This window comes from Rutidosis leptorrhynchoides, chromosome 4, assembly GCF_046630445.1.
Source record: "Rutidosis leptorrhynchoides isolate AG116_Rl617_1_P2 chromosome 4, CSIRO_AGI_Rlap_v1, whole genome shotgun sequence".
Classification (NCBI taxonomy): Eukaryota; Viridiplantae; Streptophyta; class Magnoliopsida; order Asterales; family Asteraceae; genus Rutidosis; species Rutidosis leptorrhynchoides.
Genome location: NC_092336.1, coordinates 268,486,358 through 268,558,446, shown reverse-complemented (window position 1 = coordinate 268,558,446; position 72,089 = coordinate 268,486,358). Strand labels below are relative to the sequence as shown.

General features: G+C 35.9%; 2 protein-coding genes across 2 annotated transcripts; one reads left to right on the top strand and one right to left on the bottom strand.

The window, feature by feature from the left end:
• Nucleotides 1–28,652: 28,652 nt before the first annotated feature.
• LOC139841603 (uncharacterized) lies at nucleotides 28,653–30,511 on the bottom strand. Its single transcript, XM_071831816.1, has 2 exons — nucleotides 30,378–30,511; nucleotides 28,653–29,415 (listed from the first exon to the last, which is right to left on the bottom strand). Exons 1-2 carry the CDS (start codon nucleotides 30,509–30,511, stop codon nucleotides 28,653–28,655), a joined length of 897 nt encoding a protein of 298 aa, XP_071687917.1.
• A 4,275-nt stretch (nucleotides 30,512–34,786) lies between these two features.
• On the top strand, nucleotides 34,787–39,339 carry LOC139843537 (heterogeneous nuclear ribonucleoprotein 1-like). Its single transcript, XM_071833639.1, has 5 exons — nucleotides 34,787–35,011; nucleotides 35,137–35,246; nucleotides 35,503–35,732; nucleotides 36,251–37,448; nucleotides 38,872–39,339. The coding sequence occupies exons 3-5, from the start codon at nucleotides 35,511–35,513 to the stop codon at nucleotides 38,883–38,885; spliced, it is 1,434 nt and encodes a 477-aa protein (XP_071689740.1). The 5' UTR covers nucleotides 34,787–35,011; nucleotides 35,137–35,246; nucleotides 35,503–35,510; the 3' UTR covers nucleotides 38,886–39,339.
• The last annotated feature ends 32,750 nt before the right edge of the window (nucleotides 39,340–72,089 follow it).

The following is a 72,089-nucleotide window of genomic DNA, read 5'->3' as shown; positions in this document are numbered from 1 at the left end:
GGCTTCGTCAACATCGAACTTTAAATCCATACTTGAGGTATCATCACCATCGAACTTTAAACCCTCAACGAAACAATAATACACTCTAGGATATGGTATCGTCAACATCGAACTTTAACCCATATCCCACAAATAAATAAATCATATACATACATATATAATTATTCCACTCACCTTGGAATGCCCGCACAAGTCATGTATAACATGATCTCCGTCCTCAAATCCGAGCAAGTAACCACCTATATCACACATAGGCACAATATACACATAAATAGCCATTCTCTAAAAGAGAACCCGACACAAACATCCCTTAACCGAGGGATTACACCTTGCTCGCCAAAACCCGCCCATTTAACACCTAATGGACACAAACCAACTACTACTTCGGGTGGTAATTTAAACCCACTCAACAAAGTACAATTTAACCCAAAATTACTTCTCGCGAGTAATTACGCCCAAAAACATCATTTAACACTTAACAAAGGCGTTTAACATCCATTTAATCCAAACTAGTGTCATCATCAATTTTGACTCAGTTCAAAGTCAACTCATTTTGACATAAGTCCCAAAAACGCCCAAAATCACTAACGGCTAGTGATTAACCTTTCAAAACACCATTTAGCACTTGAATCACACACTTATATACCCGATTCATCAAATCTTGACCCAAAACATAATTTGGCACAAATCAAAGTCAATACCCATTTTGACTAGTACACAAGTTCTTAAGAACATCAAATTTACACGCAAACTTCCAACCTAGTGATTTACACCCAAACCAAGACCAAGTTCATCCTCGAACCCTAAACCCACAATAACGGGTCAAAACCATCTACTAACCACAACAAACCCATTTCACAACCATTCAAGGGTTTCTAACAAAATCAAGCTCAAACCCTAACTTGAATATCAAAATCAATAATGAATTTCGGAGTTGAGACTTACCAAAACTACCACAACGTAGCCGTGAACGAGGTGAACAACTATAACACTAGCACTTTGGTGAGATTTCCACTTCTTCTTCTCCAAACCAAGCTTTCTCACTCTATAATTTACCCTCTCTCTCTAAAATAAGATGGGAGTGTTTTGTGTGGGTGAGAATGAGCTCCAATTGAGTTCTAGATCAGTTTTGATGATCCTAAACCGACCCCAAGTGAAAAGACCAAAGTACCCCTTTTAATTTGAGTAAAATACAGCTGCTGGCCCGTCAGGCCTTTTAGACGGCGTCCAAAAAGGTTGGACGTCGTCCAAATCAACTGGATCAGTTTTCTGAACTTGTTTTGGTCGTAACTTTCAAACTTTAACTCCGTTTTCGATGAATCAAATATCGTTGGAAATGTAATGAGATTTACTATCCAATGGTAAGGTTTTGGAACATCAACTCAAACTTTATTTGGGATCCAAATATACGCTTACATGCCTCATAATTTGAATGACGCCCAAAATAACGCGTAACAGAAAAACAGGATGTTACACCAATACGCTCCAAGATTTCGAAAGGCCAATGTATCGCGGATTTAGTTTTCCACGTTTCTCGAAATGGATTACACCTTCCCAAGGTGCGAATTTTAACATTACATGGTCACCCACTTGGAATTCGAGATCTTTATGTCTAATGTTGGCATAGCTCTTTTGACGACTACGGGCCGTCCTGAGCCTGTCTTAGATTTGAACGATCTTCTCGATTATTTCATGAATGATTTCGGGACCGGTGATTTACTTGTCACCTACCTCGGCCCAAAAAATAGGAGAACGATACTTGCGGCCGTATAAAGCTTCGAAAGGTGCGGCGTTAATACTAGCGTGATAACTATTGTTGTAAGAGAATTCGGCGAGAGGCAAATTCTTTTCCCATGATTTTCCGAAATTGATAACGCAAGCTCGTAACATGTCTTCCAAGGTTTGAATTGTGCGTTCACTTTGTCCGTCAGTTTGTGGATGATATGCGGTACTCATGTCCAAACGCGTTCCCAAGGCTTCTTGCAAGGCACCCCAAAATCTAGAAGCGAAACGGGCATCTTGGTCAGAAATAATCGATAAGGGTACACCGTAACGGGATTCAATTTCCTTTATATACAATTGTGCAAGTTTGTCCATTTTTTCGGTTTCCTTCATGGCTAGGAAGTGGGCGGATTTGGTGAGACGGTCAATAATAACCCAAATGGTATCATAACTGCCCGCCGTTTTTGGTAGTTTTGTGATAAAGTCCATCGTTATTCTTTCCCACTTCTATTGCGGGATTTTAGGTTGTTGAAGTAATTCGGACGGCCTTTGATGCTCAGCTTTGACTTTGGAGAATGTTAAACACTTTCCCACATAAGTAGCAACGTCCCTTTTAATGTTCGACCACCAATATTGTTCCTTGAGATCGTGGTACATCTTACCGGCACCGGGATTAATCGAATACCTTAACTTATGGGCTTCGTCTAGAATAAGGCTTCGTAAATCCCCATAACTAGGCACCCAAATTCTTCTGGCAAAATATCGGAGTCCGGTCTCCTTAACTTCAAATCAAGAGACGGGGACGTTCAAGCGTTCGAGAGAAATGTTTTCATCCTTGAGATCCTCATCTTGGGCTACACGAATTTGGTTATTGAGATTGGTGTGGATGGTGATGTTTAAAGCTCGGACACGAAGAGGCACCATCCTTTCCTTTCGACTTAAGGCATCGGCTACTACATTTGCCTTCCCGGGATGGTAACGAAGCTCACAATTATAGTCGTTCAAAGTTTCAATCCACCGTCGTTGTCTCATGTTTAGTTTTTTTTTGATCGAATATGTGTTGAAGGCTTTTGTGATCGGTGAAGATGGTACTTTGGTTCCTTAAAGGTAGTGTCTCCACATTTTGAGTGCAAAGACAACGACTCCAAGTTCGAGATCATGTGTCGTGTAGTTCCGTTTGTGAACTTTTAATTGTCGAGAGGCATAAGCAATAACTTTCTTTCGTTGCATCAATACATACCCAAAACCATGTTTTGAGGCGTCGCAATATACAACAAAATCATCATTGCCTTCGGGAAGAGACAAGATAGGAGCGGTGGTTAACTTTTTCTTCAAGATTTGAAATGCAGACTCTTGTTCGGTTGCCCAAACGAATTTCTTACCCTTGTGAGTTAACGCGGTTAGAGGACGTACAACCAAAGATAAATCTTCGATGAATCTATGATAATACCCGGCGAGGCCTAACAACTGACGAATGTGAGTAGGAGTAGTAGGGGTTTCCCATTTACTAATGGCTTCGATTTTTACAGGATCGACCTTAATACCTTGATCGCTTACAACATGACCAAGAAATTGAACTTCCTTTAACCAAAATTCACACTTGGAGAATTTGGCATAGAGTCGTTCTTGCCTCAAGAGTTCAAGCACAAGTCGAAGGTGTTGTTTGTGTTCTTCTTCGCTTTTATAATAGACCAAGATATCGTCTATGAATATGATAACGAATTTGTCGAGATACGTTTGCACACGCGGTTCATAAGGTCCATGAATACCGCCAGTGCATTAGTTAACCCGAATGGCATTACAAGAAACTCATAACTACCGTAACGAGTTCGAAAAGCGGTTTTGGAGACATCTTCCCCCTTAACCCTTAGTTGATGATAACCCGAGCGGAGATCGATTTTTGAATATACACAAGACCCTTGTAGTTGATCAAAGAGGTCATCGATACGAGGAAGAGGATACCGGTTCTTAACCGTCACTTTATTTAGTTCACGATAATCGATGCACATTCGTAGGGATCTATCTTTCTTTTTAACGAATAAAATCGGAGCGCCCCATGGTGAATGACTAGGTTGGATAAAACCACGATCAAGTAGTTCTTGAATTTGACTTTGCAACTCTTGCATTTCAGATGGAGCAAGTCTGTACAGTGCACGTGCTATGGGTGCGGCTCCCGGAATAAGATCGATTTGGAATTCAACCGGTCGATGAGGTGGAAGACCCAGAAATTCTTCAGGAAATACATTGGAAAAGTCACTAACAATTGGCACATCATCGATATGCTTCTCATCGGTCTCGACTTTCTTAACGTGGGCTAGGATCGCAAAGCAACCTTTACGAAGATATTTTTCAACTTTAAGGCACGAGACGAGGTTGAGTCCGGAGCAACGCTTATCGCCATAGACAATCAAGGGTTCACCATTCTCGATAGGAATTTGAATTGCTTTAAGATCACAAAGGATGTGAGATTTCGTTTTGGCTAACGAATCCATACCAATTATTACATCGAATCTCCCTAGTTCTATAGGTATCAAGTCAATTTCAAACTCTTTACCCATTAAGTTTAATGTACACCCCCGATAAAATTTGTCGGCACTCAATAGTTTCCCTTTGGCCACTTCAATGGTGTAAGTAGTATCTAGTGGGAGTGGTGGAGTGTAAAAAAATGAGTCAAGGTCTTGGATACAAAGCTCTTATCAGCACCCGAATCGAATAAGTAAGAGACATAAGAGTTGTTGAGAAGAAATGTACCCGTGACTAGTTCATTGTCATCTCGGGGGGTTAGATTTCTTCTTTGGGCATGCATTTATATAATGACCTGGTTGGACACATTCGTAACAAATACCTGTTTTTGGTGCAATGAGCCCCTTTTGAGCGACGGGAGCGGTACTTCTACAATCGTTGGCCACATGGCCACTTCTTTGACATTTGTTGCAAAATGGCTTGCCACATTCATCATAATGATGTTTGTAGCACTTATTGCAATATGGTTAGTTCCCAGCATAACCTTTCTTTCCATCGAAAGTGAAGGGCTTCTTGGTGAAGTTGTTGTTGTTGCTGTAGTTGCTTGATTGAGAGGCTTCCCAGTTTCTTTTGTTGCCACCCGATTTATCCTCGGCCTTTGGTGCCAGCACATCAATTTCATCCACCGTTTCTATCAATTGGTGGGCCATCTTTAAAGCATCTTGTAGGTTAGCGGGTTTGGATGACATTACCCCGTGTTTAATGCTCTTAGGGAGCCCATCCATGTATAGTTCAACTCTTAGGGACTCGGGAGTCACGAGGGCCGGACACATTAGGGCTAGCTCGGAAAATGATTGATTATAAGCTTTGAGGTCATTTCGGACTGCTTTTAAACTTCTTAGCTCGTTCTCGAGCCTTCGAGTCTCTTCACGTGGGAAGTATTCGGTGATCATCTTTTCCTTTAAATCGGCCCAAGAGAGTGTGTGGGCTTCATCGGTACCCACCGATTATACATAAGTATTCCACCATGTGAGAGCAATACCGGCGAACGTGTGGGTGGAGTACTTGACTTTGTCTTGGTCCCGTCAACCACTTATGCTAAAAACGGCTTCCGTTTGCTCAAACCATCAGGTGAGAGCAACCGGTCCCCCGGTTCCATCGAAAGTGTGAGGCTTACACCCCATGAAGTTCTTGTAGGAGCACCCCTCGTTGGAATTACCGGTCCATGGTTGTTATTGTTATGGTTGTTGTTTTTGTTATTGTTATTATTGTTGTTGTTAGAGGAGTGACCGGCCATGGCTGCATCTACGGTGGTGGCTATCATTCGTTGAAGAGCTTGTTCGGGAGTTTCATTGCGTTGACCTCGACGAGGAGGCATTGTTCCTTCAAGACACAAGAATATCGTTGATTAGTATTCTCAATAATACTAATCGTGATATGAAATAAAGATAGAGAGAAAATTTTCCTTGACCCGCCCTCAATTCTTTATGTTATAATGTCGGAACATCCATATAAGTCACCGTAATATAATCCGGCAATTATATTACCGTAATTCATATGTGCATTCGACATTACCTCATAAGGTCAAGATGGCATTTCAATCAATTTAAACAACTTGAGATTAAGATGAAATAGGAGTTAGATATGAATAGAAGAGTTCAAGTATAAATGTACAAGTAGTCAAGCAAGTCCTACTTCAAGTCTATATGCCGGTTGTAGTCTAGACTTACTAATGCACCCTATGAATCGGGGTTGACCCCAATGAACTCTAAATCCTTACAAACTGGATCTGATACCATCTGTAGCGACCCGATAAAATCGTCATTGACGGCGCCGTCTACTTAGGTCCCGTTACGTGGTCATAAGTCTTTAAAACAACGTTTGACCAAAATATGTCGCATTCATTTCAAATGTAAAGATGTTCCAAAGTTTACAAAGTAGTTCAACGACTAAATATGTTACAACGTTTTAAGTACAAATGAAACCTGTGCGACACAATTTAAAGTAAAGTCAAAAGACGCTCCATGTATGCATGTATACTCGACATCCAAGCAAGTATCAAAATAGAGTGCAGAAGCATGTATCACTTAGCGTTCAAGGACCTGAGAAAACATATAGAAAACTGTCAACGAAAAACGTTGGTGAAATCATAGGTGTATTAGTAAACGTTGCTTTTGAACCACAAGATTTTGTATAAGTTGATTATCTAAATCGTTTACATTCCAAAGTTGTTGTACGTTTATGGAGCACCCAATTATCAAGACTTAACTGTTTTGTACCCTGTTACGTAGTGTTAGAACATACACTATACTCGAAAATATATTTCATCCGCTAACGGTAGCGAACCGTCCGAATGAGGGCTACTCCCATTGCTAAAACTCCTTATCGTTTAGCACCGACGGAAATACAAGAGTTGTTAAATCAAACCCAAGAGTTGCTCGAAAAGGGTTTTATCCGACCGAGCGCTTCACCATGGGGCGCTCTAGTTTTATTCGTGAAGAAGAAGGATGGTAGTATGTGGATGTGCATCGATTATCGGGAGTTGAACAAAGTGACGATCAAGAATCGTTATCCATTGCCTCAGATTGACAATTTGTTTGACCAACTCCAAGGCGCGACGTATTTTTATAAGATTGACTTACGGTCCGGCTATCACCAAGTGCGGGTCTGTGAGGAAGATATCGAGAAGACGGCTTTTCGAACTCGTTACGGGCATTTTGAGTTTGTAGTTATGCCCTTTGGTCTTATGAATGCACCGGCGGCATTCATGGATCTTATGAACCGAGTGTGCCAACCTATGTTGTACAAGTCGGTAATTGTGTTCATTGACGACATACTTGTCTATTCTAAGAGTATGATGGAACATGAACACCATTTGCGTGAAGTGTTGAAGACGTTGCGGAAGGAGAAGTTGTATGCAAAATTCTCCAAGTGCAAATTTTGGCTAAGGGAAGTGCAATTCCTTGGCCATATTGTGAATAAAGAAGGTATTCAAGTAGATCCGGGGAAGATAGAGACGGTGAAGAGTTGGGGACAACCGACTACGCATACGGAAATTCGAAGTTTTCTCAGATTGGTCGGTTATTATCGTCGGTTTATCCAAGACTTTTCTAAGATTGCTTCTCCTTTGACGAAGTTAAAGAGGAAGAACGTGAGGTTTACTTTAGAAAATGAGCAAGAAATTGCTTTCCAATTGTTAAAGGAGAAATTGTGTCAAGCTTCGGTGTTGGTATTACTGGAGGGTATTGAAGATATGACGGTTTATTGTGATGCCTCCTTAAATGGAATCGGGTGTGTTCTAATTCAAAGAGGAAAAGTCATCGCTTATGCCTCTCGATAATTGAAGGAACACGAAAAGAGATACCCGACTCATGACCTTGAATTGGCGGCGGTGGTTCATGCGTTGAAAATTTGGCACCATTACTTGTATGGTGTCAAGTGTACTATTTATTCGGATCATAAGAGTTTGAAACATCTCTTTAACCAATGAGATTTGAATTATCGTCAACGTAGGTGGATGGATGTGGTAAAGGATTATGATTGTGAGATACTTTATCATCTGGGTAAGGCGAATGTGGTCGCGGATGTGTTGAGTTAAAAGAGTCAACATCCGGCAATACGAGTAGGATCGTTACGCATGATTATTACTAACGATTTTCTTGTGAAGCTCGGTGAGATTCAAATTGAAGCTTTTGTTAACAACAAACATGAGGAACGAATCATGGGGCAAATGGAGTCTATTACTTTAGGTTTGCATGGTTTGTTGTCCTTTCAAGGAAGAGTGTGGGTACCCAAGATGGGGGATCACCGACAAGTGCTACTTGATGAAGCACATAAGTCAAAGTATTCCATTCATCCAGGTGTGACAAAGATGTACCTTGATTTGAAGAAAGAATATTGGTGGCCCGGCATGAAGCGTGATGTTGTTAAGTATGTTGAACAATGCGTCACGTGTTTGCAAGTTAAGGCCGAACACCAAAAGCCGTATGGTATGTTACAACCATTAGAAGTTCCAAAATGGAAATGGGAGCACATTACCATGGATTTCATTACAAAGTTACCAAAGACGGAGAGAACCTTTGATACGATTTGGGTGATAGTTGATCGATTGACGAAGAGTGCCTTGTTTCTTCCCATTCGGGAAATGATATCGTCGGAGACCTTGTCAAAGTTGTTAATCAAGGAGGTGATATCAAGGCATGAGGTTCCTATATCTATTGTTTCGGATCGAGATACTCGTTTCACGTCTCGGTTTTGGAATAAGTTTCATGAAGATATGGGTACACAATTGAAAATGAGCACGGCGTATCATTCTCAAACGGACGGTCAAACCGAACGTACGAATCAAACATTGGAGGATATGTTACGAGCATGTGTTATCGATTTCGGGGGTAGTTGGGATGAGCACTTACCTTTGGTGGAATTCTCGTACAACAATAGCTACCATGCTAGTATTGGAATGCCATCGTATGAGATGCTTTATGGGCGTAGGTGTCGAACTCCTATTTATTGGGGTGAAGTGGGGCAAAGAGAAATCGGGAGTACTGATTTGGTTTTAGAGACGAATAGTAAGATCGAGGTGATTCGGGCTCGATTAAAGGCGGCACAAGATAGACAAAAATCTTATGCCGATAAATGAAGGCGACCGATTGAGTTCCAAGAAGGTGACATGGTGATGCTTAAGGTTTCACCATGTAAAGGTGTTATTCGGTTTCGAAAATGAGGGAAGTTAGCTCCTCGGTTTATTGGTCCTTTCAGAGTTTTGGCTCGTGTTGGCGAAGTTGCTTATAGACTAGAGTTACCCGAAGAGCTTGCGGGAATCCATAACACATTTCATGTTTCCCATCTCCGTAAGTGTCTTGCGGATGACTCGACTTGGGTGCCGTTAGATGAGATTGCTCTAAACAACAAGCTAGAGTATGTTGAAGAACCGATAGCCATTCTTGATGAGAAGGTTAAAATGTTGCGTAACAAAGAGGTGAGGACTTTTAAAGTCCAATGGCTTCATCGAAAGGGTTCCAAGTTTACGTGGGAATCAGAAAAGTTTGTTTTGGTGTATCTTCCGGTTTGTCATGCGGCTTGGATCGCGAGGACGCGCTCCGATTCAAGTGGAGGAGAGTTGTAACACCCCGTTTTTCATCGTACATGTCCTAAGGTACATATTTGATCTTTAGAACATTTATACTCATTTGCGTGTGAGGTTAAATGATTTTAAAATTTAAGTTTGGGACCATCTGGCAAAGTGCCGCGTTTCAGGAAGTTATTTCACGTCTGGGTGTGACGCGATACGCGACAGGTTGGTTCAAAATGTGATGTCCTAAAACCCTCCCACCTGACCACTTTGTCGCGTACGAGTGTGATATGTCGCATCCTAGTTGTGGCGAAACGCGACAGAGTCGCTATATTGACTATTATAACCCGTTTTTAATGGAATCTTTTAGGGTGTTTTGGTCTTTTTACTTGGTGAACGGTTTGGGGAGCCTAAAAACTGATACAAGCTTATCCTAACCTCATTTATCACTTCTTCATCTACCCACATTCAATTTAGAGAGAGAGTTTGTAGTGACCCGAACTTTTCCATGTTTATATATATTAATTGAGATTGATATTTACATGATTAAATGTTTCCAACATGTTAAGCAATCAAACTTGTTAAGACTTGATTAATTGAAATATGTTTCATATAGACAATTGACCACCCAAGTTGACCGGTGATTCACGAACGTTAAAACTTGAAAAAACTATATGATGACATATATGGATATATATATAGTTAACATGATACTATGATAAGTAAACATATCATTAAGTATATTAACAATGAACTACATATGTAAAAACAAGACTACTAACTTAATGATTTTTAAACGAGACATATATGTAACGATTATCGTTGTAAAGACATTTAATGTATATATATCATATTAAGAGATATTCATACATGATAATATCATGATAATATAATAATTTAAAATCTCATTTGATATTATAAACATTGGGTTAACAACATTTAACAAGATCGTTAACCTAAAGGTTTCAAAACAACACTTACATGTAACGACTAACGATGACTTAACGACTCAGTTAAAATGTATATACATGTAGTGTTTTAATATGTATTTATACACTTTTGAAAGACTTCAATACACTTATCAAAATACTTCTACTTAACAAAAATGCTTACAATTACATCCTCGTTCAGTTTCATCAACAATTCTACTCGTATGCACCAGTATTCGTACTCGTACAATACACAGCTTTTAGATGTATGTACTATTGGTATATACACTCCAATGATCAGCTCTTAGCAGCCCATGTGAGTCACCTAACACATGTGGGAACCATCATTTGGCAACTAGCATGAAATATCTCATAAAATTACAAAAATATGAGTAATCATTCATGACTTATTTACATGAAAACAAAATTACATATCCTTTATATCTAATCCATACACCAACGACCAAAAACACCTACAAACACTTTAATTCTTCAATTTTCTTCATCTAATTGATCTCTCTCAAGTTCTATCTTCAAGTTCTAAGTGTTCTTCATAAATTCCAAAAGTTCTAGTTTCATAAAATCAAGAATACTTTCAAGTTTGCTAGCTCACTTCCAATCTTGTAAGGTGATCATCCAACCTCAAGAAATCTTTGTTTCTTACAGTAGGTTATCATTCTAATACAAGGTAATAATCATATTCAAACTTTGGTTCAATTTCTATAACTATAACAATCTTATTTCAAGTGATGATCTTACTTGAACTTGTTTTCGTGTCATGATTTTGCTTCAAGAACTTTGAGCCATCCAAGGATCCATTGAAGCTAGATCCATTTTTCTCTTTTCCAGTAGGTTCATCCAAGGAACTTAAGGTAGTAATGATGTTCATAACATCATTCGATTCATACATATAAAACTATCTTATTCGAAGGTTTAAACTTGTAATCACTAGAACATAGTTTAGTTAATTCTAAACTTGTTCGCAAACAAAAGTTAATCCTTCTAACTTGACTTTTAAAATCAACTAAACACATGTTCTATATCTATATGATATGCTAACTTAATGATTTAAAACCTGGAAACACGAAAAACACCGTAAAACCGGATTTACGCCGTCGTAGTAACACCGCGGGCTGTTTTGGGTTAGTTAATTAAAAACTATGATAAACTTTGATTTAAAAGTTGTTATTCTGAGAAAATGATTTTTATTATGAACATGAAACTATATCCAAAAATTATGGTTAAACTCAAAGTGGAAGTATGTTTTCTAAAATGGTCATCTAGACGTCGTTCTTTCGACTGAAATGACTACCTTTACAAAAACGACTTGTAACTTATTTTTCCGACTATAAACCTATACTTTTCTGTTTAGATTCATAAAATAGAGTTCAATATGAAACCATAGCAATTTGATTCACTCAAAACGGATTTAAAATGAAGAAGTTATGGGTAAAACAAGATTGGATAATTTTTCTCATTTTAGCTACGTGAAAATTGGTAACAAATCTATTCCAACCATAACTTAATCAACTTGTATTGTATATTATGTAATCTTGAGATACCATAGACACGTATACAATGTTTCGACCTATCATGTCGACACATCTATATATATTTCGGAACAACCATAGACACTCTATATGTGAATGTTGGAGTTAGCTATACAGGGTTGAGGTTGATTCCAAAATATATATAGTTTGAGTTGTGATCAATACTGAGATACGTATACACTGGGTCGTGGATTGATTCAAGATAATATTTATCGATTTATTTCTGTACATCTAACTGTGGACAACTAGTTGTAGGTTACTAACGAGGACAGCTGACTTAATAAACTTAAAACATCAAAATATATTAAAAGTATTGTAAATATATTTTTGAACATACTTTGATATATATGTATATATTGTTATAGGTTCGTGAATCAACCAGTGGCCAAGTCTTACTTCCCGACGAAGTAAAAATCTGTGAAAGTGAGTTATAGTCCCACTTTTAAAATCTAATATTTTTGGGATGAGAATACATGCAGGTTTTATAAATGATTTACAAAATAGACACAAGTACGTGAAACTACATTCTATGGTTGAATTATCGAAATCGAATATGCCCCTTTTTATTAAGTCTGGTAATCTAAGAATTAGGGAACAGACACCCTAATTGACACGAATCCTAAAGATAGATCTATTGGGCCTAACAAACCCCATCCAAAGTACCGGATGCTTTAGTACTTCGAAATTTATATCATATCCGAAGGGTGTCCCGGAATGATGGGGATATTCTTATATATGCATCTTGTTATTGTCGGTTACCAGGTGTTCACCATATGAATGATTTTTATCTCTATGTATAGGATGTGTATTGAAATATGAAATCTTGTGGTCTATTGTTACGATTTGATATATATAGGTTAAACCTATAACTCACCAACATTTTTGTTGACGTTTAAAGCATGTTTATTCTCAGGTGAATATTAAGAGCTTCCGCTGTTGCATACTTAAATAAGGACGAGATTTGGAGTCCATGTTTGTATGATATTGTGTAAAAACTGCATTCAAGAAACTTATTTTGTTGTAACATATTTGTATTGTAAACCATTATGTAATGGTCGTGTGTAAACAGGATATTTTAGATTATCATTATTTGATAATCTACGTAAAGCTTTTTAAACCTTTATTGATGAAATAAAGGTTATGGTTTGTTTTAAAATGAATGCAGTCTTTGAAAAACGTCTCATATAGAGGTCAAAACCTCGCAACGAAATCAATTAATATGGAACGTTTTTAATCAATAAGAACTGGACATTTCAGTTGGTATCCGAGCGTTGGTCTTAGAGAACCAGAAAATTTGCATTAGTGTGTCTTATCGAGTTTGTTAGGATGCATTAGTGAGTCTGGACTTCGACCGTGTTTTCTTTAAAAATGATTGCTTAACATTTTTGTTGGAAACTATATATTTTTAACATATGAATATTATGTGATATATTAATCTCTTAACGTGTTTGATATTATGTGATAGATGTCTACCTCTAGAACAAGTCCCATTGACTCACCTAATAATAATGAAGAGTCAAATGTAAATTGGAATGATTTGTGGACTGATTCACAAGTTCCCGAAGAGGAACCGGAAGAAGAGTCGGAACCGGAAGAAGAATCGGAACCGGAAGAAGAATCGGAACCGGATGAAGAAATAGAACCGGTGGGGGAAATAATAAAACGGTTAAGTAAAAGAAAATCCTCAACCAACCGACCAAAGTTAATTATGGTCAATGGTGTTTCCGCCAAGGAAGCAAAATATTGGGAGGATTACCAATTCTCCGATGAATCGGATTCCGACGAGAATTCCGATGATGTTATAGAAATTACCCCAACTGAATTTAAAAAGGCAAAAGAAAATAATAAGGGAAAGGGCATAAAAATAGAGAAATCTAATTCCAACCCCGATGAACTTTATATGTATCGTCAAACCCCGAAGTCCTTAAGTTGTAACAATGACCCGGGAACCTCTAAACCACCAGGTTTTTCTAAACCAATGTGGATAACGACGGCTCGTATTAGGGGAACATCATATATCCCTAGAAACTTGGCAAAACGAACCAAAACCGAAGAAGAAGAAACAAGCGAGTCGGAATAAGATAGTTGTATTCGTGTGGTGTAATATATGTAATATAGTGTGCTTATGCTTTATGATATATGTAAAAATTGCTTGTATTAATAAGTATTTTTTTTTATGAATCTAACTCTTGTCTATTTTACAGTATAAAAACACAAAATGGATAGACAACCCAATATTTTAAGAGACCTACCCGGAGACATGATTGATGAAATCTTATCTAGAGTCGGCCAGAATTCCTCGGCACGACTATTTAAGGCGAGATCAGTTTGTAAGACATTCGAAGAACGTTCCAAGAATGTCTTGGTTTATAAGAGACTTTCGTTTGAAAGATGGGGGATATCACATTGGGAAACCCATAAGTTACGATGTGTTTACTTTGACGCATATATTGCGGGGAACCCAAATGCTATTTTACGCAACGGGTTAAGAAATTATTTTGACTCAATATATCCGAATATTGGACTTCGTGATTTAGAAAAAGCGGCTAACATGCAACATAAAGAAGCATGTTATGCTTACGGATTAGTAATGTTCGCTTCTCACCAAAGTGAGAACAAGAACATCGGGCTACAACTATTAAACAAAACGTTTCCACAAGTGACGGAGTCAGTAATTGGGGTAAGAAATGAGGTTTTTAGATTATTACGGGACTGTTGGACATTACGTAACCCTCGTCCCTTTGATGACGTTACAACACGCTGTCTTATCAACGGCCATAACGGTTATGTTGCACAAGACCAAGGATGGGAAGTAGTCCTAGTAAAACCAGAATGCATGACTTGTTTCTGGACGTATGAATTACGTGTCTTTATTGCCTTTGCCGAACGACTTGTGTACTAGCTAGAATTGTCTTCACAACTATCTTGTATCAAAGTTATTGTGTGCTATATTTCATGCTTTATGTAAAATAAGCGGTATTGTAAGTTTGTAAAATATTGTATAAAAGTTTGAACGCGAAATATTATTACAATCAGTTTTTCATATAGAATTGTAGTAGTTGAATTGTATATTAGCTACTAAGTATGAACTTAACGGGTAGGTACTACCCGAATTTAAACTTATAAAACGCTAATATGAAGAAAAAGCTTTTATAAATGAGTTCATATTATGCTACGAAATACTATTAACTACTCTTAATATTCTGTATGATTAACTTGTTCCATTTAACTATTTTGAAGGAAATGGCACCGACTACTCGACACACCGTGAATATGAATGAAGAGGAATTCCGTACTTTTCTAGCTTCAAACATAGCCGCAGTACAGGCTGCTCTACATACCAACAATAACCTTGGATCTAGCAGTACAGGAAATCGTGTAGGATGCACCTACAAAGAATTCACTGCCTGCAAACCTTTGGAATTTGATGGAACCGAAGGACCGATCGGATTGAAACGGTGGACCGAGAAGGTTGAATCGGTGTTTGCCATAAGTAAGTGTACTGAAGAGGACAAAGTGAAGTACGCTACGCATACCTTCACAGGTTCTGCGTTAACATGGTGGAATACCTATCTAGAGCAAGTGGGACAAGACGATGCGTACGCACTACCGTGGTCAGCATTCAAGCACTTGATGAACGAGAAGTACCGTCCCAGAACCGAGGTCAATAAGCTCAAGACAGAACTTAGAGGGTTACGAACCCAAGGATTTGATATTACCACGTACGAAAGACGATTCACAGAATTGTGCCTATTGTGTCCGGGAGCATTCGAAGATGAGGAAGAGAAGATCGAAGCGTTTGTGAAAGGATTACCGGAAAGAATCCAAGAAGATATAAGTTCACACGAGCCTGCCTCCATACAACAGGCATGTAGAATGGCTCACAAACTAGTGAACTAGATTGAAGAAAGAATTAAAGAACAGACTGCTGAAGAGGCCAATGTGAAGCAAGTCAAAAGAAAGTGGGAGGAAAACGGTGATAAGAATCACCAATACAACAACAACAGCAATTACAACAATAATCGCAACAATTATCCCAACAATCGCAACATCAATCGCAACTACAACAAACGGCCCAACAACAACAACAACAACAACAGCAACTACAACAATCATCCCAACAACAATAATAACCGCAACAACAACAACAATCAGAAGCAGCTATGCCAAAGGTGTGAAAAGAATCACTCAGGGTTATGCACCAAATTTTGCAACAAGTGTAAAAGAAATGGTCATAGCGCGGCGAAGTGTGAGGTCTACGGACCAGGGGTTAATAGAACGAAAGGAACAAATGGTGTCGGAACGAGTAATGGCGGAGCAAGTAGTGTCGGAGCAAGTTATGCCAATGTAGTTTGTTATAAATGTGGAAAACCAGGCCACATTATTAGAAATTGCCCGAACCAGGAGAACACGAATGGACAAGGCCGTGGAAGAGTTTTCAATATTAATGCGGTAGAGGCACAGGAAGACCCGAAGCTTGTTACGGGTACGTTTCTTATTGACAATAAATCTGCTTACGTTTTATTTGATTCGGGTGCGGATAGAAGCTATATGAGTAGAGATTTTTGTGCTAAATTAAGTTGTCCATTGACGCCTTTGGATAGTAAATTTTTACTCGAATTAGCAAATGGTAAATTAATTTCAGCAGATAATATATGTCGGAATCGAGAAATTAAACTGGTTAGCGAAACATTTAAGATTGATTTGATACCAGTAGAGTTAGGGAGTTTTGATGTGATAATCGGTATGGACTGGTTGAAAGAAGTGAAAGCGGAGATCGTTTGTTACAAAAATGCAATTCGCATTATACGAGAAAAAGGAAAACCCTTAATGGTGTACGGAGAAAAGGGCAACACGAAGCTACATCTTATTAGTAATTTGAAGGCACAAAAACTAATAAGAAAAGGTTGCTATGCTGTTCTAGCACACGTCGAGAAAGTACAAACTGAAGAAAAGAGCATCAATGATGTTCCCATTGCAAAAGAATTTCCCGATGTATTTCCGAAAGAATTACCGGGATTACCCCCACATCGATCCGTTGAATTTCAAATAGATCTTGTACCAGGAGCTGCACCAATAGCTCGTGCTCCTTACAGACTTGCACCCAGCGAGATGAAAGAACTGCAAAGCCAATTACAAGAACTTTTAGAGCGTGGTTTCATTCGACCAAGCACATCACCGTGGGGAGCTCCTGTTTTGTTTGTCAAGAAGAAAGATGGTACATTCAGGTTGTGTATCGACTACCGAGAGTTGAACAAACTTACCATCAAGAACCGCTACCCACTACCGAGAATCGACGACTTATTTGATCAACTACAAGGCTCGTCTGTTTATTCAAAGATTGACTTACGTTCCGGGTATCATCAAATGCGGGTGAAAGAAGATGATATTCCAAAGACTGCTTTCAGAACACGTTACGGTCATTACGAGTTTATGGTCATGCTGTTTGGTTTAACTAATGCACCAGCTGTGTTCATGGACCTTATGAACCGAGTGTGTGGACCATACCTTGACAAGTTTGTCATTGTTTTCATTGATGACATACTTATTTACTCAAAGAATGACCAAGAACACGGTGAACATTTGAGAAAGGTGTTAGAAGTATTGAGGAAGGAAAAACTGTACGCTAAGTTTTCAAAGTGTGCATTTTGGTTAGAAGAAGTTCAATTCCTCGGTCACATAGTGAACAAAGAAGGTATTAAGGTGGATCCGGCAAAGATAGAAACTGTTGAAAAATGGGAAACCCCGAAAACTCCGAAACACATACGCCAGTTTTTAGGACTAGCTGGTTACTACAGAAGGTTCATCCAAGACTTTTCCAGAATAGCAAAACCCTTGACTGCATTAACGCATAAAGGGAAGAAATTTGAATGGAATGATGAACAAGAGAAAGCGTTTCAGTTATTGAAGAAAAAGCTAACTACGGCACCTATATTGTCATTGCCTGAAGGGAATGATGATTTTGTGATTTATTGTGACGCATCAAAGCAAGGTCTCGGTTGTGTATTAATGCAACGAACGAAGGTGATTGCTTATGCGTCTAGACAATTGAAGATTCACGAACAAAATTATACGACGCATGATTTGGAATTAGGCGCGGTTGTTTTTGCATTAAAGACTTGGAGGCACTACTTATATGGGGTCAAAAGTATTATATATACTGACCACAAAAGTCTTCAACACATATTTAATCAGAAACAACTGAATATGAGGCAGCGTAGGTGGATTGAATTATTGAATGATTACGACTTTGAGATTCGTTACCACCCGGGGAAGGCAAATGTGGTAGCCGATGCCTTGAGCAGGAAGGACAGAGAACCCATTCGAGTAAAATCTATGAATATAATGATTCATAATAACATTACTACTCAAATAAAGGAGGCGCAACAAGGAGTTTTAAAAGAGGGAAATTTAAAGGATGAAATACCCAAAGGATCGGAGAAGCATCTTAATATTCGGGAAGACGGAACCCGGTATAGGGCTGAAAGGATTTGGGTACCAAAATTTGGAGATATGAGAGAAATGGTACTTAGAGAAGCTCATAAAACCAGATACTCAATACATCCTGGAACGGGGAAGATGTACAAGGATCTCAAGAAACATTTTTGGTGGCCGGGTATGAAAGCCGATGTTGCTAAATACGTAGGAGAATGTTTGACGTGTTCTAAGGTCAAAGCTGAGCATCAGAAACCATCAGGTCTACTTCAACAACCCGAAATCCCGGAATGGAAATGGGAAAACATTACCATGGATTTCATCACTAAATTTCCAAGGACTGCAAGTGGTTTTGATACTATTTGGGTAATAGTTGATCGTCTCACCAAATCAGCACACTTCCTGCCAATAAGAGAAGATGACAAGATGGAGAAGTTAGCACGACTGTATTTGAAGGAAGTCGTCTCCAGACATGGAATACCAATCTCTATTATCTCTGATAGGGATGGTAGATTTATTTCAAGATTCTGGCAGACATTACAGCAAGCATTAGGAACTCGTCTAGACATGAGTACTGCCTATCATCCACAAACTGATGGGCAGAGCGAAAGGACGATACAAACGCTTGAAGACATGCTACGAGCATGTGTTATTGATTTCGGAAACAGTTGGGATCGACATCTACCGTTAGCAGAATTTTCCTACAACAACAGCTACCATTCAAGCATTGAGATGGCGCCGTTTGAAGCACTTTATGGTAGAAAGTGCAGGTCTCCGATTTGTTGGAGTGAAGTGGGGGATAGACAGATTACGGGTCCGGAGATTATACAAGAAACTACCGAGAAGATCATCCAAATTCAACAACGGTTGAAAACCGCCCAAAGTCGACAAAAGAGCTACGCTGACATTAAAAGAAAAGATATAGAATTTGAAATTGGAGAGATGGTCATGCTTAAAGTTGCACCTTGGAAAGGCGTTGTTCGATTTGGTAAACGAGGGAAATTAAATCCAAGGTATATTGGACCATTCAAGATTATTGATCGTATCGGACCAGTAGCTTACCGACTAGAGTTACCTCAACAACTCGCGACTGTACATAACACTTTCCACGTCTCGAATTTAAAGAAATGTTTTGCTAAAGAAGATCTCACTATTCCGTTAGATGAAATCCAAATCAACGAAAAACTTCAATTCATCGAAGAACCCGTCGAAATAATGGATCGTGAGGTTAAAAGACTTAAGCAAAACAAGATACCAATTGTTAAGGTTCGATGGAATGCTCGTAGAGGACCCGAGTTCACCTAGGAGCGTGAAGATCAGATGAAGAAGAAATACCCGCATCTATTTCCAGAAGATTCGTCAACACCTTCAACAACTTAAAATTTCGGGACGAAATTTATTTAACGGGTAGGTACTGTAGTGACCCGAACTTTTCCATGTTTATATATATTAATTGAGATTGATATTTACATGATTAAATGTTTCCAACATGTTAAGCAATCAAACTTGTTAAGACTTGATTAATTGAAATATGTTTCATATAGACAATTGACCACCCAAGTTGACCGGTGATTCACGAACGTTAAAACTTGTAAAAACTATATGATGACATATATGGATATATATATAGTTAACATGATACTATGATAAGTAAACATATCATTAAGTATATTAACAATGAACTACATATGTAAAAACAAGACTACTAACTTAATGATTTTTAAACGAGACATATATGTAACGATTATCGTTGTAAAGACATTTAATGTATATATATCATATTAAGAGATATTCATACATGATAATATCATGATAATATAATAATTTAAAATCTCATTTGATATTATAAACATTGGGTTAACAACATTTAACAAGATCGTTAACCTAAAGGTTTCAAAACAACACTTACATGTAACGACTAACGATGACTTAACGACTCAGTTAAAATGTATATACATGTAGTGTTTTAATATGTATTTATACACTTTTGAAAGACTTCAATACACTTATCAAAATACTTCTACTTAACAAAAATGCTTACAATTACATCCTCGTTCAGTTTCATCAACAATTCTACTCGTATGCACCAGTATTCGTACTCGTACAATACACAGCTTTTAGATGTATGTACTATTGGTATATACACTCCAATGATCAGCTCTTAGCAGCCCATGTGAGTCACCTAACACATGTGGGAACCATCATTTGGCAACTAGCATGAAATATCTCATAAAATTACAAAAATATGAGTAATCATTCATGACTTATTTACATGAAAACAAAATTACATATCCTTTATATCTAATCCATACACCAACGACCAAAAACACCTACAAACACTTTCATTCTTCAATTTTCTTCATCTAATTGATCTCTCTCAAGTTCTATCTTCAAGTTCTAAGTGTTCTTCATAAATTCCAAAAGTTCTAGTTTCATAAAATCAAGAATACTTTCAAGTTTGCTAGCTCACTTCCAATCTTGTAAGGTGATCATCCAACCTCAAGAAATCTTTGTTTCTTACAGTAGGTTATCATTCTAATACAAGGTAATAATCATATTCAAACTTTGGTTCAATTTCTATAACTATAACAATCTTATTTCAAGTGATGATCTTACTTGAACTTGTTTTCGTGTCATGATTTTGCTTCAAGAACTTTGAGCCATCCAAGGATCCATTGAAGCTAGATCCATTTTTCTCTTTTCCAGTAGGTTCATCCAAGGAACTTAAGGTAGTAATGATGTTCATAACATCATTCGATTCATACATATAAAACTATCTTATTCGAAGGTTTAAACTTGTAATCACTAGAACATAGTTTAGTTAATTCTAAACTTGTTCGCAAACAAAAGTTAATCCTTCTAACTTGACTTTTAAAATCAACTAAACACATGTTCTATATCTATATGATATGCTAACTTAATGATTTAAAACCTGGAAACACGAAAAATACCGTAAAACCGGATTTACGCCGTCGTAGTAACACCGCGGGCTGTTTTGGGTTAGTTAATTAAAAACTATGATAAACTTTGATTTAAAAGTTGTTTTTCTGAGAAAATGATTTTTATTATGAACATGAAACTATATCCAAAAATTATGGTTAAACTCAAAGTGGAAGTATGTTTTCTAAAATGGTCATCTAGACGTCGTTCTTTCGACTGAAATGACTACCTTTACAAAAACGACTTGTAACTTATTTTTCCGACTATAAACCTATACTTTTCTGTTTAGATTCATAAAATAGAGTTCAATATGAAACCATAGCAATTTGATTCACTCAAAACGGATTTAAAATGAAGAAGTTATGGGTAAAACAAGATTGGATAATTTTTCTCATTTTAGCTACGTGAAAATTGGTAACAAATCTATTCCAACCATAACTTAATCAACTTGTATTGTATATTATGTAATCTTGAGATACCATAGACACGTAAACAATGTTTCGACCTATCATGTCGACACATCTATATATATTTCGGAACAACCATAGACACTCTATATGTGAATGTTGGAGTTAGCTATACAGGGTTGAGGTTGATTCCAAAATATATATAGTTTGAGTTGTGATCAATACTGAGATACGTATACACTGGGTCGTGGATTGATTCAAGATAATATTTATCGATTTATTTCTGTACATCTAACTGTGGACAACTAGTTGTAGGTTACTAACGAGGACAGCTGACTTAATAAACTTAAAACATCAAAATATATTAAAAGTATTGTAAATATATTTTTGAACATACTTTGATATATATGTATATATTGTTATAGGTTCGTGAATCAACCAGTGGCCAAGTCTTACTTCCCGACGAAGTAAAAATCTGTGAAAGTGAGTTATAGTCCCACTTTTAAAATCTAATATTTTTGGGATGAGAATACATGCAGGTTTTATAAATGATTTACAAAATAGACACAAGTACGTGAAACTACATTCTATGGTTGAATTATCGAAATCGAATATGCCCCTTTTTATTAAGTCTGGTAATCTAAGAATTAGGGAACAGACACCCAAATTGACACGAATCCTAAAGATAGATCTATTGGGCCTAACAAACCCCATCCAAAGTACCGGATGCTTTAGTACTTCGAAATTTATATCATATCCGAAGGGTGTCCCGGAATGATGGGGATATTCTTATATATGCATCTTGTTATTGTCGGTTACCAGGTGTTCACCATATGAATGATTTTTATCTCTATGTATGGGATGTGTATTGAAATATGAAATCTTGTGGTCTATTGTTACGATTTGATATATATAGGTTAAACCTATAACTCACCAACATTTTTGTTGATGTTTAAAGCATGTTTATTCTCAGGTGAATATTAAGAGCTTCCGCTGTTGCATACTTAAATAAGGACGAGATTTGGAGTCCATGTTTGTATGATATTGTGTAAAAACTGCATTCAAGAAACTTATTTTGTTGTAACATATTTGTATTGTAAACCATTATGTAATGGTCGTGTGTAAACAGGATATTTTAGATTATCATTATTTGATAATCTACGTAAAGCTTTTTAAACCTTTATTGATGAAATAAAGGTTATGGTTTGTTTTAAAATGAATGCAGTCTTTGAAAAACGTCTCATATAGAGGTCAAAACCTCGCAACGAAATCAATTAATATGGAACGTTTTTAATCAATAAGAACGGGACATTTCAGAGTTAGGGTTTAGTGAGAGAAAGCTCACTTTGAGGAAGAAGGAGACCAAATCTTGCCCGAGCCCAAGTTTTAAAGTTATTCCCTACATCTCTAGCTACGTGTTGATAGTGTTGTTAAGTCTTAACTCCGTGTTTTGAGTTTAATTTGACTTATGGATAGGGTTTTGTTTATTTAAGACTTGTAAGACCCATTTGGGAGTTAAATGGGCGAATTTGGGTTAAGTTGATGTAAGAAAACCTTAAGGTGTTGTAATCTAGGGTTTGGTCTTGTAATTTGGTGTTTAAAGTGTAATTGAGTTATTAAATCATTAATACATTTATGTGTTAGTGAAAGTTTTGTTAATGGGTTAAAGTTTGACCAAATTATGAGTTTTGATGATAAAATGGGTCAAATCGGTAATTGTTGACCTAGTTGGGCAAGATGGGTATGAAATACCATAAGTTTATGTTAGTTTGTATTGTGGAACCTTAATCACTAGCTTTTAGTAATTTATGATGAGTCTTGACCTCGAATGGGCGGTTTTAGTGTAAATGGGTCATTTAATGCAATTGGATCATTAAATGCACAAGAGTTAATTGTTGGTGTTTAGTCCAACGAGTTATATGTTAATTATATACATAATGTAATAGCTACGTTACATTGAAGATTTCAAGCTTGATTTCTAATTCACCGAAGGCGTTAAGGTGAGTGGAATAATTATATATGTATGTATATGATTTATTTGCTTGTAGGGCATGGGTTTAAAGTTCGATGTTGACGATACCATATCCTAGGGTATGTTGTTTGTTTTGATGAGGGTTTCAAGTTCGATGTTGACGATACCTCATGTATGGATTTAAAGTTCGATGTTGACGAAGCCATACCACTATTGTAGTGACATCCGATGAGAGCTTAAAGTTCGATGTTGACGATACCTCATATGTGGGTTTTAAGTTCGATGTTGACGATACCACATTAATTGGGACGGATGGGATTTAAGTTCGATGTTGAAGATACCATTCGTTGGGCTAGCCTTGAAATCTTGGATACTAATGGATGTTGCGAACATCAATGTTGTTGTGTTTAGTGTAGCATATTGTATTGTTTGCGTTATATGCTATTGTTGTACTAGCTTGTGTTATCGGAGATTTAGCGTTATACTTTATGATGGTATGCTAATTATATTGCTAGTACGTATGCGGAAATTGTGTAAGTGATTGCAAGTAAATAGGTTATATATGTATATGTATGATTATTGCATTCACTAAACATTTTGCTTACCTCTCTCGTTGTTTACATTTTTAGGTGCAATTATGGAGAAGGGGAAAGGGGTTGCCGAGAATTAGATATTCCCATGTTGGTTGCTAGATGAAGTTTTTGGAAGTCGACCTAGTGTTTTGGGTAGTTTAGCCACAAACCATGCTCGAGTCTTGTTTGGTTTAAAACTATCTTTTAATGGTCAAACTTGTAACATTTGATTAAAGGCCCTTGTGCCTCTTATGTAAACGTTAAATTTGTTGTATGTTTAAATGGGTGGTATGAAATGGTCTACATCATGTAACCATTTAAATGGCGCGTTAATGGTTTATTATTTTAAAAAAAAATTCGTCAGGTTAAATACGGGTTGGGTTGTTTCAGAACAAACGCACCTATTTATACAAGTTAAGTTGTAACCACTAAATCTTTATAATAGCCATTAAACATTTGAAATGATTAATACTACAACTCAATCGTTGTAACTCATTAAAATCATTTTAATGATTAATATTAATACCATAACTCAATAGTTGCAAGCCATTAAAATCATTTAAATGATTAATACGATAACATAATCATTATAGTAGAAATCAAAAGGCTTCGTAACCGACGTGGCTATTTAATAATCCAGTTATGTTTTTTTTTCTTAAAAAAACATGTAGCAAATACTTGCCCACCCACGACTTAACATAGGTTGTAGCTAATCCCTTTTAACTAACTTTCAACTTCCCACTCCTATGTGGGACAAGTTGTGTCACTTGCAAATTGTGTACCAAACAACCATCTTTGAGATCGAATATCTCATTTCACATTTATTTCATATGGTGAAACACACTTTTTTTCAACATATTTCCAACAATCCCCCACATGAATGGAGATCGATCTCAGAAACAACAATATTCCGATTAAGTTTCAGCAGTTGAATCTTGCATACGAGAAGTAGGTGTTACCCTTTGAACTTTCGCTTATGAAAACACACTTAGTCTACTGGCTCTGAGTAGACGGCGATGTCTTTGAACTCGTCTTCCGTTTGTGTAGGCGACAATACGTTTCACACAAGACTCTCCCTGACAACGTCAAGTCCTCATAGTTATGTTCGTTATGGTCATGAACATTAGCCTGGTTCTGCGAGAGCTTATCAAGTATTGTGACCTAACAATACCCTTCGAAGCGACCCCACTTCTCTCTCACATAGGTGATTCACCACCGAATGGCTACTGATTAACCCGCCAGGTTATTTTAGTTGAATCATTAAAAGCCTTAGGCTTAGCCTCGTACTAGTCACTTTAAGGAATGGACTAGGAAGTCTACTCCTAATTAGTAAACTCCCTTTGAAATGTGTAGGGGTTGCTAGTTTAGTAATTAACTCCGCCACAGTGACTTCACTAGTTCATACAAGTAGGTTATCCTATTGAACTCAGATCTTGGGATCTCCAGTCAACTGAGTTAGGTTTTTCTTCATATAAACTTTATTTATTGAAGGGCTTTAGTCCAATTCCCATGGACGACTTATAAACTAACTCTCTGCTTAAGCCTTTTGTTAGCGGATACGCAATATTATTCTTTGACTTCACATAGTCAACAGTGATAATTCCTGTAGAGATTAGTTGTCGTACCGTATTATGTCTACGTCTTATATGTCTATTCTTACCATTATACATTGTGCTATGAGCTCTACCAATCGCCGATTGGCTATCACAATGTATACATATAGCCGACACCGTCTTAGGCCATCTTGGTATATCCTCAACGAACTGACGTAGCCATTCTGCCTCTTCACCCGCTTTATCTAAAGTGTTGAATTCAGATTCCATCGTAGATCTAGTAATAAATGTTTGTTTCGACGATTTCCACTATATTGCAGCACCTCCAAGTGTGAATACATACCCACTTGTTGCTCTGGAATCATTTGTGTTGGATATCCAATTTGCGTCACAGTGTCCTTCGATTACTGCAGGATATCTGTTATAATGCAGCCCATATTCTCGAGTGTATCTTAAGTACCGAAGTAACCTAATGATACACTTCCAATGAGATGTACTTAGATTACTCGTGTATCTACTTAGCTTGCTTACAGCATATGCTAAGTCGGGTCGAGTACAACTCATTAAATACATTAAGCTGCCAATGATTCTTGAGTACTCTAATTGGTTAACAGGTTCACCTCTATTCTTAGCTAGATGTTGACTTATGTCAATGGGAGTTCTAGCTATATTAGAGTCATTCGCATTAAACATCTCAAGAATCTTACCACGTAATGGGTTTGACTTAAAACAAGTCCACTTTGAGTTCGTGTGATTTGTACTCCCAAAATCACATCTGCTAAACCCATGTCTTTCATGTCAAACTTTGATTTCAACATGTCTTTTGTAGATTTTATCATTCTCTCATCACTACCAGCAATGAGCATATTATCTACATATAGACATAGAATGACATATCCATTTGGTGTGTCTTTCACATAAACACACTTGTCACATTCATTGACTTTAAGTTCAGAATCAAGCATGACATGATCAAACTTCTGATGCCATTGTTTGGGAGCTTGTTTTAATCCGTATAAGGATTTAACAAGTTTACATACTTTCCTTTCTTGTCCAGGCGCTATAAACCCCTCAGGTTGTTCCATGTAAATCTCTTCTTCGATATTTCCATTCAGGAAAGCAGTTTTCACATCCATTTGATGTACTTCCAAGTTTCAAAATGGCAGCAATGGAAAGTACTAATCTGATGGAGGTTATTCGCGTTACCGGTGAATACGTATCAAAGTAATCTAGACCTTCTTGTTGTCTATACCCTTTGATCACTAACCTTGCCTTGTATTTATCAATGGTGCCATCAGGCTTTATCTTCTTCTTGAAGATCCATCGATAGCCTAGTGGTTTACATCCCGGAGGAAGATCCACTAGCTCCCATGTATGGTTTTGTAAAATAGAATCTATTTCACTTTTTATGGCCTCCCTCCATTGAGGACCTTCCGAGGAAGATACCGCTTCATGGTATGTTGTAGGTTCACTTTCTACCATGTAGGTGTAGAAATCAAGACCAAAAGACTTTTCTGTCCTTGCTCTTTTGCTTCGCCTAAGCTCAAGCTCTTCTTCCTCGGATTGTTCTAGTTCTTCTTGAACTAGCTCCTTTGATGTCTCATCTGGGACACCTTCATCATCTATCCTAGATGAACTCACATGTTCTTTTGTAATGCATGGGAATACATTTTCAAAGAATGACGCATTTCTTGATTCCATTATGATCCTTTGTATATATCCGAAATCTTGGATTCGTGCACGAGGAAGCGATAAGCACTACTATGTTCAGCATATCCAATAAATATGCAATCAACAGTCTTTAAACCTATCTTTTGTGCCTTAGGTAACGGAACATCTACCTTTGCTAGGCACCCCCACACTTTGAGGTATTCATAAGACGATTTTCTTTTCCACCATAACTCATATGGAGTTTCATCTCTTTTCTTTTAGGGTATCTTATTTAAAAGATAGTTTGCAGACATGATGGCATCCCCCCACATGTTCTGACTTATACTAGAACTTACTAACATGGCATTTACCATTTCTTTCAAGGTTCTATTCTTTCGTTCAGCAGTCCCATTCGATTGGGGTGAGTAAGGCGCAGTGAATTCATGTCTAATGCCATTTTGTTAACAAAATTCGGAAAATGGTGCGACATATTCACCACCTCTATCACTTCTAACAACCTTGATTTTGCGTTCAAGTTGGTTCTCAACTTCATTCTTATAAGCAATAAACGTGTCAATTGCTTCATCTTTACTTTTCAACAAGTAAACATAACAATACTTTATGCTATCATCGATAAAAGTAATGAAGTATTTGTTTCCATTTCTCGTTGGAATAGACTTTAAATCACATACATCTGTGTGGATCAAATCAAGGGGCTCGGTTTTTCGTTCAACCGATTTAAATGATGATCTCGTTAGTTTGGCTTCAGCACACGTTTCACATGTATGGTTTGATTCAATATGGAATGTTGGTATGCAATTCAATTTAATTAAACAACGAATGGAATTAAAGTTAACGTGACTAAGTCTACCATGCCACACATTAGAAGACTCAAGCAATTAAGCAAAACTAGTACCAGTTTTATTAGCTTCATTGTTAACAACCATTTCATTCAGCTTAAACATACCATTACGGGCATACCCCTTACCAACATACATAGCATTTTTGGTCAATACGACCTTATCAGACTCAAACACAATTTTAAAGCCAAACTTATTCAACAACCACCCAGACACAAGATTCTTACGAATCTCAGGAACATACAACACATTGGTCAAAGTGATTTCCTTTCCAGAGGTCATCTTCAAGATCACATTGCCTTCTCCCTTGATATCAGCAGTGGCAGAGTTTCCCATGAAGAGCTTATCTCCGCTAGTAACATGCTTGAAGGTGTTGAAGAGGCTCTTGTCAGCACAGACATGACGAGTAGTCCCAGTATCAATCCACCGCTCTTTGGTATTTGAAGCAACCAGGTTAACCTCAGAGATCATCACTGTGAGGTCAGAAATCATAGCCACGAGGTTTTCAACATCCTCAACCATATTTGCTTAGTGCGAGTTCTCTTTCTTGGGCTTCTTGCATTCACTCGCCCGATGACCCGGTTGGTCACAGTTATAGCACATGCCATGAAATTTCTTCTTCACGACACCACCTTTAGGTCCAAGCTTAGACCCTTTCCCCTTGTTCTTTTTCTCAGCCTTTCCTTTGCCTTTGTTACCTCTTGAGGATTGACCGTGTTCAACAATATTCACTTTTGCTGAACTAGGGGCATAGCTCCTTTTAATAGCAACTTTTTTGTCTTCCTCAATTCGAAGACGGACCACAAGGTCCTCAACGGTCATTTCCTTTCGCTTATGCTTATAATTCTTGAAATCCATCCAACTTGGTGGTAATTTCTCGATTATCGCCGCAACTTGGAATCCCTCACTAATCACCATACCTTCGGCATGTATATCGTGAATAATGACTTGCAGTTCTTGGACTTGACTCATAACAGTCTTTGAGTCAATCATCATGAACTCCAAGAATTTAGCCACCACCCATTTCTTGGTACCCGCATCCTCAGTTTTGTACTTCCGTTCTAAAGACTCCCATAATTCTTTGGCAGTCTTTGTTTTGCAGTACACATTATAGAGCGAATCAACCATGCCATTCAAAACATAGTTGCGGCACAAGAAATCAGAGTGATTCCAAGCCTGAACCGCGCTCACAGTTTGAGCATCTTGTTCCCCTTCAACTCGGGGAGCGGTTTCAGTCAAGAACCTCGCAAGGTTCAGCGTTGTCAAGTAAAACAACATCTTTTGTTGCCAACTGTAACACCCCAGGTAAAACGTTCCCCGTAGCATGATATTGTCCGCTTTGCAGAGATAGAGACGTACCCTTGTCTCCCCCGTAGGTTGCTCACGGATTTTTATTGGCGACCACACACGATGAACACTTTCCCAGGAGGTCACCCATCCTGGTAGTGCCCTTGCCTGAGCACGCTTAACTGCAGAGTTCTCATGGGATCTGCTGCGCTTGTGGTCCCAAAACGCGTCATGCTAGGAAAGGTCTCCACACCCTTATAAGGCATGCTTCGTTCTCCTCTCCAACCGATGTGGGACGGATGTAACACGGATGTTACAATCCTCCCCCCTAATAGGACACAGCGTCCTCGCTGTGCACGTTTGGTCCGGGGCCTGGCTCTGATACCATCTGTAAATACAGTCGGGACAACTACCGTCCCACCCAGTGCCTTCCCAGCTAACCGCCTGGTGACCACTGAGTGTACCTCAGATACTGATTTTAGAGCCTGCCTCTCGGCTACTGCCAACCCTCGTAAGGGATCGCAAGGAGTAAGAGCCAATGCTTCGTCACAGGTAACACTGTGAGAACCTCCTTTACGACTAACCCGCCACACATAGACGGCGTTATACCAGCTCTGATACCATCTGTAACACCCCAGGTAAAACGTTCCCCGTAGCATGATATTGTCCGCTTTGCAGAGATAGGGATGTACCCTTGTCTCCCCCGTAGGTTGCTCACGGATTTTTATTGGCGACCACACACGATGAACACTTTCCCAGGAGGTCACCCATCCTGGTAGTGCCCTTGCCTGAGCACGCTTAACTGCAGAGTTCTCATGGGATCTGCTGCGCTTGTGGTCCCAAAACGCGTCATGCTAGGAAAGGTCTCCACACCCTTATAAGGCATGCTTCGTTCTCCTCTCCAACCGATGTGGGACGGATGTAACACGGATGTTACACCAACATTTGAAGTTCAAACCCGTGAACTTCTCGGGTTTTTCAGCATGAGTTGCAACCGTGTTCAGAAGCGGTACAACCACCATAGGGGTAACAACAGTAGCAGATGTCATCGTTGCAGTCATAGCAGTAACACCAGAAGTAAGGTTTGGCTGAGATTCCATTGTGAATTCTGAAAAATCGTAGTCCAAGAGTTAGTAACTCAACTGATCAAAATATTAATACAATTGTAACAAACTCTAAATTAATATTCAACCAATTGCAATATGACAAAATGCATATTCTGACCAAGTACCATTTAATTTATAGACAACATAACATCCTAAATTAATTACTTCATCTAGCACTAACTTACTAATCAAAATTATTAATAAAAGTTTCTTAATAAAGTCACCAAATGACTATACAGCTTAAATTCACAATGATCCAATTATGAGAGTAATAGAATTAAAGGACCATATGAATTAAATTAGACAGATAGTAATAGTGAAAATTAAAACCAAAATAATCTACCGAAAAGATGAACAAATATACCAAATAGCATACGGATAGATTATAGTAAAAAAGATCAACAAATATCCAGCCTTAGACAATCATATTATAAATTATATTTTATATGAAGACAGAATCAAAACTTATTATATCACAGCATAACAAGAGTTAACAAGTATGTAACCTGTTGACCCACAAAAACTATAGCACTGATTAAAGTAATAGGCAAACAGAATCAGTCTAGTAGGTAAAAAAAAAAAAATATATGTTTAAGTTGTAGGAAATAGATAACGAAACTGATTACGTTTAGCTAAATAATAATATAAAAGATCAAACCTAAATACGATGGAACCGGGCTTGTGTTTGACACAATTCCCTTAAACAGATTCTTCGTCTGTTTCCAGGGTACACCGGTCCTAAGCAGCGTACTGCCGGACTTGAATTTGCCTGAAAATTCGCCGGAAAAGAACACCGTGTTAAATCGAGAATGAATATCATTTCAAGCTTGTGTGTTTCTTTCTTGTGTATGGTTTTCATTGTGTTTTTAGCAAGGAACAAAAGCACATATTTATACAAGTTAAGTTGTAACCACTAAATCATTATAATAGCCATTAAACATTTGAAATGATTAATACCAAGGTTGCAAAAGACGCGAGACGGGGTCGAGACGGTCGGGTCCTAAAAGGGTCGAGACGGGGTCGAGACGGAGGTCTAGACGGACGTTGACTAACGTTGACTTTTAAATAAAAATGTTATATATTATATATATATTGTACATTACATTATTCCAAACATAAGCATTTCACACATGTTTAAATACTTCAACATTTCAAACATAAAAAAAGAAACCCTAAGTAATAGCACAACGTTTAATATTAAAAAAAAAAAAAAAAAAAAAACTTGAAAAAAATCAGAAAACCCGTTTTTTCCCGTCTCGGACCGTGTTTGACCGTCTTTTGACATTTTTTGGCCGATTTCCGTTTTTTCAAACGTTTTATGTATAAACGGGACGGGGCACTCCAAAATCCGTCTACATCCCCGTCTACACCCCCGTTTTTTCCGTTTTTTACAACACTGATTAATACTACAACTCAATCGTTGCAACTCATTAAAATCATTTGAATGATTAATATTAGTACCATAAATAATAGTTGCACGCCATTAAAATCATTTAAATGATTAATACGATAACATAATCGTTATAGTAGAAATCAAAAGGCTTCGTAACCGACGTGGCTATTTAATAATCCAGTTATGTTTTTTTTTTCCTTAAAAAAAATGTAGCAAAAACTTGCCCACTCACGACTTAACATAGGTTGTAGCTAATCCCTTTTAACTAACTTTCAACTTCTCACTCTTATGTGGGACAAGTTGTGTCACTTGCAAATTGTGTACCAAACAACCATCTTTGAGATCGAATATCTCATTCACATTTATTTCATATGGTGAAACACACTTTTTTTCAACATATTTCCAACAGGTATTTCAAAGGAAATCCTGAAATACTCCAGTTGCTCTAAACGAAATATAAAACCTATAATTCGAGTGGATTTCCAATAGAATAAAAGGAAGTTTGGATTGACTTACTTGGATAGCAACCCCGTCAACTTACCTTGTCGTGTGATTGAATGTCAATTCATGCTTGAATTAAGTTTGTATATTAAATGAGTTGCCTTCTTCGCAATCATGTAATTCGTGCTATTTGGTTCGTGTCGATTCATAAGTGTCTTTCAAATGTGGCACTATAGAATGTGTAATTCCTTGATTTAGTAATATATATTTCTTGTTGCTTTTAAAAAAAAGTTATTTTTCATCTTTTCTTTTCTTCTCTTTTATTTTCTTTTTGTTTTTATTTTTCAATAAAATTTGTTTCTGTATATATGTTTTTCTAACTTTACATCTACTAAAAGGATCATACCAATTGTTGATATACGTGTTGTAATTATAATTATAAGTTTAAAGTATGAGACGAAATCTTTTTTTTTTTTTTTTTTTTTTTTTCTTGCAGAAACACGCGACTAATCTCATGACTCGTTTAGTCGTTTAAGACCATAATAATGGTCATTGATACTTAACCTTATCGTATAATTTTTAATTGTAAATTGTATAAATAAAAGACAAAATTTCACTACTCGTCCCTGAACTTTACATCAACTTTGATTCCTCGTCCTTTTTCTATTTTTTATGCATTCCTCGTCCCTAATATTTGAACGTTCTACATTCCTCGTTCTTCCGTTTATTTTCTGTCAATTTTCATAGTCATGTGTCAAGCATGTGAGGGTACTTTCGTCATTTTACGAATTTCTTCTCCATTTTCATTCTCTTTCCAATTAACCTCTTTCCTTTTCCATCTTGTATTATCTTCTTCATTTTTACCTAATCAACATAAACCCTAAAAATACACAAATGAAAAATGTAAAATTCAAATTCAAATTAATATCTAAAATCAAACTAATTAAAGAAATTTTATACCATGCAAGCGTCCTTTTGGGTATTTGATATTAGTCAACCACCTTTATTAAAAACTTAAAATGAGAAGGATCCAATTAAAGTTTCAGTTTCTATTTTAACATCATTTATCACAAGACATAAATCAAATACCAAGAGCACGCAAGAAAAAAGCTAATGAAAGGCTGTAAAAGGTCCAGAGACTGACCTGTAAATACCTAAACTATGTCCGGCGATGATGGTGGAGCTGCGTCGGTTTACGGCGATGACAAGCGGAAGTGGCTCAAAACTTCAAATCAAGTCACAAAGACTTGCAGAAATATGCGGTTTAGTCATACCACCAAATCTCCATTTTCAGTTTTTCCAAAAACATCACCAAGATCACAAACAAATTTGGTTTTTGTGTCAATATTTTTCAGACAAAAAATTAAGAATACGCCATCAAATAGACGAATTAATTCCTGAAATTTTAGGGAAATGATCACTAGATGATTGTAAACGTTTCAACTATTTCAGATTTAATTAAAACACTTCGGAATCAAAACCCACCAAAAAGTCAAAGAAAGTCAAACCGGATCTAAGAATCGATTTTCAGCAAAATAAACAACGAAATCAAAGCTTGGATCGATGAGGAAGACCTCTTACGCTATGATACCACTTGTTGGTACAATTTCTAGCTTCGATTTAGTGTTCAGATTCGGTTTTGGTTTCTTAGCTTGGAGATGATGAACTATGGGGATGAACACGCTACTACTATTTTGATGTGTTTATGTGATTAAAAACAGCAGCAATGATCAAGTAAGAAGCATAACAATCAAGTTAATATTTTTGGTAAAAAAATATGACTATGGGCGATGATGAGTATTGATGGGCGATAATGGTGTTGGATTCATATCAGCTATAATGGTGAACAAAGAAGGGGTGGGAAGAATGCATTATTAAAAGAAATAAATAAAATACAAAAATTATATTCCTCATCCCTTTTTTAAAATTACCCTCACATGCTCTGCACGTGATAGGAGGGTAACAGAAAAATAGACAGAAAATAGACGGGAGGACGAGGGATGTAGATTTTTGATACATTAGGGACGAGGGATGCACAAAAAAAAGAAAAATGACAGGGAGTCAAAGTTGATGTAAAGTTCAGGGACGAGGAGTGAAATTTTGTCTAAATAAAATAGATACATAAAATATCTTGATATTCTTCACTTATAGTACCTCTTACCTGTCTACTATTTTAAAAGAATGATTCGTAAAATGCAACTATATAAATATAAATTTAGTTACAATAATTAACAAAAATATAAAAAAACATTCCATTTTTTCACAGCAATCAATAATGCAAAAATGTTGAAAATTGTGTTGAAAGATTGAGTAAAAAATAAATTGCAGTTCACCCCTTCTTTCTTTCCCTTACTTCATTCCCATAGTACATTTTTTTTCTTACAACTAACAAACAAGAAAAAAGAAGAGGGCACCTAAATTACACACCCCTCTCTTTCTCTCTATAATACAAATCAACAACATTAAATCTCTTCTTCTTGTTCTTCTTACTATCCCCATTACACACCCACACACAAAAAAAAGTTTTCTTTCTTTCTTTCTTTCTTTTCTTTATAATCCAACATTAATAAACGACATCGTTTGGTTTTATATAACTGAATACTAATCTATAATCATCATCAACTTTGAATTGCTTAAAGTGGGTGTTCTATCGCCTTATGGTATTAATCAGATCTTAGATTATTTGTTTAAATTATGACTATATTAATCATGGGTTGTTTATACTTCTCATCAATTTTTTGTTTTAGGTACTAAAGTTTTAAACTTTTTGTTGTTGTTGTTGTAGGTGTGTTTGTTGATTGTTGATCAAGTATCGATCTGTTAAAGATCCAATGCTTTTTGATTGATTTCAAGAATACCCAATTGAAATCCACACACAATTCTTGAAAGTTTCTGGTATTTTTTTTTTTTTTTTTTTATAATTTTGTTTTTTGTTTATGCCGATAAGGTATTTGATGATAGAACTGAGTGAATCTGAGTTGTATCTATATAGTGTTGTATAATTTTATTGTTTTGATGAGATCTGTTTGCTTGGACTGTTTCAATGTTTATGTAATTCACTTGTTGAATTTTGTTGTTGAATTTTATAGTTGAATTTTTTATTGTTGAATTTTGTAGTTGAATTTTTTGTTGTTGAATTTTGATTGTATAGAATATAGAATGGAAATGGAGAATGGAAAATTGTTTATTGGTGGGATTTCGTGGGATACTAATGAAGAACGATTAAAGGATTATTTTGAAACTTTTGGTGAGGTGAATGAGGCTGTAATTATGAAAGATCGAACCACAGGTCGTGCTCGTGGGTTCGGTTTTGTTGTGTTTTCGGACCCTGCTGTTGCTGAAAAAGTCGTGAAAGAAAAACATGTGATCGATGGTAGAACTGTAAGTTTTTATCGGTGTTCAATTATGGGTTATGATCATAATCTTAGTTTATCAAATCTGTTTCTTGAAGATGTAGTGAGTGTCAATCTATTAAAACCATTGCAAAACTATGCTATCAATAATAATGTGTTTTAGTTTATGATCAAGGTTTTGTAAACTGATTTTTTGTTTGTGAGATGTTACAACTTTAAGTCGACGTATGCTCAACACTACTAAAATCGATACAGAGTAACCTTAAGTGTCAATACCACATCCAATTGCTATATTTATTGCAGCTGATTATTTGATTCTTATGATTCACTATCACATTATCACTTTCAAAAATGTTTTTTTTTTAATCTTTTTCAAATTCTTTGTTACAATTGATTATTACATAATCAATATCATAATGCACATCCGTATGTGTCTTATTTGACCATCACAACTAATGTTTATAATTAGTTATATAAAATATAATCACTTGATCCAAACACTACCGTAGAATTAACTGCACATTTTTTTTTAATTTCGATCTTTAGGTAGAAGCAAAGAAGGCTGTTCCAAGGGACGATCAACAAGTTATGAACAGGAGCAATGGCAGCATTCAGGGGTCACCGGGTCCCATTCGCACTAAGAAGATTTTCGTAGGAGGTTTAGCATCTTCAGTTACCGAAAGTGATTTCAAGACCTATTTTGACCAGTTTGGAATAATAACCGATGTGGTGGTTATGTACGACCACAACACTCAAAGGCCACGAGGTTTTGGATTCATTACTTATGAGTCTGAGGAATCGGTCGATAAAGCATTGCTTAGAACGTTCCATGAACTCAACGGTAAAATGGTGGAAGTCAAACGTGCGGTTCCAAAAGAGTCAACTCCTAGTCCTAACAGGAACCAGTTAAGTGGATTTAACCAAGGTTTAAGTAGAGTTAATAGTTTCCTTAACTACGGTTATGGAGCAAGAATGGATGGTAGATTTAGTCCGGTTTCTTTCGGTCGAACTGGTTATCCGCCATTTAGTCCATCTAGTTATAATTTGGGACTAAATTCTGATTCAGTTTTAGGTATGAACTATGGTGGAAATGGTAACGGAAATGGAAACTTCAGCTCTAATTTTGGATATGGGCGTATGATGAACCCTATGTATAGTGTAACTTCAAATAGGTATGCTGATCCAATTGGGTATGGCGGCATTGGTGGCGGCGGCAATGGTGGCGGTGTAGGTGGTTCTGTCATGAAGTCGATGAATCATAACTTGTGGGGAAACGGGAATCAAAATTTTACTACCAATTCCCCTAATTTGAGCAACTTTTTGGCTCCCGGAAATGGATCTGGCGCGATAGGAGAGATTTGGGGTGGTTCGAATGCGAGCGGGAATAGTGGCGGTGGTACCGCTTGTTTCATTGGCGGTAATATTAACTATCGAAATGACCAGAGTACTATAGGGTATAGGAGGAACAATAGTTATAATAGCATTGCACCTGCAGCCTATACATATGGTGCGATTGATGATGGTGAACTTGGTGGTGGCGGAAGCTTGTATGGTATTGGCAGTGGCGGCACCATTGGTGGTGGTGGTGGTAGTGGTTCGTTATATGCGGACCCCACTTGGCGGTCATTATCACCTGAACTGGAAGTACCTGATTTGTTTGATTATAGTCTTGGAAGTGCAACTTCGGATGGTTTACCCAAAAATTCAGTTGGGTATGTTGGTTATACAAATAGATCTAATGGAGGTACATATTTTACTTTTTTTTTCCTTAAACATTATAGTACTCTTTATTATGTACTCCCTCCGTGACAAAATAACCGTCCCGTTTGACTTTTAAAAATCGTTCTTTCACAATTTTGACTATAATATAATATCTTTGTTTATTACATTGATGAAATTTAAATGAATAGACTAGGTTTTATACGTGTTTTTATTGGTATGATTTTCATCAAATCAAATATTATATAACACATAGAAATATTTAATAAAGCCAAAGACGGGAAAAAAACTTAAGAAATCAAAGTCAAACTGGGACAATTATTTTGAGACGGCAGCGGTATTATATATTACTTAGGTCTGTCAAAATATTTGCTTGTATGTGGATGTGCATATGTATACAGTGAATAGAACTTGTAGTTGAAAATATTGGCACAAAGGGCATGATAGATTTTAAGGAATAAAGATGCACATAGTTATAGTTAGATGGTTTAAAACATATATTGCTAGACAATAATGAGATACATGGATACTGACATTTATAAGTTGTAAAAGATAGCGCCAAGTACCAAAAATAGGCTGATGGCATGAATTTTGGGCTAGTATATTCTTTAATTTTCTACGAAGATTATTGAAATTAATAGATAAATCATTAAAGTGTATTCTCACACTCTGTCATGCGGAACATTGCAATTATTATGGAACAGATTGAGTACAACATAGGGCAAGTTTAGGAGAGTGAAATTGGATATCATATACAATTTTAGGGAAAGATTCCCCTCACATGGATTTGCTTCAAAGTAAAGCAATATGATTATTCAAAGATGAATATGCTTTTGTTTCTTAGTTATAGAGGATGAATTCAGGGTGTTTCAATGCGTGTTTTGAAACTGTTTATTGAAGAACTGTAATCGAATAATCAACTATAATCATGTGTGTTACTGTGTTGCGTGAAGTAGTGTGCTCTAATGTGCTTATGTGGTTTCTTAACAATATATTTAAATGCATCAGTCTAAATGTACATGGTTCCATTAGTATTTTAATTAGTTTTATTAACAATGAAAATGTTGTTAAAAAGATCTGGTAAATAAATAATCTTGATTTTAATAGTTCATAAACAGTTGGTTTTGTTCCAAACACTGTAGGAAACTAGTTACTAGTAACTGATTGTCTGATCCCTAAACAGTTACATAATCAGAATCAGAATCACGTTATCCAAACATTGTAGATAATGTGGTTGACATCTACATGTCGACATCCAAGTTTTGCACTCTTCTATTTATGGGTTAATCGTGAATGTAATATAGCGGCTTACGAAAATGCAAAATTAAGAAAATGGCATATATGAATAGTATAACTGCGTACTTTTAGTAGGATTAGTAATGTAATGTGTAGTGAAGTACGTTTTGGTTCCTTATGATCTCTTATTATAACTCGATATCTGATTTCAGGCATCGCTGCATAGAAAGATTTCTATTTTGAGATATGAAACTTGTGAAGATGAAATACAGTTGGAAGATTTGTGAATTCATTTTACTACACCCTTTTGAACGAGGTACATCAGTTTTTAGAGCACCGTACATTTGGTTAGGGCTAATCAAAGCACCTGTTTTATATGAAACAAATTACACGATTTGGATGATGAAAAATGATTGGAGTTTTTAGAAATAGGCTCTCTGATATACAGAAAAGAAGAAAAAAATTAAACTTTTTTTTTTTTTTCATTTTATAATTTGATATCTGCATTTGCTGTTCTTTTTTTCGGACTTTAGTCGAAAAGTAATAGTTTTTTGTAAGGTATGTGGTCTCATCTTTCATACCCATGTCGAGGTTTCATTGTTGATTAGATTGTATCAAATGATTGGTGTGAAATACTCTTTGTTGGATGATGCTAAATTGGGATCCCTTTTACAATGAAATTGCTCTATATTCAATATATGGTATGTTTCAATTTAAGATTAGACACTCATTTCTGTTTGTACAATGTAAGGCACCTAGATCCTTTTTGTTTGTTTGTTTGCATCTTATGTTGTTAGGTTTATTTACGATTGGAAAAGTCGCGAGAGAGAAGTCGGTCGGGATTTTAAAGCGATTAGTCGTCTCGGGGTCAAGTTGGGTTGAGTCGGTCGTTGACTTTTAGTAATATATAAATATATTTCAAACATGTATATGGACTGAAAGTATAAAGTTTTTAACCTAAGTTTGACCAACGTAGACTGATGTGTTCTAGAGGGTGCGTATGAAACGGCTATCAGTTCTATATTTATTTACTACAGGAAATCACCTAAATTAAACTAAAATACAAAAGGCAAGTATACCTATCGTGTAATAATATAGCTAAGGTAAAGTCCGGGAGGTCGATCCGTGGACACTATTATTGGGTGTCTTACTAGGTCAAATTAGTTAATTAAGTAGTTAAACTAGATATAGTAATTATAGGTAACTTTGGGGGGATTTACCGTTTAATGACCGGTTTGTCGATTTTATATTTTAAGCGTACAGATAAATGACGATAATTAAAGTGCGTAAAATAAATAACAATATTAAAATGACAATAAATAAAATTGCGAGTAAATGAAAGTACGATGAGAAATACAATAAAAGAATTATGCTTATTTAAACTTCCGTAATCATGATGCTTAACGCTATATTAGTTTTAATTTATAAAAATACAAATATATATATAAGTAATATTATTATTATAAAGGGGTTTTTACCGTTTAATGACCGGTTTGTCGATTTTTAAAAACTTTAGTCGCAGTTAAAACCTAATGTAAAATATTAAATAAATAAAAGACTTAATTTAAAGCGTAAAGTAAATAACGATAATGAAATTGCAGTAAATAAAAGTGCGATAAAATAAAATTACGATAATTAAAAAGTGTGATAATTAAAAGTGCAATTAAATACAATGACAATAAATAAAAGTGCGATAATTAGAAGTGCAATTAAATATGAAAATAAAGGAATTATGCTTATTTAAACTTTCGTAATCATGATGTTTGACGTGTTGATTTTAGTTTATTCCCATTGGTTAATTGTTCTTTGTCCTGGATTATTTAATATGTCCGTCTGGTTTTTGTCCATAACAGTCCATCAGTCATAAATATAAAGTGCGAGTATCCTCGTCAAATTATCCTTATACCCGAAGTCAAATATTCCAACTAATTGGGGTGTGAGCAATGCGGTGGACCACACTTAACGAAAGATTGTAATGTTGAGCAAACGATGGAACAACGAGAGAATGTTTCCTACATAAACCAAAGGACGGGAAATAATTATCAAAATAATTATCAACCGCCAAGGCCAAACTTTAATCGAAATTAAAACATTCTTTACAATCCAAATGGACCCAATAATAACTCATACAACCAACAAGGTCCGAATAACCAACCAACTCAAAACAACACTTTCAATCAACAAAGACCTGGCTTGTATAAACCACCACAACAAATCGAAGAGAAAAAGTCAAATCTGGAAGAAGTGGTATTTAAGCTAGTTGAATCTCAAACACAATTTATTGAAACTCAAACCCAAACGAATGAGAGGTTTGATCAGTCATTTAGAACTCAACAAGCTTCCATTTTGAATCTAGAAAAACAAGTAGGTACTCTTGTTAGATTGATGAGTGAAAGGGAACAAGGAAAGCTACCGAGTAATAATGAAGTAAATCCTCGGAATGAAAATGTTAACATGGTATCAACAAATTCTGAAAAACCAACACCAGAAGATGGGAAAGTTTTAGATGTGAGTAACAATGAAGAAGTTACAACACCACCACCACCCGAGTATGTAAAGCCAGTGGTGGCACCATACAAAACACCCATCTCGTTTCCAAGAAAAGGAGTTGAATATGAGCAAATGATAGGTAATAAAGTTTGTGATACCTTTGGAAAAAAGAAGAAGAAAAAGAATAAGAAAGTGCAAGAAACAAAAACCGTAGAAGTAAACCCGGTGAAGACAGTTCCACCAAAACCTCCACTTAGGGTAGGTGATCCGAGTGAATTTATTGTTCCTTGTCTACTTAGTGACTGTGTCATGTATGATGCACTAGCAGATTTAGGTGCAAGTGTGAGTGTTATGCCTCTTTCATTATATAAGAGATTAGGAGTAGGTGAGTTAAGTCCAACGGATATGAGTGTTCGACTCCTTGATCAAACCATTAAGCACCCAGTTGGAATTGCTGACAACCTACCCGTTCAAGTAGGTAATTTAACCTTTCTAGTCGAATTCATTGTCATTGACATAGAAGAGGACCCAAACTTTCCTCTAATTTTAGGTCGACCATTCTTAGCGTCCACCGGGGCGTTATTTGATGTAAGAAATGGTAGAATGACACTTAGTAATGATGAGAAATCGATCACCTTTATGATTCGAAAGTCTAAATCTCCACCAACCAAAACCGTTGAACCAGCAAAAACGATTGGTAAGAACCATGTTGTTTTACCAACTCCAACGGTAGTGCTCAACAATAATAAAACGCCTAAGTGTGGGGAAAATGAAGTAACACCTAATGATGACCTGATAACAAAGAACCCCGTTGTTGATACGAAATTAAATGATCCCGTTATTAATAGTTCAATGAAGAAACTTATTAAACGAATTCGCGATGCTAGAACCAAGGGGAACTTTAAGTTATGTAACCGGTTAGTATCCAATCTGTCGTCTAAAGAAAAGGCGAAATTAGTTGAATTTGTGGATATTACACAAGAATCCGACCAATGGCTTAAAGCAAAAGTCACAGATATGCAAGTTGATTATGGTCCAAGAAAAATTGACGATGAAGTTAATCACAATTTTGACACCACAGCTACCTAAGTGTGGGGAGATTCAAAATGTTCTAAAAAGAAAATGCTGTCTAGAGTTAGTTGTTCTGTTCTCGTGTAGTTCCGAGAATGGAATCCGATTGGTCTTTTCCACTAGCAGACACTAAAGAACTAGTTTTCTCCTCCCATTCTGAATTTTTTTTTTGTTTTGTAGGTTTTATATGAAATTAATATGCTTTTTAAATTTAAGTTTTGTGTCATTTTAAAAACAAAAATTTACTTTATTTAATTAAGTTTAAAAAAAATGATTTCTAAAATTCGTCGTGAGTTAAACACTAGGTCATTGAACCGAAATTGCTTTACCCGAGGGCGGGACGACAAATTTTGTTATCATTATTTTTAATTTTATTGATTTAAAGTATGCCAAAAAAATATTAGATTTTATAAATTTTTGAAAGTGGGGTAATATACCAAACTTCAAAAATATGTATATATGTTTGTAGTTTATCTTATGTACAAAACAGGGTAAAACAACGCACTTTCAAAGACTGTCATTAAGTTCAGCAAAAGCTACTAATTTTGACGACAAGACGCAAAATATCAAATGTGAAATAACAACAATATGTTTGCAAACTCGGTAATTTTAATCATTTTTCTACACTAATCACCCTCATGAATTTAAATTCTTACTGATTTCTTGCAAATGAGGGCATTGCAAGATCTCAAGTGTGGGGAAGGGTTATAAATCTCTCGGGTTTACACTTGGTTTAATTGCCCAATTTTGTGAAAATTTGAAAAATTTTCAACTAAATGAATTCAAAATCATGTTTATACATATTTATGAACGATAAAACTAGGTGATACTACCGAAATTATTGTTACCTTGGAAAGGACATAAATTGAGAAACAACCCAAAACGCTTGAATTCATTTAAAATGGAATAGAGGGGAATAAAAAGGCAAAGAAAGAAATAAATAAAAGCTGAGTGTGGGAAGAATTCACCAAGTTCTTTAAAACATATATCACATATCTGTACAAGCTTATTGCAGGTACTTTTGTTTTGGACTAAACTAATCAGTTTTACCCGATTTACTGTAATATATTCGAAAGAAAGATGGATCTACACGATGAATCAATTCCATCATTAAAAGGAAGTAAAGTCTTCGGAAAAAGACACGCGCTTCTTGATTTAGGTCAAGAAGTTTTCGTCCAGACCAGCTGTAGGTTGACGAAAAATCTAGAAAAGTCATCTCTAAAATCAGCAGGAAATCCACGGACCTCAGCATCAAACAGGATCGCCATGTGGTCAGACTTATCCTAACCATGAGAGGATCTGTCTCGTAAAATGGGGAGGGCGCCGTGCAAATTAGCTTGATAAGACTAATGAATCAGACCCCCAGTAAGGATAATCTCCTTAAAGATTAAAAATCAGCTTTTAAGCCTGATATTATTCAATCCTTGAGATTGACTTTAAAGATTGAGAATTACAAACTCATGGAATTCGATGATATCTAAACTCGAACTTGAACGAGAAAATATTTTGATCAAATTACAAACCGATTTGTTTTCTGAAAACCTATTTTCAATGCCTTCATTACCATTGAACGTAAAATCCTGAAAATTCATCAGAATTCATTAGGTCACCTGAACCAAATCGGGTGTCAACCGTAAGAACGGTGGTTGCATAGCATGGTCGAAGACAGGACCTTGTGCCAGACCAAAAAAATTATAGGATGATCTTTACTATTGCTCCTACAAAGGATAGTAATAGCATCCGACACGTTTTAGACCATGAACAAATGCATGTCATTAGACATTGCCTTAACAGTTTCTTGTTCATCGCTTTCCTTTACAACCGGACGGTAGTTTACCGAAAGGTAATATACGGGACAAGTAAACTGGACGTGTTGCTTTCCTAATACAAGGTTAGCAAGTGGGTGACACAAAAGCGTAAAGTTTTGAGCTAAAATTTTAAAATCCGAAACCCACAAAACCCACAATAACATTTTGCAACACCGGTGAAGGGTTATTCCGGAAAACTTATCTAGGATAAAAACTAGATTGAATTTTCAAAATATCAAATGTTTTCATAAAGATCCAATTTCCTAACGGATCTAAATTTTTATAGTCATGTGAGACTGTAAACCACATCGTTACTATCATTGTTCATAACCGCCGTATTGAAATCACTGATGTACAAAGTGTGAAGAATAAAGAAGTGATTCAAGTATGTTTTTATTTCAAGACTATATTGCTTGAGGACAAGCAACGCTCAAGTGTGGGAATATTGATAATACTAAAAACGAACACATATTTCATAGCATTATCCCTCAAGAAAGACAAGATTTTAGTTGCAATTGTTCTATTTACAAGTGATATTCGTTTAAATAATAAAAGGTGAAGACAAAAGGCAGACTCGACGATTTGAAGACGCAAACGACCAAAAACCTAAAAAGTACAAAGTACAATCCAAGTGGTTCAATATATTGATGAGAAACGTCTAAAAATTACAAACGTACAAGCCGCAAAACGCAAAGTACAAGTTATTAAATTTTACAAAAAGGCGTTCGAAAATCCGGAACCGAGACATGAACCAACTTTCAACGCTCGACGCAACGGAGCTGAAAGTACAAGTCAACTATGCACAAGAATATAATATAATATTTAAATAATTCATAATAAGAATAATAATAAATAATAAAAAGTTGTTAATTGAGCATAGTTAAGGGGTCATAAGTGAAAATTTCAAATCAACATTTGCCTATAAAACGAGACTACGGAGAATGAAGAAAGACACACCTTTTTCCAATCTTCTTTCTCTATATATGTAATTTATATATATTTATAATTATAATTTTAATTTAAGTTTAATAATAATTGAGTTATTGTAAGAAATGTTTTACGGGTTTTAAAGTCGGAACTCTGTCCGTGTAACGCTACGCGATTATTAACCACTGTAAGCTATGTTCTTCCTTTTTAAATTAATGTCTCGTAACTAAGTTATTATTATGCTTATTTGATTCGAAGTAATCATGATGTTGGACTAAATATTAAAGATTGGGTTATTGGATTTTGTACCATAATTAGGGTATGGACAAAAGACCGACACTTGTGGACATTGGACCATGGACCATTAATAGATGGGGGTATTGTCTAATCGAATGACAACTCTTTGGAGTCTGTCGAACCTATCTTCAAATAAGTTAATCTAATAATTATTAAATGATTATGCATGTCCTATTTAGTGACGTTTATACGACATCTTTTACAATCATTTAATTAATCAATTGGGTTGTGATAATGCTAAAAACGAACATATATTTTATAGCATTATCCCTCAAGAAAGACAGGCTTTTAGTTGCAATTGTTCTATTTACAAGTGATATTCGTTTAAATAATAAAAGGTGAAGACAAAAGACAGATTCGACGAATTGAAGACGCAAACGACCAAAAAGCTCAAAAGTACAAAGTACAATCAAAGAGGTTCCAATTATTGATAAGAAACGTCTCAGAATTACAAGAGTACAAGATTCAAAACGCAAAGTACAAGATATTAAATTGTACGCAAGGACGTTCGAAAATCCGGAACCGGGACCAGAGTCAACTCTCAACGCTCGACACAACGGACTAAAAATTACAAGTCAACTATGCACATAAATAAAATATAATATTTAAATAATTCTTATAATTATTTATATATTATATTATTATTTATAAACTGTCGGCAGAAGAAACAAACACATGTGAGCCTCCCCAGCTGGCCATGCGATCGCATGGCCTTGAAGGGCAAAGCTCATGCGATCGCATGAGCCCCTTTTTCAGCTCACAGGCCTATAAATTTCGAGCTTTGGTGCACCATTTAACACATCTTTTTTCTCTTCACTCATACGTAAACTTATATATATATATATATATATATATATATATATATATATATATATATATATATATATATATATATATATATATATATATATATTTATATTTTAATTTTAATTTTAATTTCTAATAATAAGGGTATGTTAGCGAATGTTGTAAGGGTGTAAGTCGAAATTCTGTCCGTGTAACTCTACGCTATCATTGTAAGTTATGTTCAACCTTTTTACATTAATGTCTCGTAGCTAAATTATTATTATGCTTATTTAAAACGAAGTAATCATGATGTTGGGCTAAAAATATTAAAATTGGGTAATTGAGCTTTGTACCATAATTGGGGTTTGGACAAAAGAACGACACTTGTGGAAATTAGACTATGGGCTATTAATGGGCTTTATATTTGTTTAACTAAATGATAGTTTGTTAATTTTAATATAAAGATTTACAATTGGACATATCTATAAATAATCATATACACTCAATCGGACACGATGGGCGGGGTATTTATATGTACGAATAATCGTTCATTTAACCGGACACGGGAATGGATTAATAGTCTATGAAATTATTAAAACAGGGGTAAAATTATGTACAAGGACACTTGGCGTAATTGATAACAAAGTATTAAAACCTTGGGTTACACGCAGTCGATATCCTGGTGTAATTATTAAACAAAGTATTAAGACCTTGTTACAGTTTAAGTCCCCAATTAGTTGGAATATTTGACTTTGGGTATAAGGATAATTTGACGAGGATACTCGCACTTTATATTTATGACTGATGGACTGTTATGGACAAAAACCAGACGGACATATTAAATAATCCAGGACAAAGAACAATTAACCCATGGGAATAAACTAAAATCAACACGTCAAACATCATGATTACGGAAGTTTAAATAAGCATAATTCCTTTATTTTCATATTTAATTGCACTTCTAATTATCGCACTTTTATTTATTGTCATTGTATTTAATTGCACTTTTAATTATCGCACTTTTTAATTATCGTAATTTTATTTTATCGCACTTTTATTTACTGCAATTTCATTATCGTTATTTACTTTACGCTTTAAATTAAGTCTTTTATTTATTTAATATTTTACATTAGGTTTTAACTGCGACTAAAGTTTTTAAAAATCGACAAACCGGTCATTAAACGGTAAACTCCCCCCCCCCCTTTATAATAATAATATTACTTATATATATATATATATTTGTATTTTTATAAATTAAAACTAATATAGCGTTAAGCTTTGTTTAAAAGATTTTCCCTATGGAACGAACCGGACTTACTAAAAACTACACTATTGTACGATTAGGTACAATGCCTATAAGTGTTGTAGCAAGGTTTAGGTATATCCATTCTATAAATAAATAAATATCTTGTGTAAATTGTATCGTATTTAATAGTTTTTCCTAGTAAAATATAAGCTATTTCATATACACCTCGCATAACATCAAGTATTTTTGGTGCCGCTGCCGGGGAACAAATCTAGCTTAAAATCCGGAAGCGCAACGCTATATATAAAAAAAAAGATTTTTAATTTTTAGTTTACTTTTATAAAAAAAATACGCTTTTGTAAAAATACGTTTTAAATATTCTAAAATATAAAAAGAAAAACAAAAATATAAATATTTTTAAGAGTTTGTTAAATATTTAAGTTCTATAAAAGTTTCTTTATCTTTATTTTATAAAAAAATAAGTTTTATTTAAATTATAAAAATATATTATATATATTTATTTCAACACAGCAAAAAAAAAAAAAAAAAAAAAAAAAAAAAAAACACTCGAGTCCAGTACTGTAGCAGCCCAGACACTGGCCCGAAACCCTAGCCCATGCGATCGCATGGCTGGGTAACTTAGAACTCATGCGATCGCATGAGCCCAGCTGACACGCAACAGCTGACTGCAAACAGCAATCATTACGGTTTATTATTATTATTTTTATTAAACCCTAATTAGGTTATTATTATTATAATATTTAGTTTTAATTTTATTATTTTGTATTATTTAGTTTTAATTAGTTTAAATAATTTATAAAATTAATAGTTTTATTAAATAAATAATATAAAAATAATATTTTTATAAAAATTATACTTTTTACAACTTTAAGTATATTTTTATATTTTGTACCGTTTTTATTCGTTTTAGCGTAATATTTGTATTTTTCGCTCATTTTTAGTTTTAAATCATAGTATTTGCCATAGTTATTTTTATTTCTAGATTTTTAGGCTTTGCCGTAAAATCCCTTAAGTGCTTTTTCTTTAGACTAAGATTTAGGTGCTTTAGAATTTTACGACGACATTTTTTTTAGTACCTTTTTAAGTTATTGCCATTTAGGATATAGTTTTACTTGTAAGCTTTAATATTTTTAGACGCAACTTTTAATTCTTAGTTTTTAGTTCCTTTTTAAGTTTCAAAGCGCTACTTTCTTATTTTTATTTTTCGACGCCTTTTACCTATGTATCAATTATCACTCCAATTAGTAATCTCAATTTGCAATTTTAATTTTAAGTTAGTGATAATAATAAGGTTGGGTTAGTCGAGTGTTTTAAAGTTTTATAAGTCATTTTTTCTTTCTTTCTTATTTCTCCAATTTTAATTTTAATACCGACGCGCTCTTTTTCTTTCTTATTTCTCGCAATTCTAGTTTTTAGGACATAGAATTTTCTACTTCTTCTCTAAATTTCTTTAAATTACGAAAAATTATTTTAAGCGGTTAAATTGATAGACATCAAAATTTTCTGGTTCGTAGTAATAGTTGGATTTGTACGTGGACCGGGTTATTGGAGCCAAACAGTACTCAATTATATTGAGACCAAACGAATCCTGCCCCTCTGCTGCATCTTTTGGCTATTCGAAACGTGGGCAAAATCAGAAAAGTCTATTAATTGGATAACTTATATAATTTTTCTTCCTTTTTAAAAACTAATAGGATATTCAGTGAATGCACCGAGCAAAACGTTCACCACCTTTTGTACGTTCACCACCTGTAACTCGATCAAGACATCTAGCAAATATTGTCGCCGTTGATTTTTCTTTAGAATCGTCATCCAGTCGACCAAGTACTCCAATTCAAATTTCCGATAATCCATTTTTTGAACCCGACCTCACAATTGAGAATCCGGAGAATATTCAGGGACGATTCATAGATCCTGAACCACTAATTTTTTCTCCGGAACCACCAATCATTCAAACAGAGATTGTTGAGGAACGAACCATTAAATCAGAATCCTCTAGTGATTCAGATTCAACAAATTCAATTATGGAGAATCTGGAACCTCTAAGTATGGAAGACCGAATGAGAGCTAAACGCACTGGCCAAGGTCACGCAATTACTCAACCAGACATTAATGCGCCAGATTATGAAATCAAAGGACAAATTCTACACATGGTGACTAATCAATGCCAATTTAGTGGTGCGCCGAAGGAAGATCCAAATGAACATCTTCGTACATTTAATAGAATCTGCACTTTATTTAAAATAAGAGAAGTGGAGGATGAACAGATATATCTCATGTTATTTCCCTGGACTCTTAAGGGAGAAGCCAAAGATTGGTTGGAATCGTTACCTGAAGGGGCGATTAATACATGGGACGTTTTAGTTGAAAAATTTCTTAAACAATTCTTTCCAGCATCTAAAGCCGTGAGACTTCAAGGAGAAATTGTTACGTTCACACAAAAGCCAAATGAAACTCTATATGAGGCGTGGACCAGATTTGGAAAGTTATTAAGAGGATGTCCGCAACATGGTTTAGACACCTGTCAAATAGTACAAATATTCTACCAAGGATGCGACATCACTACAAGGAAAGACATAGATATAGCAGCTGGTGGTTCTATTATGAAGAAAACAGAAACTGATGCTTATAAAATTATTGATAACACTGCTTCCCACTCACATGAGTGGCACCAAGAAAAAGATATCGTTAGATCATCTAAAGCAGCTAGAGCCAATTCTAGCCATGACTTAGATTCCATTTCTGCAAAGATAGATGCTGTCGAGAGACGAATGGAAAAGATGACTAAGGATATTCACTCAATACGAATTAGTTGTGAGCAGTGTGGAGGACCACATTTAACAAAAGATTGTCTCATTATTGAACTAACAATGGAACAAAGAGAGAATGTTTCATATCTAAACCAAAGGCCTAGAAATAATTATCAGAATAATTATTAACCGCCAAGACCGATTTACAACCAAAACCAGAATTATAATCGAAATGTTCCATACAACAACCAACAAGGTCCTAGTAATCAACAAGTATCCAATAATACTTACAATCAGCAAAGACCTAATTTTCAAAACAAACCACCACAAACCGATGATAAAAAGCCGAATTTAGAAGATATGATGACGAAGCTAGTTGAATCTCAAACACAGTTTTTCACATCTCAGAAACAAACGAATGAACAAAATGCTCAAGCATTTAGAAATCAACAAGCTTCTATTCAAAATCTGGAACAAGAAGTAAGTAATCTAGCAAGGTTAATAGGTGAAAGAAAACCGGGAAGTCTACCTAGTAATACAAATGCTAACCCCCGGAATGAAACAGCTAAAGCAATTACCACAAGAAGTGGTATTACACTTAAACCACCTGAAATACCTGTAATTTCTGAGAAAGCTATTCCTACTCCACAAGAACCACAACCTGAACAAGATAAGGAAAAAGAACCGGTAGTTGAAAAGGTTAATGAAGATAACACAGTTAAAGCTAAACCTTATGTTAAACCATACCAACCACCACTTCCTTATCCGAGTAAAATGAGAAAAGAAAGACTTGAAGCCGAGCAATCCAAATTCTTGGATATGTTTAAACAGATAAATGTAAATCTTCCTTTCATTGATGTGATTTCAGGAATACCTAGATATGCTAAATTTCTGAAAGATCTGATCACAAATAGAAAGAAAATGGAAGAACTATCGGCTGTTACTATGAATGCTAATTGTTCAGCAGTACTGTTGAATAAGATACCAGAAAAATTATCAGATCCAGGAAGTTTCACAATTCCATATTTTCTGGGTAGTCTTAGTTCAATAGAAGCATTGGTAGATTTAGGTGCTAGTATAAATTTAATGCCGTATTCACTATACGCTAAACTAGACTTTGGAGAATTGAAACCAACAAGAATAAGCATACAACTAGCCGATAGATCAGTAAAATATCCTAGAGGGATAATGGAGAACATGCTAGTTAAGTTGGTACTTTAGTATTTCCAGTAGATTTTGTTGTTCTGGACATGGAAGAAGATTCTCAAGTTCCTCTCATATTAGGAAGACCATTATTAAACACGGCTAAAGCAATGATAGACGTGCTCGGTAAGAAACTGACCCTAAGTATAGAGGACGAGAGTGTTACCTTTTCTGTTGATAGAGCAATGCAACAACCGCAATCTGCAGATGATACATGTTATTATATTCAAACTATAGAATCACATGAAGAATTGTTAGAAGAATTTCCAGAATTACAAGGAACTGGAGAATGTTCTTTAGGAGAAGGAACTGAACCAATTGATGAAACTGAAATGTTAGCTACACTTATGGCTAATGGATATAAACCAACAACAGAAGAAATTCAAATGCTAAAAGAAGAAGACAGATGTCGATATAAATCATTGATAGAAGAACCTCCGACATTAGAGTTAAAGCCACTTCCAAACCATTTGGAATACGCTTATTTACATGGTGAATCTGAATTACCTGTAATAATATCGTCTTCTCTTACTGAAAATGAGAAATCACAACTCATTTCTGTGTTAAAAGCTCATAAACCAGCCATTGCATGGAAAATTCATGATATTAAAGGAATAAGTCCTTCGTATTGTACACATAAAATCCTTATGGAAGAAGGTCATAAAACGTATGTGCAACACCAACGAAGACTAAATCCTAATATGCAAGATGTTGTTAAGAAAGAAATTATTAAACTGCTTGATGCAGGTTTAATTTATCCAATTTCTGATAATCCATGGGTAAGCCCAGTTCAATGTGTACCTAAGAAGGGTGGCATGACTGTTATCACAAATGAAAAAAATGAGCTTATTCCTACTAGGACTGTAACAGGATGGCGTGTATGTATTGATTATAGAAAATTAAATGACGCCACCAGAAAAGATCACTTTCCCTTACCTTTCATTGATCAAATGTTGGAAAGATTAGCCGGAAACAGTTACTATTGTTTTCTTGATGGTTTTTCCGGATACTTTCAAATTCCAATAGCACCCGAAGACCAAGAGAAAACCACGTTCACGTACACTTATGGAACTTTTGCTTACAAACGCATGCCATTTGGACTTTGCAACGCCCCTGCAACCTTTCAAAGGTGCATGATGGCGATTTTTCACGACATGATAGAAGAATGCATGGAAGTTTTCATGGATGACTTTTCAGTCTTTGGTGATACATTTGAATCATGTCTAGTTAATCTTGAATGAATGCTTATTAGATGCGAACAATCAAATCTAGTACTTAATTGGGAGAAATGTCATTTCATGGTTAAAGAAGGCATCGTTCTTGGTCATAAAATTTCAAAGGAAGGAATTGAAGTAGATAGAGCCAAAGTAGATGTAATTGCTAAACTTCCACATCCCACCAATGTTAGAGGAGTTAGGAGTTTTCTAGGGCATGCCGGTTTTTACCGACGTTTCATAAAAGATTTTTCTAAAATTGCCATTCCTGTGAATAAACTCCTAGAAAAGGATGCTCCATTTATCTTTTCAGATGAATGCATCAAATCTTTTAATATTCTTAAAGAAAAACTCACTAATGCGCCGATTATGATAACTCCAAATTGAAATCTACCATTTGAACTAATGTGCGATGCAAGTGATTTTGCAATGGGAGCCGTTTTAGGACAAAGGATTGAAAAACGATTTCAACCTATTTATTATGCTAGTAAGACGTTACAAGAAGCACAAACAAATTACACAACTACTGAAAAAGAACTCCTTGCTATTGTCTTTGCTTTTGACAAATTTCGATCATATCTCGTTCTAGCTAAAACGGTGGTCTATACCGACCATTCTGCTCTTAGATACCTATTTTCGAAACAAGAAGCTAAACCAAGATTAATCCGTTGGATCTTACTCTTATAAGAGTTCGATATTGAAATTCGAGATAAAAGAGGAGCAGAAAATCTCGCCGCTGATCATCTTTCTCGTCTTGAAAATCCCGAATTAGAAGTTCTAAATGAATCGGCCATACAAGACAACTTTCCTGATGAATATCTATTAAAGATAGATTATAATGAAATTCCATGGTTTGCAGACTATGCAAACTATTTAGTATGTGGATTCCTTGAAAAGGATTGTCGTACCAAAAACGAAAGAAATTCTTTAGTGATATAAAACACTATTTTTGGGAAGATCCACATTTGTTTAAAAGTTGTCCCGATGGAATAATACGCCGATGTGTATTCGAAGATGAAGCTAGTAAAATTTTAAACCATTGTCACACAGGACCAACAGGAGGGCATTATGGGCCTCAACTAACAACAAGAAAGGTTTACGATGCTGGATTCTATTGGCCTACAATTTACAAAGACGCACACCTTCTTTGCAAATCCTGTGATGTTTGTCAAAGAGCCGGAAAAATAAGTCAACGTGATGAAATGCCACAAAATGTCATTCAATTATGTGAAGTATTTGACATTTGGGGTATTGACTTTATGGGTCCATTTCCAAAATCTCATAATAATCTCTACATTCTCGTTGCCATAGATTATGTATCTAAATGGGCGAAAGCACAAGCTCTCCCAACTAACGATGCACGAGTTGTAGTCAACTTTTTAAAACGTCTTTTTGCAAGGTTTGGAACACCGAAAGCTTTAATAAGTGATCTGGGTACTCATTTCTGTAATAATCAACTTGAGAAAGTTCTCAAAAGATATGGAGTAACTCATAAAATCTCCACCGCTTATCATCCACAAACAAGTGGACAAGTTGAAAATACCAACCGAGCTTTAAAACGTATTTTAGAGAAAACGATCAAATCCGAAGGAATGGTCCATAAAATTGGAGGATGCACTCTGGGCTTTTAGAACAGCCTACAAAACTCCAATTGGAACCACACCTTTCAAACTCGTTTACGGAAAAGCATGTCATCTTCCAGTAGAAATTGAACACAAAGCATTTTGGGCTTTGAAGAAATGTAATCTTGATTTACATGAAGCTGGACGTTTACGATTAAGTCAACTAAACGAATTAGAAGAATTAAGACATGAAGCATACGAAAATTCGTTAATCTATAAAGAAAGAACGAAGAAATGGCATGATAAAAGAATCAGAAGTTCAAAAGAATTTAAAGAAGGAGACAGAGTTCTTCTTTTCAATTCACGATTCAAGCTATTTCCTGGAAAATTGAAATCAAGATGGTCTGGACCATTCATAGTTAAAAGAGTTTTCCCATACGGAACTGTAGAATTAATAAATTCAAATGGGATTGAATTTAAGGTTAATGGTCACAGAGTTAAACATTACATAGATAGTCCGATGGAAGTCGACAACGAAGTTAATTACAATTTCAACACCACAGCTAACTAAGTGTGGGGAGAATCAAATCTTTTAAAGGATTATATGTATTTCTGTTAGAGTTAGATTTTCTGTTTTCGTGTAGTTCTCTAAAATGGAACCCGAATGGTCTTTCCCTAGCAGACCTAAAAGAACTAGTCTTCTCCCCCCATTCTGAATTTTTATTTTTTTAGGTTTTTACGAAATGAAGACTTCCTGTGAACTAAACCATGGTCTAATGCTACACGCTTTGATCACTAAACATAATAATGACACACTTCCGAGTGAACTGGTATCAGTAATCAGTTACATCACTGCGAAATTTACCGTTTATTCTTAAGGTATAAATATCTTTAATCAATCAAACCAAAATATTTCAAAAATTCGTCATGAGTTAAATTAGGTTATGAAACTGAAATTACTTTACTGAAAAGAGGGGCGTATGTTTTTGATAATATTTGATTGATTAAAGTGGGATAAAAGCCAAAAAGATTTTTAATTTTATTTTTACTTTGTTTTTATAATTAATATTAAAATAATATTGTAAACTTGTTAAAATTAATATATATTTAAAATTGTAAATATTTGAAAAATTAGTATTTTTAGTATAAGTTTGTATGTATAAAAACAAAAATATAATTTAAGTTTGGTGTGAATTTTTAATATGAATTTTTAATTTTATGCATTTTAAATTTAAGTTTGGTGTGAATTTAAAAACAAAAATTTACTTTATTTCGCTAAGTTAAAAATATGATTTTTAAAATTCGTCGTGAGTTGAAGACTAGGTCGTTGAACCGAAATTGCTTTACCCGAGGGAGGGACGAGAACTTTTATTATCATTATTTTTAATCTTATTGAATTAAAGTATGCCAAAAACATTTAAAAAACCCAAAAATCTTTGCTTTTAAAACCGCGCTTTGAATTGACGAATTTTAAAATTTTGTCGAGGGACGGATTGGGACAACGATCCGAAACACCCTCACTCCTAAAGGAAAACAAATTTTTAAAATTTTATTAGTTTTATGTTCCATAAAGAATAAAAAAAAATCACTGTACCCGGGACTCCATGCGATCGCATGGAGTTTGGCCTTTGGTGCCATGCGATCGCATGGGGAGTAAAATCAGCTCAGCAACATAAGGCAGTCGCCTGTTCTGTCTCAACACAAAACACACACACATATTCGAACCAACCCCAAAATCACCTCTAAAATTCGCAATTTTTCACCGTAATTCGTCAAATTTTTTGCTCTAATCATGCCTAGATTCTCATTCTTCAGCAAAAAGGTAAAAATTACACCCCTAAACTCATAAATTTTCTAGTTTTTGTGATAATTACCAATATTTTACCTAATGCAATTTTGTTAATTTCTAGTGTAATTAGTGTTAAATTGTTAGTATTTTATGCATATATAACCTAGATTGATGCTATTTAACATGATTTGAAGCCAAAAACTTCAAAAATTTTAGAAATCTAGGGTTTGTGTTCTTGAGCAATTTGGGGCTTTTTGATATAAACAGGTTATGGCCGATTTTTGTCATGAATTATTGCTAAATTGAGTAGTGTAACATGTTTAGGTAGTTAAATGATCCAAACATTGATCCTAAACATGATTTTTGAAGATTAAAGTGGACTTTTTAAGTCCAAAATTCATGAACTTGATTAATTTGATATATTTGCCATTTGAGACTTGTTTAATTGTTAGTAATGACTATTTTGACATGTTATTTGAGTTAAATGCTTATGAACTTTGTCTATATTTCCATATGTGCTTATTTAAAAAAGTGTAGAATTGTGAAAAAAATTGTGAAAATGTATATAAGTTTAATTTTGATTTAACATGTTATTGTGATTGTTTTAAGTTGTTATTTTGCTAACACTAATGCATATTTGGATGCACAAATTTTGTGTTTAATGTGTTTTGCAGAAAGCCGATACTGGAGGTTCAGGATCATCATCATCTAGACGACCTGCTCCAGCACCAGAACCAGAACCAAAAATGCAACACGAGCCAGAACCCGAACAAGAACCACAACAGGAACCACAACAACAGCCTGATCAACACGTACCTTATTATGATCCGGTACAGTTTGTTAATGAATTCATAGTATTCCCGATGAGGTCGCCAGTAGAATACCCAATGATTCCTGAGCACACTTTGCATCCTAATCTGAGATTTGATAGAAGATGGAGGGATTACGAGACATATCAAAGGAACAAATTCATATTGGTAACTAAAAATGTAGAGGTGCCAAGGGTAATCGATTGGGATCCTTTGGAAAGAGTTCAGCTAGCTAATAGAGTCAGACTGCTACTAATTCAGAGGTACGGGAACTCTTCTTTTACAGATTGGGAATGTCTTTTCACCATTCGTAGACCTGTATATAAGGAATGGTGTGTTGAGCTCATGAGAACTGTATCACTTGGTACAAATATAGTTAGAATAGATGATAGAAGATTTCTTAGGTTTATCCTTGGCGGTAGGATGTACAGAATGTCCATGCTGGACATGGCCAGGGCTTTACAGATATATACTCCTGGTGAGTTGCTACTACCCGATTGTACAAATTTGATTCATTATGGTGAAAGGGTAGATAGCAACTTTGACGCTGACGCTATTTGGAGGCGTATGTCACATTTTGATGTTTTTAGACGAGCGGGAGGACACTCCTATACACATATTGACAGAGCCGAGCTTCGTATCATTCATAGATTTTTGGCTAACTCGATTACACAAAGAGGTAACAATAAAGAAAAAATAACCTTACATGATTTATTCTACCTAAAGTGTATTCGGGATCCTAGAAGCTTTGTCAATATCCCTTACTGTGTTGGTTTTTATTTATCTAAAATGGTAGAAGGAATGCAGGACGGGAGTATAATAGGAGGAGGTATTTTTATTACTCTCATTGGAGAGTATTTAGGTGTTGATAGGAACCAAGGGGGTCCATTACAGCTTTGTAGAGAACAGGTTGGGCCTTTAGGATTGAAAGTTTATGTGGGTGCTAAGGTATTGAAATTAGACGCAACCATGCAGTACCCTATGAGGGCCCTCATCCACAGGTAGAAAGGGGCTCAGACGAGGAAATTGAGGAAGCGGAAGACATTAGGGATGTCTTTCGAGATGCTATTCTTGACGTCCACGTTCATATAGATGAGGAATCAATGACGAACGAGGCAAGACATAGTATGTACGAGCAGTGGAACTCCGACCGAGTATACGAGGATTATAGGCGACGCCAACACAATAGCTAGTTAGTTCATCAGCACCAAATCATGAGCCAGCTATCATATCAGGTACCAAATAACTACGTACCTACTCGACCTGCTCATTTTCCGCCACACAACCCCGAGATCCGACCACCCTTTAACCGGTATGACTATAACCAAGCCTATCAGGACACCTATAACCAACAATGGAACCCACCTGACGAGATGAACTGGAACCCTATCCAGACTGATTTAGTTCCATTGGTTATTTTTATAATTTTTATGTTTTTATCTTTTTACTTTTTCATGTTTAAACTTATGTTATTGGATATATTTATGTAATTTTTATCATTTTTATTATTATTGTGTACTAATATTTCACATTTAGGATTTGAAAATGGGATATTAAGTCTCATTTCAAATTGTCATGCATGTTTATATTGTATGTATATTGTTGATTGTACAAAACAGGGTAAAACAGCGCATTTTCAAAGACTGCATTAAGTTCAGCAAAAGCTATTTTTGACGACAAAACGAAAAACAAATGTGATGTACCAACAGATGGAATGAACAAATGATGTGCACCATTTATCATTCAGCAAACAAACGCCAATATGTTTGGAAACTTTGGTAAAATTTAATCATTTTTCTACGCTAATCACCCTCAATAATTTAAATTGTTACTGATTTCTTGCAAGTGAGGGCATTGCAAGATCTTAAGTGTGGGAAGGGGTTAAATTCTTTCGGAATTTTAAAAAAATTTTAACTTAAAACACTTGGTTACCATTAAAAATACTAGTAAAGCGGTAGTTGTATTAGAATCTAGTGCTCTCTGATAATAAAGAACAGCCCTAGTCTTATATACTGACTACCCAATTCTAGTAAAATTTTTCAAAATTTTCAATTAAATAAATTCAAAATCATGTTTATACATATTTATGAACGATAAAACTAGGTGTTAACACCGAAATTATTGTTACCTCGGAAAGGACATAAATTGAAAAACAAACCAAAATGTTAGAATTCATTTAAAATAGAATAGAGGACAATAAAAAGGCAAATAAAAGAAAATAAAAGCCAAGTGTGGGAAAATTTACCAAGTTATTTTAAAACATATGTCACATATTTCTGTAACAAATAACTGAAGATACTTTTGCCTTGGACTAAATTAACTGTTTTACCCGATTTATTGTAATACTTTTGAAAGAATAGATGGATCTACATGATGAATCAATTCCATCATTACAAGGAAGTAAAGTCTTCCGAAAAAGACACGCGCTTCTTGATTTAGGTCAAGAAGTTGTCGTCCAGACCAGCTGTAGGTTGACGAAAAATCTAGAAAAGTCATCTCTAAAATCGACTGGAAATCCACGGACCTCAGCGTCAAACAGGGTCGCCATGTGGTCAGACTTATCCTAACCATGAGATGATCTGTCTTGTAAAATGGGGAGGGCGCCGTGCAAATTAGCTTGATAAGACTAATGAATCAGATCCCCAGAAAGGATAATCTCCTTAAAGATAAAAAATCAGCTTTTAAGACTGATATTACTCAATCCTTGAGATTGACCTTAAAGATTGAGAATTACAAACTCATGGAATTCAATGATATCTAAACTCGAGCTTAAACGAGAAAATATTTTGATCAAAATTACAAACCGATTTGTTTTCTGAAAACCCATTTTCAATGCGTTCATTACCATTGAACGTAAAATCCTAGGAATTCACCTGGAATTCATTAGGTCACCTGAACCAAATCGGGTGTCAACCGTAAGAACGGTGGTTGCATAGTATGGTCAAAGACAGGACCTTGTGCCAGACCGAAAAATTATAAGGGTGAGCTTTACTATTGCTCCTACAAAGGATAGTAATTGCATCCGACACGTTATAAGACCATAATTAAAAGCATGTCAGGGGACATTGCCTTAACAGTTGCTTGTTCAACGCTTTCCTTTACAACCGGGCGGTAGTTTACCGAAAGGTAATATACGGAACAAGTAAACTGGACGTGTTGCTTTCCTAATACAAGGTTAGCAAGTGAGTGACACAAAACCACAAGTTTTGAGCTAAAATTTTCAAATCTGAAACCCACCAAACCCACAAAAAGAATTTGCAAACACCGGTGAAGGGTTATTCCGGAAAACTTATCTAGGGTAAAAACTAGATTTAATTTTCAAAAGATCAAATGTTTTCATAAAAATCCAATTTCCTTAAAGGATCTAAATTTTATAGTCATGTGGGACTGTAAACCACATCGTTACTACCATTGTTTATACAGCCGTATAGAAATCACTGATGTACAAAGTGTGAAGAATAAAGAGGTGATTCTAGTATTTCAAGACTATATTGCTTGAGGACAAGCAACACTCAAGTGTGGGAATATTTGATAATGCTAAAAACGAACATATATTTCATAGCATTATCTCTCAAGAAAGACAAGCTTTTAGTTGCAATTGTTCTATTTACAAGTGATATTCGTTTAAATAATAAAAGGTGAAGACAAAAGACAGATTCAACGAATTGAAGACGCAAACGACCAAAAAGCTCAAAAGTACAAAGTACAATCAAAGAGGTTCCAATTATTGATAAGAAACGTCTCAGAATTACAAGAGTACAAGATTCAAAACGCAAAGTACAAGATATTAAATTGTACGCAAGGACGTTCGAAAATCCGGAACCGGGACCAGAGTCAACTCTCAACGCTCGACGCAACGGACTAAAAATTACAAGTCAACTATGCACATAAATAAAATATAATATTTAAATAATTCTTATAATTATTTATATATTATATTATTATTTATAAACCGTCGGCAGAAGAAACAAACACATGTGAGCCTCCCCAGCTGGCCATGCGATCGCATGGCCTTGAAGGGCAAAGCTCATACGATCGCATGAGCCCCTTTTTCAGCTCACATGCCTATAAATTTCGAGCTTTGGTGCACCATTTAACACATCTTTTTCTCTTCACTCATACGTAAACTTATATATATATATATATATATATATATATATATAGATATATATTTATATTTCAATTTTAATTTTAATTTTAATTTTAATTTCTAATAATAAGGGTATGTTAGCGAATGTTGTAAGGGTGTAAGTCGAAATTCTGTCCGTGTAACGCTACGCTATCATTGTAAGTTATGTTCAACCTTTTTACATTAATGTCTCGTAGCTAAGTTATTATTATGCTTATTTAAAACGAAGTAATCATGATGTTGGGCTAAAAATATTAAAATTGGGTAATTGGGCTTTGTACCATAATTGAGGTTTGGACAAAAGAACGACACTTGTGGAAATTAGACTATGGGCTATTAATGGGCTTTATATTTGTTTAACTAAATGATAGTTTGTTAATTTTAATATAAAGATTTACAATTGGACATACCTATAAATAACCATATACACTCAATCGGACACGATGGGCGGGGTATTTATATGTACGAATAATCTTTCATTTAACCGGACACGGGAATGGATTAATAGTCTATGAAATTATTAAAACAGGGGTAAAATTATGTACAAGGACACTTGGCGTAATTGATAACAAAGTATTAAAACCTTGGGTTACACGCAGTCGATATCCTGGTGTAATTATTAAACAAAGTATTAAGACCTTGTTATGTAGTTTCATTCATGAATTTTGAGTTGTCGAGAAGCATAAGCAATGACTTTCATTCGTTGCATCAACACACACCCAAAACCATGTTTCGAGGCATCGCAATACACAACAAAATCATCATTGCCTTCGGGAAGTGACAAGATAGGAGCGATGGTTAGCTTCGTTTTTAAGATTTGAAATGCGGATTCTTGTTCGGTCACCCAAATGAATTTCTTTCCCTTGTGAGTTAACGCGGCTAGAGGATGAGCAACCAAAGAGAAATCTTTGATGAATCTACGATAGTATCCGGTGAGACCCAAAAATTGACGAATGCGAGTAGGAGTAGTAGGAGTCTCCCATTTACTAATGGCTTCAATTTTCGTTGGATCGACTTTAATACCTTGATCACTTACAACATGACCAAGAAATTGAACTTCCTTCAACCAAAATTCACACTTGGAGAATTTGGCATAGTGTCGTTCTTGTCTCCAGAGTTCAAGCACAAGTCGGAGATGTTGTTCGTGCTCTTCTTCGCTTTTAGAATAGACCAAGATGTCATCGATGAACACAATAACGAATTTATCAAGATACGGTTTGCACACGCGGTTCATAAGATCCATGAACACCGCTGGTGTGTTAGTGAGACCAAATGGCATGACAAGGAATTCATAACTACCATAACGAGTCCGGAAAGTGGTTTTGGAGACATCTTCCCCCTTAACCCTTAATTGATGATAACCCGAGCGGAGATCGATTTTTGAATATACACAAGACCCTTGTAGTTGATCAAAGAGGTCATCAATGCGGGGAAGAGGATATCGGTTCTTAACCGTCAATTTATTTAGTTCACGATAATCAATGCACATTCGTAGGGATCCGTCTTTCTTCTTAACGAACAAAATCGGAGCGCCCCATGGTGAATGGCTAGGTTGGATAAAACCACGATCAAGTAGTTCTTGGATTTGACTTTGCAATTCTTGCATTTCGGATGGAGCGAGTCTATATGGTGTACGTGCTACGGGTGAAGCTCCCGGAATAAGAACGATTTTGAATTCAACCGGTCGATGAGGTGGAAGACCCGGCAATTCGTCGGGAAATACATCGAAAAAGTCACTAACAATTGGCACATCATCGATATGCTTCTCATCGGGCTCGACTTTCTTAACGTGGGCAAGGATCGCAAAACAACCCTTACGGAGTAGTTTTCTAACTTTAAGGCACAAAACGAGGTTGAGTTCGGTGCAACTCTTATCGCCATAAACAATCAAAGGCTCACCATTCTCAATAGGAATTCGAATTGCGTTAAGATCACAATGGATGTGAGATTTCGTTTTGGCTAACCAATTCATACCGATTATTACATCGAAGCTTCCTAGTTCCATGGGTATCAAGTCAATTTCAAACTCATTACCCAAAATGTTTAACGTACACCCCCGATAATATGTGTCAGCGCTCAATAGCTTCCCGTTGGCCACTTCAATGGTATAAGTGGTATCTAAAGGAAATGGGGGAGTGCTAAAAGAATGAGTCAAAGTCTTGGATACAAAGCATTTATCGGCACCCGAATCGAATAAGCAAGTAACATAAGAGTTGTTGAGAAGAAACGTACCTGTGACTAATTCATTGTCATCTCGGGCTTCCTCGGTGTTGATATTGAAAGCTCGGCCGCGCGTGTTGGGGTTATCTTTCTTCTTCGGGCATGCATTTCTATAATGGCCCGTTTGGCCACATTCGTAACAAGTGCCCGTCTTTGGTGCATTGGGCCCCTTTCGAGTGATGGGGGGCCACTTTTACATTCGTTAGCCTTATGACCAACTCCTTGGCACCGATGGCAAATTAGCATGCCACATTCACCAAAGTGATGTTTGTTGCATTTGTTGCAAAGAGGTAGGTTTCTGGCATAACCCTTCTTGCCGTCGGAGGTGAAAGGCTTCTTGGTATAGTTGTTGTTGCTTGATTGGGGGGCTTCCCATTTTCTTTTGTTGTTACCCGACTTATCCTCGGCTTTAGGTGCCGGCACTACAATTTCGTCCACCGTTTCTATCAACTTGCGGGCCATGTTCAAAGCTTCTTGATGATTAGTGGGTTTGGATAACATTACCCCGTGTTTGATGCTCTTTGGGAGACCATCCATGTAAAGTTCAACCCTTAAAGCTTCGGGGTTCACAAGGTTTGGGCACATCAAGACTAGTTTGGTAAATCGTTGATTATAGGCCTTGAGATCGTTTTCGACCGCCTTCAAAGTTCTTAGCTCTTGTTCGAGCCTTCGGGTTTCTTCACGAGGGAAATATTCGACGATCATCTTTTATCTTAGGTCGGCCCAAGAGAGGGCGTGAGCTTCATCGGTACCCACTGATTGTACATAGGTGTTCCACCATGTGAGGGCGACACTGGCGAAAGTGTGAGTGGAGTATTTGACCTTATCTTGGTCCCAACAACCGCTTATGCTAAAGACGGCCTCCGTTTGTTCGAACCATCGAGTAAGAGTAACCGGTCCCCCGGTCCCATCAAAAGTATGAGGTTTGCACCCCATGAAGGCTTTGTAGGAGCATCCATCGCTTAAGTAACCGGCTCCTTGATTGTTGTTGTTGTGGTTGTTGTTATTGTTGTTGTTGGAGTAGTGACCGGCCATGGCCGCATCCACGGCGGTGGCTATCATCTGTTGAAGGGCTTGTTCTGGAGTCTCATGGCATGGCACACGACGATGAGGCATTGTTCCTTCAAAACACAAGAATACCGTTGATTAGTATTTTCAATAATACTAATCATGATATGGAATAAAGATAGAGAAAAATTTTCCTTGACTCGCCTTAAATTCTTTATGCCATAATGTCGGAACGTTCATATGAGTCACCGTAATATAATCCCGGAAATTATATTACCCTAATTCATATGTGCATTCGACATTATTTCACTAAGTCAAGGTAGCATGTCAATCAAATTAAACAACGTGAGATTAAGATGAAATAAGAGTAGATATGAGTAGAAACGTTCGAGTATAAATGCACAAGTAGTCAAGTAATTCCTACTTCAAGTCTATATGCCGGTTGTAGTCTAGACTCACTAATGCACCCTATGACTCGGGGTTGACACCAATGAACTCTAAATCCCTACAACCAACGCTCTGATACCATCTGTAGCGACCATACAAAATCGTCATTGACGGCGCCGTCTACTTAGGTCCTGTTACGTGGTCATAAGTGAAATGTCCCGTTCTTATTGATTAAAAACGTTCCATATTAATTGATTTCGTTGCGAGGTTTTGACCTCTATATGAGACGTTTTTCAAAGACTGCATTCATTTTTAAACAAACCATAACCTTTATTTCATCAATAAAGGTTTAAAAAGCTTTACATAGATTATCAAATAATGATAATCTAAAATATCCTGTTTACACACGACCATTACATAATGGTTTACAATACAAATATGTTACAACAAAATAAGTTTCTTGAATGCAGTTTTTACACAATATCATACAAGCATGGACTCCAAATCTTGTCCTTATTTAAGTATGCGACAGCGGAAGCTCTTAATAATCACTTTCACAGATTTTTACTTCGTCGGGAAGTAAGACTTGGCCACTGGTTGATTCACTAACCTATAACAATATATACATATATATCAAAGTATGTTCAAAATATATTTACAACACTTTTAATATATTTTGATGTTTTAAGTTTATTAAGTCAGCTGTCCTCGTTAGTAACCTACAACTAGTTGTCCACAGTTAGATGTACAGAAATAAATCGATAAATATTATCTTGAATCAATCCACGACCCAGTGTATACGTATCTCAGTATTGATCACAACTCAAACTATATATATTTTGGAATCAACCTCAACCCTGTATAGCTAACTCCAACATTCACATATAGAGTGTCTATGGTTGTTCCGAAATATATATAGATGTGTCGACATGATAGGTCGAAACATTGTATACGTGTCTATGGTATCTCAAGATTACATAATATATAATACAAGTTGATTAAGTTATGGTTGGAATAGATTTGTTACCAATTTTCACGTAGCTAAAATGAGAAAAATTATCCAATCTTGTTTTACCCATAACTTCTTCATTTTAAATCCGTTTTAAGTGAATCAAATTGCTATGGTTTCATATTGAACTCTATTTTATGAATCTAAACAAAAAAAGTATAGGTTTCTAGTCGGAAAAATAAGTTACAAGTCGTTTTTGTAAAGGTAGTCATTTCAGTCGAAAGAACGACGTCTAGATGACCATTTTAGAAAACATACTTCCACTTTGAGTTTAACCATAATTTTTGGATATAGTTTCATGTTCATAATAAAAATCATTTTCTCAGAATGACAACTTTTAAATCAAAGTTTATCATAGTTTTTAATTAACTAACCCAAAACAGCCCGCGGTGTTACTACGACGGCGTAAATCCGGTTTTACGGTGTTTTTCGTGTTTCCAGGTTTTAAATCATTAAGTTAGCATATCATATAGATATATAACATGTGTTTAGTTGATTTTAAAAGTCAAGTTAGAAGGATTAACTTTTGTTTGCGAACAAGTTTAGAATTAACTAAACTATGTTCTAGTGATTACAAGTTTAAACCTTCGAATAAGATAGCTTTATATGTATGAATCGAATGATGTTATGAACATCATTACTACCTTAATTTCCTTGGATAAACCTACTGGAAAAGAGAAAAATGGATCTAGCTTCAATGGATCCTTGGATGGCTCGAAGTTCTTGAAGCAGAATCATGACACGAAAACAAGTTCAAGTAAGATCATCACTTGAAATAAGATTGTTATAGTTATAGAAATTGAACCAAAGTTTGAATATGATTATTACCTTGTATTAGAATGATAACCTACTGTAAGAAACAAAGATTTCTTGAGGTTGGATGATCACCTTACAAGATTGGAAGTGAGCTAGCAAACTTGAAAGTATTCTTGATTTTATGAAACTAGAACTTTTGGAATTTATGAAGAACACTTAGAACTTGAAGATAGAACTTGAGAGAGATCAATTAGATGAAGAAAATTGAAGAATGAAAGTGTTTGTAGGTGTTTTTGGTCGTTGGTGTATGGATTAGATATAAAGGATATGTAATTTTGTTTTCATGTAAATAAGTCATGAATGATTACTCATATTTTTGTAATTTTATGAGATATTTCATGCTAGTTGCCAAATGATGGTTCCCACATGTGTTAGGTGACTCACATGGGCTGCTAAGAGCTGATCATTGGATTGTATATACCAATAGTACATACATCTAAAAGCTGTGTATTGTACGAGTACGAATACGGGTGCATACGAGTAGAATTGTTGATGAAACTGAACGAGGATGTAATTGTAAGCATTTTTGTTAAGTAGAAGTATTTTGATAAGTGTATTGACGTCTTTCAAAAGTGTATAAATACATATTAAAACACTACATGTATATACATTTTAACTGAGTCGTTAAGTCATCGTTAGTCGTTACATGTAAGTGTTGTTTTGAAACCTTTAGGTTAACGATCTTGTTAAATGTTGTTAACCCAATGTTTATAATATCAAATGAGATTTTAAATTATTATATTATCATGATATTATCATGTATGAATATCTCTTAATATGATATATATATACATTAAATGTCTTTACAACGATAATCGTTACATATATGTCTCGTTTAAAAATCATTAAGTTAGTAGTCTTGTTTTTACATATGTAGTTCATTGTTAATATACTTTATGATATGTTTTATTATCATAGTATCATGTTAACTATATATATATATATCCATATATATGTCATCATATAGTTTTTACAAGTTTTAACGTTCGTGAATCACCGATCAACTTGGGTGGTCAATTGTCTATATGAAACCTATTTCAATTAATTAAGTCTTAACAAGTTTGATTGCTTAACATGTTGGAAACATTTAATCATGTAAATATCAATCTCAATTAATATATATAAACATGGAAAAGTTCGGGTCACTACAGTACCTACCCGTTAAATAAATTTCGTCCCGAAATTTTAAGCTGTTGAAGGTGTTGACGAATCTTCTGGAAATAGATGCGGGTATTTCTTCTTCATCTGATCTTCACGCTCCCAGGTGAACTCGGGTCCTCTACGAGCATTCCATCGAACCTTAACAATTGGTATCTTGTTTTGCTTAAGTCTTTTAACCTCACGATCCATTATTTCGACGGGTTCTTCGATGAATTGGAGTTTTTCGTTGATTTGGATTTCATCTAACGGAATAGTGAGATCTTCTTTAGCAAAAGATTTCTTCAAATTCGAGACGTGGAAAGTGTTATGTACAGCCGCGAGTTGTTGAGGTAACTCAAGTCGGTAAGCTACTGGTCCGACACGATCAATAATCTTGAATGGTCCAATATACCTTGGATTTAATTTCCCTCGTTTACCAAATCGAACAACGCCTTTCCAAGGTGAAACTTTAAGCATGACCATCTCTCCAATTTCAAATTCTATATCTTTTCTTTTAATGTCAGCGTAGCTCTTTTGTCGACTTTGGGCGGTTTTCAACCGTTGTTGAATTTGGATGATCTTCTCGGTAGTTTCTTGTATAATCTCCGGACCCGTAATCTGTCTATCCCCCACCTCACTCCAACAAATCGGAGACCTGCACTTTCTACCATAAAGTGCTTCAAACGGCGCCATCTCAATGCTTGAATGGTAGCTGTTGTTGTAGGAAAATTCTGCTAACGGTAGATGTCGATCCCAACTGTTTCCGAAATCAATAACACATGCTCGTAGCATGTCTTCAAGCGTTTGTATCGTCCTTTCGCTCTGCCCATCAGTTTGTGGATGATAGGCAGTACTCATGTCTAGACGAGTTCCTAATGCTTGCTGTAATGTCTGCCAGAATCTTGAAATAAATCTGCCATCCCTATCAGAGATAATAGAGATTGGTATTCCATGTCTGGAGACGACTTCCTTCAAATACAGTCGTGCTAACTTCTCCATCTTGTCATCTTCTCTTATTGGTAGGAAGTGTGCTGATTTGGTGAGACGATCAACTATTACCCAAATAGTATCAAAACCACTTGCAGTCCTTGGCAATTTAGTGATGAAATCCATGGTAATGTTTTCCCATTTCCATTCCGGGATTTCGGGTTGTTGAAGTAGACCTGATGGTTTCTGATGCTCAGCTTTGACCTTAGAACACGTCAAACATTCTCCTACGTATTTAGCAACATCGGCTTTCATACCCGGCCACCAAAAATGTTTCTTGAGATCCTTGTACATCTTCCCTGTTCCAGGATGTATTGAGTATCTGGTTTTATGAGCTTCTCTAAGTACCATTTCTCTCATATCTCCAAATTTTGGTACCCAAATCCTTTCAGCCCTATACCGGGTTCCGTCTTCCCGAATATTAAGATGCTTCTCCGATCCTTTGGGTATTTCATCCTTTAAATTTCCCTCTTTTAAAACTCCTTGTTGCGCCTCCTTTATTTGAGTAGTAATGTTATTATGAATCATTATATTCATAGATTTTACTCGAATGGGTTCTCTATCCTTCCTGCTCAAGGCATCGGCTACCACATTTGCCTTCCCCGGGTGGTAACGAATCTCAAAATCGTAATCATTCAATAATTCAATCCACCTACGCTGCCTCATATTCAGTTGTTTCTGATTAAATATGTGTTGAAGACTTTTGTGGTCGGTATATATAATACTTTTGACCCCATATAAGTAGTGCCTCCAAGTCTTTAATGCAAAAACAACCGCGCCTAATTCCAAATCATGCGTCGTATAATTTTGTTCGTGAATCTTCAATTGTCTAGACGCATAAGCAATCACCTTCGTTCGTTGCATTAATACACAACCGAGACCTTGCTTTGATGCGTCACAATAAATCACAAAATCATCATTCCCTTCAGGCAATGACAATATAGGTGCCGTAGTTAGCTTTTTCTTCAATAACTGAAACGCTTTCTCTTGTTCATCATTCCATTCAAATTTCTTCCCTTTATGCGTTAATGCAGTCAAGGGTTTTGCTATTCTGGAAAAGTCTTGGATGAACCTTCTGTAGTAACCAGCTAGTCCTAAAAACTGGCGTATGTGTTTCGGAGTTTTCGGGGTTTCCCACTTTTCAACAGTTTCTATCTTTGCCGGATCCACCTTAATACCTTCTTTGTTTACTATGTGACCGAGGAATTGAACTTCTTCCAACCAAAATGCACACTTTGAAAACTTAGCGTACAATTCTTCCTTCCTCAATACTTCTAACACCTTTCTCAAATGTTCACCGTGTTCTTGGTCATTCTTTGAGTAAATAAGTATGTCATCAATGAAAACAATGACAAACTTGTCAAGGTATGGTCCACACACTCGGTTCATAAGGTCCATGAACACAGCTGGTGCATTAGTTAAACCAAACGGCATGACCATAAACTCGTAATGACCGTAACGTGTTCTGAAAGCAGTCTTTGGAATATCATCTTCTTTCACCCGCATTTGATGATACCCGGAACGTAAGTCAATCTTTGAATAAACAGACGAGCCTTGTAGTTGATCAAATAAGTCGTCGATTCTCGGTAGTGGGTAGCGGTTCTTGATGGTAAGTTTGTTCAACTCTCGGTAGTCGATACACAACCTGAATGTACCATCTTTCTTCTTGACAAACAAAACAGGAGCTCCCCACGGTGATGTGCTTGGTCGAATGAAACCACGCTCTAAAAGTTCTTGTAATTGGATTTGTAGTTCTTTCATCTCGCTGGGTGCGAGTCTGTAAGGAGCACGAGCTATTGGTGCAGCTCCTGGTACAAGATCTATTTGAAATTCAACGGATCGATGTGGGGGTAATCCCGGTAATTCTTTCGGAAATACATCGGGAAATTCTTTTGCAATGGGAACATCATTGATGCTCTTTTCTTCAGTTTGTACTTTCTCGACGTGTGCTAGAACAGCATAGCAACCTTTTCTTATTAGTTTTTGTGCCTTCAAATTACTAATAAGATGTAGCTTCTTGTTGCCCTTTTCTCCGTACACCATTAAGGGTTTTCCTTTTTCTCGTATAATGCGAATTGCATTTTTGTAACAAACGATCTCCGCTTTCACTTCTTTCAACCAGTCCATACCGATTATCACATCAAAACTCCCTAACTCTACTGGTATCAAATCAATCTTAAATGTTTCGCTAACCAGTTTAATTTCTCGATTCCGACATATATTATCTGCTGAAATTAATTTACCATTTGCTAATTCGAGTAAAAATTTACTATCCAAAGGCGTCAATGGACAACTTAATTTAGCACAAAAATCTCTACTCATATAGCTTCTATCCGCACCCGAATCAAATAAAACGTAAGCAGATTTATTGTCAATAAGAAACGTACCCGTAACAAGCTCCGGGTCTTCCTGTGCCTCTACCGCATTAATATTGAAAACTCTTCCACGGCCTTGTCCATTCGTGTTCTCCTGGTTCGGGCAATTTCTAATAATGTGGCCTGGTTTTCCACATTTATAACAAACTACATTGGCATAACTTGCTCCGACACTACTTGCTCCGCCATTACTCGTTCCGACACCATTTGTTCCTTTCGTTCTATTAACCCCTGGTCCGTAGACCTCACACTTCGCCGCGCTATGACCATTTCTTTTACACTTGTTGCAAAATTTGGTGCAGAACCCCGAGTGATTCTTTTCACACCTTTGGCATAGTTGCTTCTGATTGTTGTTGTTGTTGCGGTTATTATTGTTGTTGGGATGATTGTTGTAGTTGCTGTTGTTGTTGTTGTTGTTGTTGTTGTTGTTGTTGGGCCGTTTGTTGTAGTTGCGATTGATGTTGCGATTGTTGGGATAATTGTTGCGATTATTGTTGTAATTGCTGTTGTTGTTGTATTGGTGATTCTTATCACCGTTTTCCTCCCACTTTCTTTTGACTTGCTTCACATTGGCCTCTTCAGCAGTCTGTTCTTTAATTCTTTCTTCAATCTGGTTCACTAGTTTGTGAGCCATTCTACATGCCTGTTGTATGGAGGCGGGCTCGTGTGAACTTATATCTTCTTGGATTCTTTCCGGTAATCCTTTCACAAACGCGTCGATCTTCTCTTCCTCATCTTCGAATGCTCCCGGACACAATAGGCACAATTCTGTGAATCGTCTTTCGTACGTGGTAATATCAAATCCTTGGGTTCGTAACCCTCTAAGTTCTGTCTTGAGCTTATTGACCTCGGTTCTGGGACGGTACTTCTCGTTCATCAAGTGCTTGAATGCTGACCACGGTAGTGCGTACGCATCATCTTGTCCCACTTGCTCTAGATAGGTATTCCACCATGTTAACGCAGAACCTGTGAAGGTATGCGTAGCGTACTTCACTTTGTCCTCTTCAGTACACTTACTTATGGCAAACACCGATTCAACCTTCTCGGTCCACCGTTTCAATCCGATCGGTCCTTCGGTTCCATCAAATTCCAAAGGTTTGCAGGCAGTGAATTCTTTGTAGGTGTATCCTACACGATTTCCTGTACTGCTAGATTCAAGGTTATTGTTGGTATGTAGCGCAGCCTGTACTGCGGCTATGTTTGAAGCTAGAAAAGTACGGAATTCCTCTTCATTCATATTCACGGTGTGTCGAGTAGTCGGTGCCATTTCCTTCAAAATAGTTAAATGGAACAAGTTAATCATACAGAATATTAAGAGTAGTTAATAGTATTTCGTAGCATAATATGAACTCATTTATAAAAGCTTTTTCTTCATATTAGCGTTTT

What these genes read in the sequence shown, in the direction of transcription:
- LOC139843537 (XM_071833639.1), top strand. Translation starts at nt 35,511, where the DNA reads ATGGAAATGGAGAATGGAAAATTGTTTATTGGTGGGATTTCGTGGGAT. An exon ending in ATGTGATCGATGGTAGAACT is followed by an intron (nt 35,733 to 36,250) that starts GTAAGTTTTTAT and finishes TTCGATCTTTAG; the next exon opens with GTAGAAGCAAAGAAGGCTGT.
- LOC139841603 (XM_071831816.1), bottom strand. Translation starts at nt 30,511, where the DNA reads ATGGAATCTCAGCCAAACCTTACTTCTGGTGTTACTGCTATGACTGCA. An exon ending in CATGCTGAAAAACCCGAGAA is followed by an intron (nt 29,416 to 30,377) that starts GTTCACGGGTTT and finishes GGGGTGTTACAG; the next exon opens with TTGGCAACAAAAGATGTTGT.